The 72,089-nt window shown below is 47.0% G+C and overlaps 2 protein-coding genes across 2 annotated transcripts; one reads left to right on the top strand and one right to left on the bottom strand.

The window, feature by feature from the left end:
* The first annotated feature begins 18,129 nt into the window (after window positions 1–18,129).
* On the top strand, window positions 18,130–19,174 carry LOC115309874. Its single transcript, XM_040217064.1, has 2 exons — window positions 18,130–18,542; window positions 18,807–19,174. Exons 1-2 carry the CDS (start codon window positions 18,399–18,401, stop codon window positions 19,131–19,133), a joined length of 471 nt encoding a protein of 156 aa, XP_040072998.1. The 5' UTR covers window positions 18,130–18,398; the 3' UTR covers window positions 19,134–19,174.
* A 507-nt stretch (window positions 19,175–19,681) lies between these two features.
* LOC8034284 lies at window positions 19,682–53,451 on the bottom strand. Its single transcript, XM_029989561.3, has 2 exons — window positions 53,230–53,451; window positions 19,682–19,842 (listed from the first exon to the last, which is right to left on the bottom strand). The coding sequence occupies exons 1-2, from the start codon at window positions 53,449–53,451 to the stop codon at window positions 19,699–19,701; spliced, it is 366 nt and encodes a 121-aa protein (XP_029845421.2). The 3' UTR covers window positions 19,682–19,698.
* Window positions 53,452–72,089: the final 18,638 nt, after the last annotated feature.

Genomic DNA, 72,089 nt, shown 5'->3' with positions numbered 1-72,089 from the left:
GCTCTATGTGTGATGTTTTGGGGGGTTTTGCAGTGTCCCGCCTACCGCTCCAGTGTTGTTTTGCAAGCCTCAAATTTCGGTTAAGCTTGCCTTTTAGTATGAATAATTCTGTCATCAGAATGTTAGAACATGTCAGTTCTACACAGCTACTGTCAGACATTTTTGAGTGGTCTTGCCTGCCAGATTTATGGAAGGGGAAGGGGGGGGCCGGGCAACATGTACATGTTCTTATCTCTACAGCACAAATAGTTCCTATCATGCACTGTAAATAGCTGTCAATTGACAGACTGGGTAAAAGGGTGAGCACAAACAAGTCCAACTACCAACAATGCCGTCCATGGCGAATCTTGGACACCATGTCTTGCGTTATGTGGCCTCAGCAGTCTTTGTATAGTTTTTTTCATTGTTGCCGGTAGAGCAGCTACCGATAGTGTGGTTGCAAGGACGTCAACTTTGAAATGCAGTTTCTTCACATAATGTTTGCGTTTTGGGAAGTTTGTACACATATACCTTGAAAAAAAAAGTGTTTATGAAAACTTTGGCAGGGTTCTCTTTAACGTGCCTGACTTACAACAAGGCTGTCCAACTTGAGAAATTTCCCTGGTGGGAAGCTTATTTTCATATAAGAATGGTGTACTTCTTCACAGCGCTGTATGTATGCAACAGAAACTCCAGATGTGTTCAATAAAAGTAACATTTCCTAATATTGTGTTCTCTGTGTATCTGATGCACTAGGTTGTATTTGTTTTGAACACTTGCTACGTTTAGGCTATACAAAATAGTCTAAATTTTATGAGCATTCGAAACCAGTGCAACTGAAATCCGACAAGCGTATTAAAAAAGAAGTGTTCGGTCTGAATAAAAGATTCCAGAAAATACACTAAAATAAATTGCTACTTGGGGTAGCGAAAATGGTGTTTTACAGTCGACTCTCATTATTTCAAACCCCAGGGCCCGTTTGCTCGAAGCGCTAACCGCGGCTAAAGTTAGCCGCAGTACCTAGGAGAGGGATTTTGAAATCACGTGACTTTCTCGGTAGGGATGCGGGGAGACATGGGCGGTGCCCCGGTAAGTGAGCGCGGCACGCTTTGGAACTAATATGTCGTTGTAGTTGCAATATCCGGCGCGTTAGTAGGCAACGAATGGTGCAGGAGGCTTTAGTTTGAAATATCAAAAGATTGAATTATCAAAATTCATCTAAATATTGTCACGAATAAAAACATACTTATTTATAAAACTTACAATCAGTGTGTAATGCGTCGAACTTGTGCTGAGAAACAAAGTAACAAAGACCTTTGACGGTAACGGAAGGACAACTGCCTCAAGCAGCAATGCGAAGGTCCTTTTGTAAGCGCGTGGGTATCTAGAAGTTTCTGAGCTCGAACAAAAAAAATTCTCGAGTCATCTCATCATTCCAGTTACGCAAACAAAAGAAAGATAAGAAGGACATGCGCTGGCGGGGTCAGCGGCATGAGAGTCGATCACGCTGCTGACTCAGCTATTTGCACGTGGCATTACTCCCCTCTTGTGAAAGACTCATCGTCTCTATGCAACACAAAATGAAATTAACAGCTTAAACAAAACTAGGTCAAAATACAGAGTGACGTAAATAGCAGATTTTCACAGTCCTACCGAGCATACCTAGTTCAGTTGAGTCGGAAGACGTGAATCACCTTCGGGTCGCAGAAGGCGGCGTGACAATGTTGATGTGCCATTGGCCAACGACTTACAACTTAGGTCTCATGTAGCGAATAACCTTGAGGTCGAAGCACCACTTTAACAGTTCCTTGCTGCGACGATGAATTGGTGTTTAGATTCACACTTGGTAGCCAGGCTGAAACTAAGCGTCGTGATGACAAAGATTGTAGCAGTCATCGTCAGGAAGATGTGGCTTGCATCAAAATGCGACCAAGCTGGCAAACTTCCTCCATTCGTTGAGTGACAACCAAGGCGTCGTCGTCCTGTTCGCCTTCGTGGCAGATACCACACTTGTCGTAGGTATCGTCGTCGGGTTCATTATCAAGGTCGTCGTCAAGATTGTAGTCGTGGTTGTCGTTGAAGTCATTGTCCGGATTGTCCTTGGGTCGCTGACAAAGTTGTAGTCCAGATCGTCTTCCATGTCATTGTTCGAGTCTTCGCCTGGGTCATCATCAGTGTCGTCATCAGTCTCGTCATCAAGGTTGAAGACTGTTTGTCATCGAGGCCGTAGTCAGGTTGGTTGTTGACATTGTAGCCGGGGTTGGTCTTTGGAGTCATTGTCCGTTTCATCATCAGTGTAGAAGTGGTCATGATGTTTTCGTCTAAGTGTGGTAGCCAGGGACTTTGTCAAGTTCATTGTCCGGGTCGTTTCCGAGGCCATAGTTGAGGTCGTCGTTGATGTCACATTTGGAGTCGTCTTCGGATGATTTCAAGGACGTCGCCTTCACGATCGTCGTCTTCAGAGCTATAGTGTTCACAGATGGTACGCTTCATGGGCATAAATTGCATTACCCTGCACATCCACCAGTATGTCATGAACAAAACAAACTTGATTAATAAAACTTAAAATCAATGTTTAATGCAGCGCACTTGTGCCGAGAAACATAAAGTAACGAAGACCGTACATACTTTGACGGCGACGGAAGGACGACTGACTCGAGCAGCCATGCGAAGCTCTTTTTGTAAGCCCGCAGGTATGTAGAAGGTTCCGAGCTCGAACAAACAAGATTCTCGAGTCATCTCAAACATTCTAGGCATGCAAACAAAAGAAAGATTCCCCATTCCACCCAACTCCATTCCAGAGAATTGGATTTTCTAATACTAATTCCATTCCTTCAAACTCCTGGAAAGGAAAAACTGGGGCCATCCCCATTCCTGGAATGGCTGAACTGCTCCACTCCATTCCTCTCAATCCCTCCCAATTGTGAAAAATGGCACTTGACAGCCAGTACTAAGTTACCGGAAAGTAACGTCGGCATAAAGCTGGCGTTGTGAAATGCGTTGGGAACTGCAAAATTATGCAAAACCCTACCTGCAATCATTGATTTTACTAAGTTGAGCGGTGGCCGCACATAGCGCTAGTGGCAATTGGTATGGGGGCGCTGCAGATATCGATCGCACCACCGAGCGTAAAGGCCTCATAACAGAGAGGAAAACTAAGTCACCCATCTTCTCCACAAAAAAACCGTATATGTCGTCCACTTTTACGAGATACAAAATAAGTGAGGAGTCAAGTGTATTAACGAAATGCGGGCGGTGTGACATCGTCCCTGCCTGGTGGCCTGCAACTGGTGCTGTAATCACACATAGTCCCAACAGCCTTATGATTGCATCTCGCAGCGCCAGGAACGACGCCTTCTCCGCCTACAACTCTACAGTTTGGGTTGCTTCACTGGGGTTTCCACTTTCATCCTCGAGGGAACATAAGCAGTCAGATAACCAAACCGTCAGTTACCTAGGTGCAATAATGCCGTTTTGAAAGCCCCTTTGACGGCATCAACGCAGCGCGCATTAGAACAAAGCTTATTCCATTCCTACTCTATTCTGGGCAAAATGCAGCTACTAATTTCATTTCCATTCCATTCCAGTGCTGCCACGATTTTATTTGCATTCGATTCCAGGGTTGAAGAAGTGTGGAATCGTTCCAACTCTGGAGTGGCAACTCCACAACACTGGTGATAGTCACCAAGGCACCCATTTCAGTGCGAATGCTGTCCTCACAGCCCATCCAAAACTGTTATTACTGTAACAGACTCCAGTACGACGAAGTAGTTGAATTCGGAAGCCTGTTGTGCAGATTTGTACCTTGCATTGTTTCCGGTGTTTTTTATTTTAATTTTATAATGGACAACTCTTCTTTGTTAAGAGGGTAATAAGCGTTGTAATCTCGGTATTGTTGCCAAATTTGCTGGTGTTATCATCGGTGCACTTTTAAATAAATATATGCCACAGCCGCGGATCAGCAATGAGCACTTACACTGGGACTTAGGTGCTTCGTAAGTATTCGTTTTGATTGCGCGATAATGATGTTTGTTTTCTGTTCAAAAACCAAAAAAAAAATATTCGACATGATGGATAATTTTGGACACCCGCGGCATGTGTGATCTGAGCATTTGTTCTTTTCATCTGAAGTGTGTCTCTTGCTTACTACTTATGCAGTATATGATGTTGAGGACGGAAAAGATGCTGCGACCGACTCCGAGCAATAAAAACGTTCTATTTATTTTCATGCCATTGAGCTCGCGGCAACGAGTATGAGTAGCATAGTCATCTCTGGCGGTGCCGAGGCTGAACCGATAGACTGTCGCAGAGCTATCGCCCTCAGCTCTGCACTGTGAGGAATGGCACGATTTTGTTGAAGTGATTGCGGCTCCAGAGAGGTGTTGTTGCTGTTGACATGTACCGCAAGCAGGATGACATACTAGAGAGCAGGAAAGAGAGTGTTCGGAAGCCGTGCATGGTTGTCGACGCCGAGGTCAGGAAATGAGGCGGCAGACGGGAGAAATCGACCCTGTTTTGCTTTCGGTCCGGCTCGTTCAGTTTGGAGTGTACAGCCTTGGACTGAAAGGGGGATGCCGGCCGACTGCGGGGCCGACGCAACATCCCCTAAGATGAGGAACCGAGCTAACAGCGAATGCCTGACGTGGCAACGATGAGGAGACCCTGGTCGGCTAGCAACATGCCTTGTGAACTGTGTGAAAATGTCGATGAATATTCACTTGCCGAGCCGGTGGGGCAGGCAAGGTGGTCACAGCCCATTGCTGGGAGATGCCGGCGCTAGATGCGACAGAGCAGAGGCGGTGGCAAAGGCGCTGCAGATGTGGAGACTGTGAAAGTTGAAGAAGCGCCTACTGCATTTTCGTCCGAAAAGGCAGAGCCGTTGCCGTGTCCTTGGCCACGAAGAACATTCCCCTGGATAGCAGGTGCTCGGAGTCGATCATCATGTCCAGGTCACTAATTTGTAGCAGTTTCGATGTTGAGAACATAAGAGATGGTGCCACAGACTCTGAATTTAACTGTGGTAATATTCTCTTTATTGTTGTACCGTCGAGCTCGTTCTGACGAGTAGCTTGCTTTTATACACTGCAGTCATTAGTATTATAGTTGATCTAAGTGTTTTGCAACACTTAATACGGCAGATGTGGCGAGTTCGTAAGGCATAATTACAAACCAGCGCACAGGTAGACAGTTACTCAAAATCCAAATACACAAAAATATACACTCACACAGCGCTGATATGAGTTTTTTGTGTTTGGATTTTGGGTAACTGTCTACCTGTGCGCTGGTTTGTAATATTGCAACACTGCCGTCTTTAGGCGGTGTGGAGGCTGAACCAATGGACCGCCAGAGGCCCATATCTGTATCTGTTTCATATACTGAATGCCTTTTTGCGCGGCTCTGTGTTTACCTTTGTCTTCCAGATTTTTACTGCTCACTTGTTTTTTTTTTATTTATTTAGAGGATACAGGCCATTGAAGGCCCAGGTAGGAGTGGGGTACAACATATGCATTCACACACCTACAACAAACAAATAACTGAAGTAGAGTAGACAGTTGGGCGAGTTGGTAGTGTGTCCTTGTCCTTGTGTGCCCAACTGTCACTATGTTAAACAAATAACACGACATTAAACGATTTACAACAACTAACCAGCGAATATACAGGACTTATATATTTAAGAAAGGGGGGGGGGGGGGGGGCACAGCAAGCATCAAGCAGCATGTAATTCAATCACGTGTAATAAGAGATCTGAAATTTAAAACTGTCATATTTAATATTGAACATTATCAAACAAATGTGAATTGAATTAGGCTATAACTTTTATATAGACTTACTTTTCATACAATTAATTGTGTCTAAATTTGTCAGGATACAATCTGCAAGTACGCATAAAGTAACTGGAAAGTTGAAAGAAGCAAATTAGAGATTGCAAAACCTGCTTCTCAATATATATTTTTTCCCCAAAGTATTTACGTGATAGTGCAACTGAAGGCTCCTTTTTCAGTTTTTTATTTGAAACTAACTTAAAAAATATATATGTATTTTCTAAGATTTTTTTATTATTATTATGCTTGGAAAATTAAGTTATCTGTTTGTTCAGATTATTCTAAACTGTTTATATGAAATGCCAGAGCGCTTGTGCTAACAGTGGCTAGATAAGGTTTTCATAATTTCTGATAAAACAAACTGACTAGTTTCTCTTTAGTGACCGTGTCGCCAAGGTGACAGCAGAACAAGTAACGGATCCCGACGTCAAACTGCAGGAATTTGAGATATATGTTTTCTTAGCGAATGCACGCCACTGTTGTGACATATTTGAATATCCTTGTCACTTGCTTGGGCTCAGCGGGTAATGCAAGTCGGCACTAGCGTGAGCATAAAGGTTGAACTGCATAAAGCAATTTAACGAGCGACAGCGGCAGCGACGAGAGTCAGCGACGAATAACGAAGATTTCTTACTATCACTCGTCGCGTCATTCGGTTTTTGGATTTCTAGAAAACATCGTTCCGCTTTCATGCGGCTTGCGTCGTCGCGCGAGTGACCGAGCGTCAGCGAAGCGGGTCGCCGTCGCTTTTCTCGTCGCTTGCAAAATCGTTTACATGCGGTTTATACTTCACGCTGTCAAGAATATCGACTCGAGCGCGCATAATTTCATTTCCACGGGAGCGCGTGTAAATCAAACCGTAAACCAAGACGGGGGCTGCAGCCAGCAGCTTTGAGAGTGTCATACAATGGAGTATAGTTTGACAGAAGCAAGCACACACTTCGCTAGCGCATTCCAGCCTTGAGCGCTTGAACTTCTGAAAACGAAACCAGATTTTGCTACATTTTGGCTAGCTCGAAACATTTTTTTTTAATATAAGATGTCTTTTAGCCATAATCTAGACTAAGAGAAATGTGTACCTTCCCAAATTATATTTATGTCACCGTACTGTTTAAGTAATAATTGTGTAGTATCGTTACGTTCATGTAAAATACGGTGGGGGTCACCGGACCTTCGTCTGAAACAAAAAGTCTGCTATATATACCAAGCGGGTTATTGCAGGAATTGAGTATTAGTGTCGCTTTGATAGTGCCTCTGTTCGTTGTTTGTGGATGTGTATGCTTGTATGTTGATCTTGTGGTATGTGCTGTGATGTATGTGTTGGTATGCCGCCGTCCGTTCGAGCGAGTTTTCCGCATGCAGCCGCCCAATTTTATTTTAGCTTTGTTCGTACGTAGTCCATTTAGTGTGTAAGGAACCACACCACATTAGCCCCGAGAAGTTCGCGTGGCGCCCCCTTACGGCGAACCGGGGTGACGTCACGGCGAGGAGAGAATTTTTCCCCCACTCGCCCCGCTCTGCCTGTGGAGGCTGTGACGACGCTAGCTGTCGGCGCGCTCGTTTCTATTTCAATTTTTTGGGGGTGTTTTTTGTAGGAAGTGTAAATTTTTATATGTGCCTTTATTAAGGTATGGCCTGTAGCCACAGGTAAAACTTCAACCAACATTTTAACCATGCTTGACAGGGCAGGCAACGCATGAATCGCAGCTGGTGTATGAAAATAAAGAAATATGGCCACAATTGCAGGAGCATCATTAAAGATTTACAGCTCGCACAATAAATGCTGTTGATGGTCTGAATGAATTGGCAGGTTATGTATACTATTTTTTTTGTATCTCTGTCTTTAAACAAGATCGCTGAATCAGAAAAGCTGCATGCTCCTCGAGCAACATGCTAAATACAGTCTGGGCCATGGGGAGAGAATCACAAGTAAGACAGCCCAAGTGCAGGAGCAAAGTGAAAAAAACAAGGAACATTTATTATATACATTGCTCGCATTTAACCTTGGCTGGATTCGGATTGTATTTCAAAGGACTACACGGGTGGTATTTGTGGACTTGTTTAGCGAACATGTCTAGCTCGTTATTAGTCCCTTAAGCCCTAACATTTAGACTTAAATCGAACTGCCCTGAAGCTAAAATACCAGAAGCTTTTCTCACGCAGACTGTCGCCCTTCACAGGTTCCACATTTTCTGCTACTAGCGCTGCATCTACCGCTGGACAGACGTTCGAATGCTTGCTTATACTCCTGTTTTCCTCTGTTGTCAGAGAGTCCAGCTGTAGGGAGTTTGGAGGCTGAGGAACCTTTCGGGGACCTGCAGCAGTCTCTTTTAATTGGAAATGACAATTCAGACTAAACGGTGTATTTTTTTTTTAATGCCCAAGGCTGGAATAAAGAATGTCAGGGAAAAGTATAAACATTCCAAATTACGGCACCATTGCTGTGCATATTTTGGGCAGTTCAATACATATCATACAGGCAACTGGGGCCAATTCCGCCGTTTTTGCTGCTACCATAAAAAAACTAATTTTCCTTAATGTTGCATCTTTAAGAAATATGCCTGCATACGTGTATAAACTATATAATTAATTCACGAAGAAGCTACATTTACGTAAAACAGCCCTGTTCCACGAGCACTTCAAAGATCATCAGATGCAGGGTCTTTAAAACATCTGCGAACCACCTCATGCAGAGTGGAAGCGCAGAGTCGGGGTCACGAGCTAATTTGCCGACCACCCAAAGGCCCTTGATATAAATGCCACTTCAAATGCCTTGAAAAGGGATGTAATATCGTCCTAAATCATGAACCAACAAGGAACAGAATTGCAGCACCTGAAACACTTGCGCCACCGCTTCACCGACCCTTCGCAAGATTGCCTTGTGTCGTGTGGACGGGCGGGGAGGTTCATCGGCGGAATTGCCTCCTCCTATACGTTCGGGATTTGTAACCCAATTTTAAAGGTAAAATGGGCAAGCAGGCTTATAAAATGTACGGAAGCACGTCAATATCGGCCTAACTCAACGTCTTGTACACCGGGTACACGAAGTCCAGCTCCTCGAAGAGCTTGCGGCACACAACGCCAAACCAGGAAACCGGTGCTGGAAGCGAGCCGATGCGAGATAGCGGAGCGGAGTCATCCCCCTGACGTCACGGTACACCTCACCCAATCAGGGCGCGGCGACCGCAGCGACGCTTGTGTTCGCTCTCGGGGCTAATAGCTACAGTCTAGTAGAAAAGTAAGCGCGTGTTTAATACCCCTGTCAGACGGGCTAGTTTAGTGTCACTACAAGCGAGTGCACTTCGCCCTTAGTGTCATTTTTGTAGTGTGCCACACGGCTCCTTCCTGAGGAAGACACTTGGCTTCGAGTGAGTTTGACGAATTCACTTCGCTCGATCGAGTGCGTGGCATCAATAGGAGTGTTTCAACAGTAAAACATAACACAGAAACCAAAAGGGTGGCGTAAGTTTTATTTTATAAAGAAAAAGAAATTCATGGAAGAGAGGGCATGTAGAAGAGTGGCATTGCAAAAAAAAATAGCGGGGTGGACTTGGAGTTTAGGCTCATCTGAACCTAGATTAGCGCGGCGCGAATTGATAAAAAACGACGACAAAGTCAGTCATTCAACGGCTATCTTGGTTAGCAGAGAATGATGGAGAGTACTTTTGTTTCAGCATGTAACTATTCGAGACAACAGGATAATTATGATCCATTTAGGCAGTTTCAGGGCCTCCTCGTAGACTTCCATGGAACGAAGCGGAACGCCAAAGTTCGATATGCTTCGTTCTTTATCTTGGCTTGGGATGATCGATCAGAATCAACCAATTGGCGTAAAAATCGATCATTAATGTAACGCTGTTTTAAAGCACAGCTCCTAGGAACCCGTTTCTGAGTTGAGCGGCGTCGGCGTAACCGCGCGTTGCATTAAGAGGTGTTTCCCAAAATGACGTCAGACGTGACGTCACGAGGGTAAAATTTTGCCGCTAAATTTTGCGGTAAAAGTTTTTGCTAGGTTTGGTGGAAAATGTTTATGCTAAATTTAGAGGAAAAATTTTACCCGGGTGACGTCACGTCACGTCATACTTAAAATTTCATGTGACGTATCATGTGGCGTCAAACGTCAATTCAACGGGAAAATTTCCCGGCTTAATTTAGCGGGAAATTTAGCGAAATTTTTACGCTAGGTGGGATGGGAACAGGAGAGGAGGATAGGAGGGGAGGGTACGGAGGGGGAGCAGCTGCATGCCCTTCCCTTCGTACCCTTCCCCCCTCCTTCTCAAGAGCTGCGCTCCAATTCGGCATTACAGAGAATTGTAAACGGCACATTTTTTTAACGTGTCTTTATTAAGGGGTATCGGTGGCCGAGTGGGCTAGCGCCCACCAGATCGGAGTACGTGGAGAGAAAGCTCGCGCTGGAGAACCCAGTGATCCTGAGTTCAATCCCCAGCCCTGCCCGAAGAACACACTTCCAATGAAGTGAGTTCGGGGAGCACACTACGCTTGCTCCGGTAGACCAAGTGTGTAATCTCGATAGCAGTGTTCAAGGAGTAAAAATAATAGAAGAAATTAACGCTGCGTAAAATTAGTATTATTTTTATTGGAGTAATATTAGATGCGCACATGTTTTCTGTTGGCACGAAAGTAGTGCATTGTAGAAAACAAGTGGCTAAACTAGTTTCCAGCCTTGGTCCTGCGCGACGGACAGCGACGGCCAGGAGGCACCTGCAAGACTCCACCAGGAATCTGAAGATGGCAGGAGAGACGCGAAAGGCTTGCTTGAAATGAAATTTGCCCAAATGGGGCAAGGTGTCTTCGAACCACCGTTCGTTCTTCTGGAAAGTCCACCGTTCTCGACTGATCACGGGTAGGTTGTCGGTCACGAAAGCGGGTACGGTGAAGGCATTGGCATGCAGCTGATGATCAATGTCACTTGAAATTCTTGCCTGCGCATCGGCATCCAGGTCCAGCTGCCTCTCATCTGAAAGGCGTCGGGCTCTCACGGAGAAAAGTAATCCAACCACGCGCTTCCACTGTCCAACATCGCGGATATAGCCTTCCAGCTCGTCCTCCACATACTCCATGATGTTTCGTTGTGGCGAGTGGCGAGTGGCAGGGTGGGCTTGCGCACACTAGGTCGGAGCACGCGGAGCGAAAGCTCGCGCTGCAGAGCCCAGGAATCCTTGGTTCAATCCCTAGCCCTGCTCGTTTCGATCTGGATGAGCGTCGTACCGGCGTGCGGACGTGTATCACTTACTTGTGATGGCTGATCGTAATTATCAAATTGGATTTAAATTTGGATTAAAGCTCGTGACTTAGCGCAAGAATGTGTGGTAACGTGTTTCTAATAAGACGACGAAGTTATTTATGAAAAAATCCCTATTCACTCTAATATTTTGCGTGCCCATTACTTACCCATCGTCATTGCCATCATTTTGGAGTGACACTAAGTTTTCCGGTGTAGCACCAACACGCTTGAAGTGTGTTTCGACGGGTTGAAGTGCACTCACTTGTAGTGACACTAAACTAGCCCGTCTGACAGGGGTATAAATGGCGCATATCGCCGGCGTTCAGTTCGTCTTCGTTCACTGGCCGTTTCAGTAGCCGATTCGTACCCAGAAAGCCGCAAAATTGGCGTACACTCGAGATATCAGTGGAAACGTCGCGTACAACTTTGCTCGCAGTGAAGAGGTAAGCGGGACGTCGGAAACGCCGGTCGGGTAGGGTCGGGTCGGTGTCGGAGCGATCCGTCGTCGCTCACGGCAAACGGGCTTTTTCAATAAAGTTAATGTCTGTGGTCGCGAAAGGATTCCTCCTGTGGAAATTACCCCGTGTCGGTGACAATGCAACCGGCATGCGGCCTCGGCGATCGGCTGAGCCGCCACGCGAACGGGACCTGCTCGATGGGGAAACACGCTGCTGGATGCAGTCGATGGTCGCTCCCACTGTCGCGAAATCGCCGTAATGGATACGACGTCGGCGCTTAAGGGTGAATGCCTGCGGTAGTTTAGCGAGTGTGGACGATTACGAACAACACGTGCAAACTACGCTTTCGCTGCGGCGAAAAGCCGTGTAAAGCGCTGGGCCTCGCTCGTAGAACCCATCTTACGTCAAACGGCCGCCATTGTAAAAAAACACCCCTAGACGTGTGATCGCAGAACGAAGTACACGTTCAAAGATGTTCATTTTACACGAGACCTCGGGTGCAAACGAAATACACCGAACCTCACGTGTAAAAAGAACACCATTTGGGGAGTCCTCCCTGGGACAACGGTTTACACGTCCAGGGGTGTACTTTTTCGCTGTGTGTGTATGAGTACTGTATAAAACTTCGGTGCTCTGCCTACGACTTGGTATATACCATCGTATAAAAGTCTGAGAGGATTCCTTACCGCATCCCGACGTATGAATACATGCGAAGATCGTGTGGGGGCAGGATGAACGAAAACTTGTCGTGCGCTAGGTTACCGTGTCCATATGGGGCGCCAAGAGCTCATGGCTTCCCGGAATCGTTGGGCCTAAGAGCTGGAATCCGTTACACCTTGTGCCGTTGACGGTTAGACCATGTGAGCAGGGAGACGATGGGGAGACCCGTACACGAGTTCTACCACTGTACAACCCGACTCATGCGTTAGAATAGATTGCAGACGTAGTAGCACGACTAGTAAATTGTTAACTCATGCATCGGAGAATGTCTGTGCTGAGAGCGCAATCTTCAGCTGACGGTGGAGTCGCTCGACAATGCCATTGAATAACACGGATTCGAACTGGTGCCCGCGGTGGGTGGTGACCTTGGCAGACACACCGACGCGGTTGATCCAGGTGAATATGAAAGCGCGAGCCACTGTTTCAGCGGTTATGTTTTTTAGTGGTACCACCACTGGCCAGCGAGACAATCTGTCGTCGCACGCTAATATGTAGGTAAAATTTTATGAAGTAGGAAGTGGTCCAACAATATCTATATTAACGTTCTCAAAGCGTGCAGACATCCCCAAGACGGCCATAACAACACTTTTCGGTCTCTTTGAGTTCGTCTCAATGCCGTTTTGTCTGCATAACGCAGCCCGAACCTTCCAACGATTTAGTCACCAGGTCATTGGCAGTTGACCTTTCTGCTTTACTTACCTCGAGAACCTTCTCGTTGCGAGCGAAAAACTCCGAGAAACACAATAACGTCCTGACCACGCCGTTCGATATTCTGCACGAGTCTGGCATTAACCATTATAATAAACCAGGTGTACAAGAGCTGACATTTCTTGGCCATCAGATTGGCTGCAAAGGCATGCGGCCACTACCAGGCAGGGTCAAAGTCATCACCGGTTGTCCGCAGCCTACAACAAAACGCGCCCTCCGGCGATTTCCGGGGTTTGTAAACTTTTGCAGGCGCTTCCTCCCCCACTGCGCCAAACTTCTACAGCCATCGGAGACACTGCTTTGCACCCCTAAAGACGAGAAATCAACGTTGCCAGAATCCCCGGAGGAGTCGATAGCATTCAAGAGCGTAAAGAAAACATTCGACGACGTCATACTTCTCGTACAGCTGTCACCAGATGCACCAACGTGCTGATGGTCAATGTTTCGGATGTCACTGTCGGAGGTGCGCTGCAGAAGATCGGTAATATAGGTCTCCCATACCATTTTTCTTATGTAAACTGCAAAACGCCGTGGGGAATTGCGTACCTTCAGAAGAAATCTGCTTGCGGCGTACTCAGCTGCCAAACACTTTCGATTCTTCCTCGAAGGACGTGGCTTCTTCATAGCCATGAATAACAAACCGATGATTTAGGCCAAACATTCATCAAACCAAAATCATTTCCCACGAGAGGTAAGACATTTCTCCTTCATTGCGGAATTCACTTCCGATATCCGCCTCGTGAAAAGATAACACCGTCGCAGACACATTAACACGTCTGGAACTGGGTGCCCTCAGCAGAGAGAAAGAACAGTTCATCTACTCTGAGCTGGCTGCGGCTCAAGCAAAGGACGAACAACTTCAATTCATCATAAAGACCGGTAAGTCCCTCGTCCTCAAAGAAGTCACCTTCCCCGATCATGGTAACACCTTAATATGTGATACTTGAACAGCAAAACCTGCCCGCATCTGCAACACCTACTGCACGATGCGGTGTTTGTTTGTTTGCATGAGTTTCTTTGAGACAGACTTGCTAAAATCTCAGGGGTCATGGCTAAAGACTTTAAGTGCCTGATGAGGCCACCCCTTAGCAAAAAAGCCTATATTTAGTTATACTTTAAATGAGTCTATTACACGTATTGTTTTCGTATTGTTTTGTCCGCGTTCAAAAGGCACTTTCTGAAATACATTTTATTACATTTTCAGGTGTGATAAATATACGATTGAAAATATATTCTAAACAAATTAAAATGTATTCCTAAATGCACTAAGTGCAATTTTGGCGCGTCTCCCCAAAAATATAGTTCTCACTTGCATTAAATTACATTTTAGCATACCTTGATAGTACGTTCTATATCTTTCTTAAATAATCCTATTCAACATCCCACCCCACCTCAAAACTGCAAGACATCTAGTGCAGCAAATGCACCAAATAGTGCTCACGCATTAAAAGTAAACCAGAGACCCCTCCCAGAATGCAAGTCACATAAAAAAACTCTAAAACGCATTGAGCACTGCACACACATCGAAATTAGAAACTTGTTTATTGTGTACTACCGGTACAATGGTAAACTCTATCACAGCAGTCTTATCTCTTTTTTTTATACTAAGTTTTATATTTAAACAAAGTTAATTTCATTTTACTACAGAATGCACTTTTACGCTCAACAAAAGACAAGCACTTGCTACAAACCCTCACAAGTGCGACTAACAAAGAAAACGAAAAGAAACAACAGTGGAAACAGAACGTGTAACTGATGTCCTTAAAGTTAGGGAGAATAAATAGTTTCCTCGTGCACAACTTCTGGGACCCGAACGTCGCCCGGACACGTATGTAAGAAAACATTAAAAACAAACTCGAATACTAAAAAACGCTTTTCGAGAAAAAAATAAATAACGCTTTTCCATTCTGATGTTAGCCTGAGACTGAGGCAGGAAAAGAGGAAGTTTCAAAGTAGAAGAAAAAAAAGGAACAGTCGAGGATACGTCTCTAACACAGCTAAAGACAAGTTTATTCGGTCACCCTCTTATATACACTCCACAATCTTCACCACAGAACCTTCGCGACCTCCAAAGCCAAAAGATAACAAAGAACTCATCTCTTTCCACCACAATAATCAAACGACCTTGACAATCCTACAAAGCCCCCTCACCAACACAACCTATCTCCTCTCTCCCGGAAGACGATCGACCTTCGCGTACATAGCACACCCTCCTCCTCTCCTCCCCGGCCCACAAACCCGAAACAACCCGGCAACAAAAGATACCAATCCACCTGATCAAACCAAAGACACAAAGGAGGAAACCACTTACACCCTTTCACATTCAACAACCACTTAACAAAACTCTCAAATCCGCAAGAAGGTTTTTGCACTGCTGCTAAGCTGTAACGACACTTGACTAATGCAGTTGCCCATTGATTTCATTCTTATTGTTTCCTTTACAACCCTTTTGATGTCGTTTACTTCCCTGTGTATTATTTCTGTTTCAGACCAGCGTGGTATACAATTATTACATTCTTGAACATGTTTCGCTATTTCCGAATCAGTCGCGTTGTTTTTTACATTTCTTTTGTGTTCAGTCAATCTATCATTTATACACCTCGACGTTTGACCCACATACTTAAAACCACATTCTAGGGGAATTTCGTATACCACTCCATTATCACACGGAATAGACTTTTCTCGATGCATTTTTGTGCATTCCCTTACACTCTTGTGGAAGGGCGTGAGCTTACTCAATTTATAGTCGGAACTAAAAACCAGATCAACATCGAACTTTTTTGCACAAGCCTTCAAGTTGTGAGAAATTTTGTGATAGTACGGAATTACAGTAGTTCTATGTTTTGGCCTTTGCTTTGGTTCTGCTCTACATTTGTCTGCGAATTTTACGGATAACTGTTTCCCTACGAATTCATCCTGATAACCAGCACTGTTTAGCCTTCTCCACTGCCTTTTCACTGATTCAGCCAAGAAATGAGTACATGATCTGTCCATTGCATTTGTGATTAAAGGCGCACTCACTACAATATCATAAATAACGCTTGCCGCGTGCCGTCGGAATCCCGGAGAAAAGCTCACCGGAGAAAAGCTCACCGGATAAAGCTCACCGGAGAAAAACTCACCGGAGAAAAGCTCACCACAAAAGTGGCAGATGCAGAGAAAAAGCTCACTGGTCCCGGGGCACAGGCGGAAGAAAGCTCACCACTCTTTTTAATTATTTTAAAAGCGAAGCTCTTGGATGCTCCATCACATACAGCAACTTATTATACCATTATAATGAGCCAGGTTAATAACTTGAAACACTCTCTTGTTTTTGCAGTATTTGTGGAACCGATTAGGTACATTTCTCGCAACCATGTGTTACAGGCAAATATCTTCTGTAGGTTATTTAGTAGACACATAAAGCCTATCTGACAATTCTATGAACTTGGAGTGTAGAAAAAGTTGCAGAGCTATGCAGTACGTTTTTTTGTTAATTCGACCTCTACAGGACCGTGAAATTATGTCGAATAATCTCGAAGATCGAATTAAACCATGTGGGAATAAATGGGCAAATGTGTCCCGGGACTTTTGAACGCGATTGAATTACTCGAAATCGCATTAACAAAAACTTATTGTAACGTCCACCTGGGACAAGACAAAAGCGGAACTGTCAACAGTGCGACGCCTAAAACTCTCCTGGAAGCTATAGTAAGCATCCAAAACAGGACAAAGCGGTGATTAGAATGTCAAGACTTTTTTCCTTCACGCACTTGCCCGCTTTCTAGCCGTTCGTGCTTGTCTCTCCACGCGTTGCTTTTTTGCGATAGTGCCACCACGGGGACCTCCTATGACCTACATAGTTGCACACGGGGGTCGAAGCCTCAGATCTGTGCCGACGTTTCACTAGGAGGCCTGCTTCTACCTTCCACGCTAATTCAGAAGCAGAGTTCACGCCTTTTGTCGTGTTCTTTCTCGTGACTGATTTTAGATATTCCTTTGTCTTAAGCCCCTTTTATGCTAACTTCAAAGCAGGGTTCACACCTTTTGTTGTGTTGTTTCTCGAGGCTGGTTTAATAAATATATTTTTTTTATTAAGCCAAGCAGGTAGGATAAAAATATATTTTTTGTCGTTGAGCGGTTCCTTTTCGAATCGCACATTAAGAAAGTTTTGTCTACATCGTATTGGTTGATAGTGGTACAGTCGAGCGCTAATTCCTGAAGACGTTTGCTTTATGAAGCAAACATTTTAGCCGTATCTGTATTCTGAGTGATGGAGGTAATTCGTTCGAACAAGGATCAGGCGAAAGTTTTGCTTGACGGTTACGACTACGTGCAAAAGCGGTCAAAAAACGGGTGGATCCGGTGGCAGTGCTGTAAGCAGCGGACAGGCGGGTGCGAGGGAGCAATAACTACGTGCCATGCTGTGAGTATAACAATCCTTGCTTTGACAGCAGAAAATGGCTACGGTCTGGGGCATATTTCTATGTTTGTGTTGCAGGCTATTATCGGAACTCTAGTTTTCTTCACATTGTTGACCAGAATATAGGGTTTTACATTTATTTGGGGTAAAAATGATTTTGTGGATGTGCTAAGACTCTAATGTTTTATTCATTCATTGATTCTTTACTTTTCAAAATAATGAATGCTGCCTTTTAGCAAAAATATATCCTCTGAACAACGAAGATGCACCGCACGTACGTTTCAACAAAGAGATAGAGAGAGGTAAAATTTTGGATAGAACCATGATAAAGAACTGACCAAGAGTGCTCCTGTCCCAATATATCACTTCCGTCTATCCTTTCGTCCATAATACTTACTGGCCATTTTACAATTTTTCCTTCACGTGGAATTGGGCGAATATTCAATTTCCAGCGTGAAACGACTTTTACTGTTATCCAACATCATCTTTTTTTTAAATATTAGCAAATGAATATAATTTCCAAGCTGATATTTTTCGATGAAAAAGTAAGAACTTGTTGAATTATGAAATTTTAAACTGCCCCGGAGTTTTCTAAGTAAGCAACGTCTGATAAGGCGATCTTAATTTTTCGGCATTGCAGGTCACTCGCTTTTGGTCAGTGATGGAGCAGAACCATGCCAGCGACTTTGACGGCGTTAAGGTGACGAAGATAAGAATGGACCTGAAAAGAAAAGCGCGAGAAACGCCGGAACCAACAAGCAAGCTCTTGGCCCAGGCGTTATGCAGTCCGGAGGAGAAGTGCCACAACCGTTCCTCACTTATGACAACGGATCGGAGCGGCGGGACCGGATGCTTGTCTTCGCCAGCAGCGAGCAGCTCAGAGCCTTGAGCACGAGCCCAACCTGGTACATGGACTGGACGTTTTCAGTCTGCCCCCGGCTGTTTAAACAACTCTACGTGCTCAGGTGCGCAGTCGAGGAAAGCTCCGCCGCCTGCATCTACGCCCTCCTTGCTGGCAAGAGCCTCGCGATCTATGAAGAGCTTTTTCGGGCCGTCCTTGACGCATGCGAAGAGGTTACCTTCCAGACCCCAGCGTCATCGTGAATGATTACGAGATGGCTGCGGTCCGGGCAGTAAGGGAAGTCTTCGGGCCAGACTTTGCATCCAGTGGGTGTTTCTTTCATCTCTGCCAGAGTACCCATCGCAAGGTAATGTGCGGTCATACAGCTTCCAGTAAACAATGATTTCTATTTAATCTTTTATAGCAAAATATATTTAATATCATGTTATTGAAGGCTAACTGGGGTAATGTGATATACGATACGCAAGGAGAGTTATTAGGGTGCGGATGCGCAACGTGAAATTACCAATAAAAGTGTATTGTAGAGTTTCAAATGTGATGTTACCCCTCGCTCCTCGCATTTATGTGTATGCATAGGTGTTTGCTAATTTTACATTTCTGTTCACTACAGGTACGTGAGCTGGGACTGATCAACAAGTACCGGTCCGATGACGCCTTCAGGAAGGCTTGCGGGGTGCTAGACGGCCTTGCCTTCGTGCCTCCCGACCTTCTACCATCCCTACTTCAGCAAATTCGTGACATGGCACCCAACGACATGGCCGAAATACTCGCGTACTTTGACTCCACATACGTGAGAGGAACGTTTCGCACTGCTTCAAGAGCGGGAGCAGATGGACGACTGACAACCACCGTGCGCCGCCGAGGCCCCGAGTTTCCTCCGGAGCTCTGGAACGTCATGGAAGCAACGCTGCGAGGGGAGGACTGCACCAACAAGTAAACAACACCTGCGAGAGGTGGAACAACGCTTTAAACACCTCGTTGGGCATTTTCACCCGAGTGTTTGGAGGCTCATCAAGTGCCTGCAGCAAGACCAAGCGGTCGCCGGTACAACCTTGTTGCAAGTCGGCCGTGGAGAGCCGCCTGCTAAAAAGACAAGAAGGGAGACAAGCCGACTGCAAAGCCGACTACACCAACTCTGTACGGATTATTTGCAGCACAAGCAGCTACCCGTGCTCCTCGAAGCAGTTGGGCAGTGCATTCGTTTTGGAGCCAAAATTTTGACTTAGGTAAAAGCGATCTTATCACTAAATTGTTGCCCTTTTTACAGGTGTCCCATTTCTCTCTTTTTTTTTTTTTACTTTCGGCTTTATTAATAGACAGACTGCTGGATTCCTCACTTGCAAAAAGTATGCATGATAAATTTGATAAATATTACATAAAAATGTTATTTCTTTCTACTAAACTGACGAACTCTATATGAGTGAAAACGAAATGAGAAACACCACCTGACAGATTCTCTATGAAAAGAATAAAACATTCGGTGAGCTTTTCTCCACCTTGGCTCAGGGCCCGGTGAGCTTTTCTCCGCGTGTGCTTGTTTTTCGCTGACCTTTTCTTCGGTGAGCTTTTTTCCGGTGAGCTTTTCTCCGCCGCCCGTGCTGTCGATGGTGAACTGTCGTCCGTCCATTTCGTTCGGCGGCCGATGCCTGGAAATTTAAGCCGATAGAGACGGATTAGCGTTCGGCACTGGCAATGGCCGCAAGCAAAAGTGGTCGGTCTCCGCACTAAGTTTTTCGCCTTGTAATCGACTGGTCGTCATCCTGTCATCACGCGAAGGCCTGCAGATTCGCGATGACGTCCGGCACACCTGCTGATCTTCAGAGGGCACCGTAAAGTTCCACGAGAGGTGCCGCACAGGTTAGCCAGGCGGGTGGGACGATGGGCGCCATGTTGATTAAAACAGCCACATCATGATGGAAATCACCTCCTCGGCGCTTGAAAAGCCACGCAAACGGCCGGGAAACGTACCGTGCGCCTTACTCGTACATCCATGAAGATCATGATGTAGAAAACCAGAGACTTTGGTAAAAGCAGAGAAACTTAGTCGAAGAAGAAAGACAGGGGAAAAAACGTCTCAATTCTTCTTCGACTAAGTTTCTCTGCTTTTACCACAGTTTCGGGTTTTCTAAATCATGATCAATATCCACCAGCTCGCCAGCGCACTCACTGGTTTTTTCATTCATGAAGATTTCTAGGAACTTTTTGGCGATGAGTAGGCTCTTTTCCCGCTGAAAGGCTCGGCTACAGTTGACAGCGAGAAGTGGGCACATGGCAGCCATGATGAATAGGCCGTCACTTCATGATAGAAATGTGCCCCTCGGAGCTTGAAAAGTTAGGCGAAGGATCGAAAAACGTATCGCATGCTTTTTTTGAACAGTCATGGAGACTTCCAGGAACGTTTCAGCGAGGACTCAGACGTTTCCCGGCTAAAAGCGCAGAAACTCACGGAGTCGACAGTAGAGAGCAGGATTTAGTTGGCTTTCTACTACAGTGTTGCTAACCGTCAAAAATAATTCAGCTTTTTTATTCTCGTGAAGACGGAAGACCAGCGGAGCTGTATTCGATACACTGTGTGCTTCTTCTTCGTCGCCGTCTGTTTTTCGCGCTGTTTCCTACAATGAATTCCCACCAACGCACCCAACTATCCATTCTTCTTTTATAGCTGGAAAGGTTGCCGCCATCTACGAGCGATGGTGGAAACCATAATGGTTGTGTGCTTGCCGCCGTCACCTATAGGTGGCGGTAGCTGTCCAGGTAGGTTTGTGTCGACATACACGGACACGATCCTGGGGAACCTAGCCCTTAACAGCTCCGCTGTAAAAGAAAAAAAAGCGTGTTTTTTAAGATTTGGAGATTAAGATTAAAGTAAGTACATCAAGAAAACTTCTTGTTCAAAATTTGCCGTGATTTTGGAGGTCAAGTTTCGTCGAAGTCTACCTCGTGTATTATTTGTCTTTTTAGGCACCTGAGAAACAATATAGTTTAATAGTGAGCGAATCTAATTCATATTAAGAAAATTGTATTTGAAATGCATTTCGTTTAAACCATCAAAGTAGTTATGCATTTAAATGTATTTGACGTGTACGCAATGTAATTATTTTAATGCACATATTTTTGCGTACTTTTAGAAATACATTTTATTAGTAAGGGATAAACTGAAGATTGTATTTGTGTGTACTTTAATGCATTAGAAATGATAAAAATGCATATAAAGTGCATTAAAATGCATTTAGACAGATTTAAAACCCATTATCTTTCGCTAAGTGTTTACCAGGTCTATCTTTGAGTAATGGCAGTATCCTTAAAAAAACAGTGTAGTCTTGAAGCCGGCAACCCTCAAACGAAGTGTTACCAACACGGCACTCATATCAGCGCTGCGGAAGTCATGCAACCACCAAGCAGACGCTAGCTTTCACAAACAGATGGCCCGGCTTCGTGACTCTGGGTATCCTGATGTCCTCCTTGGAAACGTATGTGAGATGATATGCAGAACACTTTCAAGAGGATCACTAAGTTCCGAGTTAGATAGACAGACTCCACTAGAGAACTTCGCGGTAGTCCCCTAAATTTATGGTGTCACCCACCGACTCAAAAATATTGCTGCACGACAGAGTGTCATGATTGTGTGCTCGGCACCAAACAGAGGGAACTCTATGTGCCGCAGAGTAAATCAGGCCAAGAACCGCCAGCCAACCTGCAGCACTGCGCACAGGACTAAGTACGCCATTTGCCAGACCGGCGTTGTGCACAAGATTCCAATGGCATGTGTTAGCTGCTACATTGGGCAGGCAGGGGGCTGCATTAACGACAGAGTCAGGAAGCACGCGGCGTCGGCCCAGGGAACGGGGGCTGGACACCTTGCATCCCATTGCCGGATGTGCGGGTGCAGGCCAAGTTTTAGCAGCGTTTCCATTGTTAAGAGGCACAGAAATGCTTTTGCGCGCGAGATTCTCGAGGCCCTGGCCATTGAGAAAAGCGCCGATGTCTGCGTGAGCATGCCCTCCATCACGGTCAGCAAGAAAGAAATGCAGCTTTTGCAGTGTGGAAGGGCCCGCGAAAAAGAATGAGTGATATGTGACGACGGTGGTTTGTAGGTTAGGTCAGGGAGGTGGTAGTGACTACATTTATTAATTTAATGTAATGAATTTATTTCATTTTTATTTTCATTTAATGTTTGAATTTAGTAGCGTAATGTAAAGATTTAGGGTGATTTATTGGCATTACTTTAGGTCAAATTGATGAAGAAGAAGTATAAAGTCTCAGTTGATAGTCAGATGTGTGTATGTCGCTGTTTCCATTTCTCCCTGTCTGTGTTTTGTCCCTATCGTCTAGCTGACCGTTTACTTTTGAAGTAGTCTTGAAGATAACACATTAAAAGAGCCTCCGTTTTGGCTTTTAGAAATGTTTAGTGCAGGATTGAACATTGTGGGCACCGGTCAGAAATCGTAACTGTGTCCAGGACCCTATATTAACAGCATGCTCGCCAATCGCCGCTCTTTTTTTACACCGTGTCCAGAGCGAACGTTACAGAGACTAGAAGATGGGCCTACGACTTCGAGCTGGAAAATATAGGCTCGAATTCCTGCCGTGCGACTTGCAGCTTTTCAGGTCCGAGTCGACGTGATCGGCAATGGACAGGCTGGCCAGTCGCAGCGAAATAGTGAGTGACGTCATGCCTAAGTACTTCGCCTATGCTCTGTGGCTTGATGAGGTTTGGTTAGTTCTCGAGAAGATTGGCAAATGAATTAGAAGGCGGCTCAGTGAAAGTGGGGCTAAGAGTTACAGCTCGAGACGCAATACCAGAGACTTGTAGGTGAATGGTCGCATCAAACAGCCTTTTTTGGGTTATGTCCCCACAGATGTCGAAGGTCTGAAGGAAATCTGCTCCAATTATTGCGTAGCACACGTCCACTACACGAAAAAACCACTGGAAACGTCGTCAAAAGCCGAAGTTCAACGTCCGTGATTTTTGGGGGAACCGTTGACAGCTGACAATGACGTAGATTGGGCGCGGTTTCAGCGATCGAAAGGTGAGACGGGAATGATGCTGAACTCAACGTCTGTGCCCACCAAAAACACGGGTGCCGACGATCTTGTCGTGGATTGCAAAGAGGCGACTGTTGTGCCGATATGGGTCGCTCGCCGCCTCTAGCGTTCAGCCGTCCTGCTTTTCGGGTTCCAGGAACAGGAAAAACAACAGTGGCGGGCTTCCGATCGAAACTGTCGGTGGTACGAACATGGCGACTTGCCTTGAGGGTGATGCGATGGTGATGCCAGACGGTGATCGCCGCGACCGCAGTGTTGCTATGTCGATTGAGCATGGTGTTGGGATTCCCGCCAAAGCTCGGACACGGCGGTCGTCAGGTTCTGTACGTCTCGACGGAGCTCAGCGAACGTCCGCACTCAGGCATGGAGACTGCTCTGTTACGCCCATGGTGGGGACGGAAAAACCATAATTTGATCCGCCAACTCGGCGAGTTTTACAAGCGGAAGCCTGTGGACTACCACTAGGCCGTCACAAACAGAAGCCGGCTGACGTTGTAGAAAAGCTGACGGAGGATGGCGGCGTCGATGGAGGCCGCCTTGTCGCCCAACAGGTGTTGCAGGTGTCGCATTAGCTAGTTTTGGTCGACGGTCGCCTAGCTCTTCTGCGCGGAGGAACTGCTCAAGGCGTCGTTGCTCAGAGGCGACGAGAAGACTGAGCAAGGCTTCTTTGAGAACGTAGTAAGGAAGCGTCACCGATCGGGGAAAGTAGAATACCCCGCGCCTCAGTAGCGGCTTGCGGCGGGAAGGCGTCACTGAGGAGTTCATACTGCTGGGTCTGGGAGGCTACACGGCGAAAGCGGAGATTGTTTTCCACTTGCACCAACCAGGACGCTGGATCCTCGGCCCAGAACTTCGGCAGAGTGAGGACCGCGGTAGCTGCGACTCCCAAGGTGGCGCTAGCTTGGGAAACACTTGCCGGGGCCACTTGCCGGTGGGGCAGGCTCACCAGACTCCGTAGACAGGGCATGATCACGTCCGGATCGCCAATTAGGTAGAAACAAGATATGTTTCCCCAACATGTTTTATGTCCAATATTTACGGGAGAAAGTAAACTGTAGTGTGCATCACTCGATGTAGCCACCCGGCCGCTGGGTCGCCAAAGGCTGATGCTCGTGGTGTCTCGTTCCGTCTGCTCGCGCCGACCGGCTTTTTTTTTATAGTTCCGGTACCACACTCTAAGAAAAAAGTTGGCCTCAAGTAACTAACTGCAGCATTTGGTCCTCTGAACTCCCAGTTGCTCCCCGAAAGGACCATCTGGTTCAAGCTAGGTATCGTGCGCAAAAGCCGGGGACTAACTGCGCTCGACTGGGACTAACCGATAGGCGTGCGCGAGCAAAAGCAGCCATTAGTCGCCGTCAGACAGGCTGCATCTGTATGATCTATTCCCCGAAGGCAAACGTAACGTTCGCCAAGAGGACGAATGATTTTGCGCTTGTCTTGGGGATCGGCGAGACTCAGCTCAGCACGGCTGAAAGTGTTGACAAAACTTGGACGAAACTGGCGAATTTGTTTAATGTGCCACGAACGTTGAGACATTACATGATAGAGCTTCGCGCGTTGTGCGAATGCGAGTTAACGAATGTGTTGACTCTACTTCACCCCACTAAATTGTCATAAATGATCTGTTAACATTTCACAAGTCTCACTCACGTGATTTGCCTTTGCGCAAAATATAAGCATTTTTCCAAACAAGAAAAAGTACTACGTAGACTCTAACCAATTTCTTCAATGTGCCCGACGTTTCGAAGCCAGCTCGGCTCCTTGTTCACGGGTGACTGTATGTGGGCCCAAAGGTAGCAACCTGCCCCGTCGTTTTCTTTTCCTCTCTCTTAGCTTTGTTTTCCTCTTCTGTTTCTGTGTGAGGCGCACTTTAGCCCGTGTATAGAGCTGCTTGGAAGCGTTCCGGTGGATCGGTTCAGATTGTTGCTTGTATTTTGTATGTGCCAAGATTCTATTAAAGGGACCATGAAATGACCTTTTTACTTTTTCCAGATAACTTTTACATTAAACCATCAATGTTCACTGAATGCCGAAGAGGCATCCGTTTTCGTCTCGGTTTATTAACTTCTACACAAAAAATTAATGAAATATCGACTTTTTCTTTCTCTCCAACTGACCGCAAAACAAGCCGTGACGTACGCTGTTTCCGGAGCCGGAAGTTCTCTCGGCAGTAGGAGAATGGGAGCGTTAGCGGCGACGAGTTGGGGTGCGCCGGTAGGTTTTACTGCGCTGATGTCACCGACGTATTTTCTGGATAGGCGCCTCTCATCGCCACATCGCAGCTGAGCGAAATTCAATGAGATATGTTGCGCTACAGCGACAGCATGGGACTAGTCCCATACTCCGGTATGCCTGTCGGGAAGTTCAGCGAGTCTTCCGGTGAAGACTCCAGAAGTCAACCCATCTGTCATTGTTAATAAAAGGCGGCCCGTGTCAGTCGTTTGCAAAGCGACGTAGATGGAAACAAATTGCCGCGGCGTTTTTCGCGGCCTCGGAGATGCAGGAGCGAGCCGACGTTAAAAAAGATACGTTTGAACTACGAGTGTCAGCAAGAGCCACGTAAATACCTGTTCACACTCGGAGCGGACGCGCGCGTTTGATGGAAGTGTTGTATTCGCGCCGTTGGTAAGCGCTTCGGTACCGATCTTTTACGATTGCAACTCGATACTGACGCGACACTCGGCAAAGAAAGGTTGGACCGGTATTGCACGTATACCTCCCACGAACTGTTATAGCTCGACAGTGACGTGCAGTCTGTCAGAATAAAAATGGCATACCAATAACAAAGTGTACATACCGTGTTACTAAGGTAATCCATACGGCGTTTATTTCAGCTCTATATCACACAAAACAAGAAGGTAGAATCGACGAGAGTCCCTTTTCGACGAGTGTTCGTCAACACTGCCTCGGAAAACAAGGGGAAGAGATTGACCAAAATTGAGGTCAGGGATCAAACTATAATACGGGAAGGGTTCACAAGGGTAGCGCGGGCATATTCCATTCAGCACGCCAGCCGGTCGTAGGCAGACGGTCTTGCGACAAAGCGACGCTGCGCCGAGTCGGAGTGCCTGCTAGGCCTATATTCTGAGCAGCTCGCTTCGTCGGAGTCGGTGGATTCGGGTGTTTGTGAATCCAGCGTTCTTGTTCGTCGTGGTCTGCTTTAAATATTTTTTTTTCTTGCTGCTTGAAGTCGGCACGCGCAAGAAGAACACGTAGAAAAATAAACGTTCAGTCAGTCAGAGTTTTGAGAGGAAGGAAATCAAAGGAAATAAATGTTCGTCTGCCATCGCGACCCAAGTAACCCTGGAGAATAGAAGGGTAGGAGAGGGCATGACGTCAGCCGCGTAGCCTCCACAAGCCATGCTCCCTTGACGCCTCGCCTCTTTCGCATTTTCCTCCTTACTCTTCTCACTTATCATGCCAACGTGACCACATCACGTGACCGTTGCTAGCCTTCGTCTAGCTATGGTGTACTAGAATACACGACAGGCTAGCCTTCGATCTGATGAAACCTACCGGACGGAGCGCGCGCAAGCCTGCAAGGAGTCCTTCTACAATCAACCATCCATCTCACACGCGACATGTCACGCGCACCAATAGCCAGAGAGATCTACGGTCACGTTGGCCACAACATCGTTTAAACGTTTTATGACTAGGCTTCACCAATATTGCAACGTGCCCTCTCCTAATACTTCTAACCTCCTTGCAAGTAACAGAAGTCGGCCCTGCCCTACTGCGCAGGCGCAGTAGTTGCTTCGTTTACCACACGATAGATGGCGCTTGGCCCTCGGCCTTATCAAATTTGGCAATTTTCGCCACACATCTCTAATTATGCTACAAAATGTGGATCTGAATATTATTTAACAAAACTTTTAGGAAACATTCGCCGGCTATTTATTGTTTATGATCGCGGTGCTGGTGAGGTAGGTTGTTACCCAATAGGCGACGTGGATTCGGCTGACGTGCTCCGTTTCCGCGGATGTATCGTAGTGAAAAGGCGAAGGAAAGAAGGCGCAAAAGAGTCCAGTTTCGTTTTAAAAGTTCTATAGCAAATAATTTTTTTGGCTCCCTATTTTTGGGTTTTTGTGTTTCTTTTCACACCTTTTACGACGTGCGGTGGATGAAATTCGATTTTAAAATCATTTCATGGTCCCTTTAAGAGCCGGTTTCTCCAGTTTCTTTCTGTGTCGAGGGTGAAACTGCTGACAAAGCCAATGACTGAGCATGTTCCGCCAGCGGGCTGCCTTGGATGTCTTTCTTCTTTACGTCATACTTATGTCTACGCAGACGTCCGGGATAGTTCTTCGTTTCCCCCACACACGAAGCGTCGCATTCGGCACAAGGAATTTGGTAAATCAGGCCTTGAGCTTTTTCTTTTGGTGGACCTTCCTCTGGAAGAAGAAGGAAATGGCCTAGAGTTGAAACAGGTTTATGCGTAACTGCAATGCCGTACGGTCTCAAAACGCGGGCTAGGACCTCGCTCGTGCCATTGAGGTACGGGACGCACATGCGGCTGCAGGTGTTTTTGTTCGTGGATGTAGGAGAATGACGAAGTTTTTGTATATTTTGTTGACACTGCTTCGACAGCAGTTCCATCCTCGACACAGAAAGAAACTGGAGAAAGCGGCTCTAAATAGAATCTTGGCACACACAAAATACAAGCAACAATCTGAACCGATCCACCGGAACACTTCCAAGCAGCTATATACACGGGCTAAAGTGCGCCACACATTGAAACAGAAGAAGAAAACAAAGCTAAGAGAGAAGAGAAGAAAACGACGACAGGGTTGCTACCTTTGGGCCCACATACAGTCACCCGTGAACAAGCAGCCGAGCTGGCTTCGAAACGTCGGGCGCATTGAAGAAATTGGTTAGAGTCTACGTAGTACCAGGCAGAGTTCCACCGAAATGTTTACGTTTAAGTCATTTATCCAAACGCAACACCTCCAAATACTAATACTTTTTTTTCTCTTAAATGAAACTAGTTTGTAGAAGACGCGCTTTCAACACCGGAGTCTCGCAGTCAGAATAAATTCTCGCTTCAATCGCTAAAACTGAGTTACTGAGAACAAGACGAGCCTCGTCTCTGCGTCTCTCCGTAGCCAACCGTTCTGGGTAGTCCAATGTTGAACTCAAAATCCGCAACGACACACTTGATGCACGGCACGTTGCACTTAAAAGGCACATTCAGGGGCAGTACCTAGACGCCTTCATATACGGTCGTCGTCGCTGTTTCAGATAGCATTTCAGATGAACAACGAAAAACGCACCACGCCCAGATCGTCATCCATGGCAACACCCTGCTAATACAAAACAAATGCGAACTAAAAGAAGAAAAAAAAGGCCCGGAGAAAACTGAAAAGTAAGAAAAAGAAAAAAAAAGTGTTTGCTTGTACGTCACTTGACCGGCGTGTTTAAAATGGCGACCTTCGACCTTCTTCCGTTCTTGAAGCATTGCTGTGTCCGTGTGTAGTGTGTAGTGGGAGGGGAAAGAAAGATTTCTATGTGCGCACCCTTCCCTCTCCCACCAACCCCCTAACCTGCATTCTTTCTTGCGCCCTTCGCACACGCGGGGGTTGGGCAGGAGGGGCAGAGAGGGTCCGTCGTGAAATTGGGAAGGAGTCTTTGTTTGAAAGTAACCTGTTGTTAGGGCAGCCTTCGTCAGAACTTAGAAGCTGGTCCGCCGTTTTTTGTCCCTGTGTCGTCTCCAATCATTCCGAGATCCGGTTTGGATTGGCGATGCTGCAACACTGCACTTGATCTGTTCTGAAGTCACAAGACAAGGGAACTCGATTAAGGTATGCCGAAGTACTTTTGTTTATGGTATATTCATTAACTGCGGCTTCAGAAAGTGTTTTATTTTGAGCGCGTTCTCTAGCTTTCAAAGCGCGCGCCATGCTCTATTCTTTTTGGCACCATGGTTGCTTATTTTGTTATGCAGCACAGAAATCTGATATTCAATCGTATCGAGCCAAGCGCCAGCTCTACCGATGGCTTATTTTTTGTTTTACAGTCCCTGGCAAGATCGCTTTACCATAAGGGCCTGTTCATACATTCCGCAGAGAGCTACAAGCATAGCGCTGACCTAGCGCTAAGCGCGTGCTGACGGGAGTTTTCACCAGCTTTGTATCGCACCGTCAAAACTGTTGCGCATAGCAGACGAAAAGCAGCTCACGACACGTGAGCAGCACTACTTCAGCGCTTCGCTGCCTGCGTGTGTACAGACTTTCGCCTTGATGGCGGAAGCTCGTTCCATCACTTTGAAGCATAGTTTGAGCACGCTCACGCTGGGTCTGTAACTCCCAGCGAACGGTCTACTAAAAATGTATTATTGCGCTGGTCTGCTGTCAACAGATCGCATGTTAGATGTGAACCATTATAGCACTTTCTAGCCTTTTGGTTATTTTATTATGTGTGTGTTATATCTTATACTTTTGTGGAGCGATCGGGTATTTCACGCTGCCCCTGTTGCTAATACTCCAAATTCCTCGCAAATAGGCAAGAAGCTGCCGGTGCCCCAATAAAACTTGCTTGGACCACGACCGGTTTGGACAGGTGTCCCAGTGTTCAAGCCATCATCGACGCAGGTGCACTCTTCGGAATTCGGCCTTATCGTGGATTCTACCGCTCAAAAACTTCGACTTCAGTCATACTTGAATGCGATGTGTATCTACGAGGCAATGAAGCTACGTTTAACCTGAACTGCACAATTTCGTTTCCGAGATTTGTGGCTCGGGACCGAATATAATAGATAAAACTTTAGTCCCAGGGGTCTCAATTCAAGGACGCAACGTTTAGACCGAGGGATCCAAGTGCAAGGGCCTAACAGTTGGTCCCCGGGGTTCATTTGCAACGGTGTGACAGTTGGTCCCAGGGGACCAAGTGCAAGGGCCTAACAGTTGGTCCTCGAGGCGAAATCGAAACGGTGTAACCGTTAGTCCCAAACGGTGCTAGTGCCAGAGACTAATGAAGGGATGCAACCCTTACTCCCCTTCTCGTTAGTCCCCGAGGGGACTAATGGTTGTCGCAACCGTTAGTCCCCGAGGGGACTAATGGTTGTGGCAACGCACTTGCTCCCCTTGGGGATTAAATCGCGCTACCCTTTTTCTTAGAGTGCACTACTGCACAGCTGCTACAGTGCATAACCTGATCCATCTTTGACGACAGGGAGGCTTGAACGCTGTGCTTTGAGTAAAGCCTCAGCAGGATGCTGAGGCTTTACCTAAACCAACATTAAAGAAGGCCTGTCTTGAGATGCCTTTCTTAGTGTTCATTGCCAAAATGTGCCTACTGCATACTGTTGAGTAGCAGAACATAAAATTTGGGATGCAGTTTTTTTCTCAAAATGAGCTTCGGTAACTTTTCATAACCCCGGGTGTTGCTTGGAGTTTTGGCAAAAGGCAGCCCCGGCACCTTCTTTTTCGAGTCTGCCTAAACCCCGGCAAATAGCGTGGTAAAAAAAAAAAAAAAAAACTATTTGCCTAAAGACGACCCACCGCTACCACGCCAACTGCCTTAAACAGTATCAAGAATTTAAGAGCGCACGAAAGAGGCTTAATCATGCTGTTCAAGTTTACTATCCAGTGCGAGAAAGCGGCGCACCCTTGTGGTCAAAGCTGGAAACCGTCGATTGGGCAGGAATTATCAGTATACAGGAGGCTATGGCCGGACGCGTTATATGCGCTTTATAAGGTGGGTGATGCCCACCTTAGTCCGGGTGGTGCCTAAGGCAGGGTGAACCTCAGTTTTTCAGTGCCTCGGGGGATTGGTGCTTTTAGTATAGGGGGTGCCTAGGGTGGGGTTTTGTGTGAAGCCAAATTATGTAACACTATTATGAATTTGCCCGAGACTGGGTTAAAATCATGATAAACTTTCTCCAGCCCGCCTGAGCACTGACTAATCTTGTTTCACCATTGTCTCTTTGTGACGCTGCGCGCGCTTCCCTTCAATACCACCGGGTACAGAGCCTTTGCGCTGAATTTGTTGTCGGTTACCAAGAAAGAGGAAACACGCTTTCCTGCCCTTTTTACTCCTCCTTATTCCGCGCACTCTTTCTACACCACCTGCTTCTGCTCCTCTTTTCTCTCCTTTCAAACCCCTCTCCGCTCCACGCGCTTCGTCAAACCACCTGCCTCTGCTCCTCTAATTGCTGCGCGCTGAGTCCGTAGCTCACTCAGCAGTGCACTTGGCTTCAACGTCGGTGATCAGAAGCGATCCCTGGCACAAGCTTCTGTTTATTTCAAGATAGTTTTGCAGGTTTCAGAGTGACCGACCTACAGATTTCGTGCTTACGCCGCTCCTGACGTTAGTTGGCCCGACAAAGCTGCCGCTTTAAACGCTTTATACATGCCTAGATAGGACGAGTACTGTAAACTACGTATTTTTCGCGGGCTCAATAATTTGCGATTTAGGTCAAAGCTTAAGTTCTGGAAAAATTCGCGGGTTCTAATGCCCACGACACGATGGGATATCAATATAGATTCCGATGTGTTTATATTTCCCGGCATTGTTCGCGGGACCTATTTTTCGCGAATTGTAGGCGATTCGCGAAATTGGCGAAAATTCGGTTCTTGCGAAAATTAGGTCGTTTACAGTATGCCATAAAATAACCCCCCCCTCCCCCCCAAAAAAATATCACTTGCTTTTATTTTGAAGTCTCATAATGCATGAAATGTGGTATATAAGGTGCGATCATTTAAAATTATTTCGGAGACACCCCCTTTAAGGAGTAAAGAACCTTTATTTTTATCGAATTCCCCGATACATTATGCGGATAAACTTAATTGGCGTATAGGTATTGTGACATCAGGTCACGTGACATTCAATGTCCCACTAAATGAAGCGGGGAAATCGAATTGGCGTATAAATCACGTGGCGTCAGATCACGTGGCGTCAGATCACGTGACATCAATTTCCCGTTACATTTAGTGGGAAAATTAATTAGTATATAGGTGAAGTGGCGTCATGCCACATTACATCAATTTTCCTGCGAAACGTAGCGGGGATACTGAATTGGCGTAGAGTACACACGCGACGTTATGCCAAGGGACAAAATGCTCCGCTAAATTTTGCGGGGAAACATTCACCGTATAGGCCCTGTGACGTCAGGTCACATGACATCAATTTCCTTGCCGACTTTGGCGCAGAAACTTAATTGGTCTATTGGTCACTTGACCTCACATCACGTGACATCAAATCAAGTCACATGGCCTAAACACCAATTATATTTCCATGCCAAATTCAGCGGGAAGTACGCGGACAGATGGATGGACCGACGGACAAAACTTTAGGATAGAGGGGTTCCGTTAAAAATCTTTTCATTCTTTAAAAAAATTGCGGTGGCTTAGCTCGGCTAGGCCAGGATATACGTAGCGTGAGCTTATGCTCACAAAATGAGAGGCGCTAACAAGCGGCTCCGGTGCAGCGTCAGACTTGGCTCTTGCGCAACGGAGGAGCACAGCTGGGCTTGCGGCGGCGCCAGTGCGTCTGCCGCGGCTATGACGTCTCTCCTCTGGAATGCGCAGACCGGCGAGGCGGGCGCGGCGGCGGCTTTGCGTGGCTCTCATAATGAGCCGTGCTCATTATGCGAGCCGCGCTCATTATGCGGAGCTCCGCCGCTGCTGCCGCGCGCTCCGCATAATGAGCACGGGTCGCATAATGAGCACGGCTAATTATGAGGGCCACGCGAAACTGCTCAACCTCGGCCAGTGTAGCTAACGCTACCAATGTTGAGCAAAATATTAGCATGCCGAGGATCATTCTGAGTTAAAGGGATACTACAACGAAATATCGGCGCTCATTTTTTGGTCTATATGTGTTCAAAGGAGGAGTATCACATCGAACATACCAATATTTTGTTAAATAAAGTCACGAAAAGGAATTTTAAAACGAATTAAACGATTAGCAAAGAGCACCTGGTGGTTGTCGCTAACGCCTCCCTTGTAATGTGCGTCCAGGAACCTTGACAGCTAGTGACGGTGAGTGCCTCGACTCCGGCCACGACGAGAGAAGAGGGGAAGAAGGAACTGCTCTCTTTCCGAGAATGCCTTTTGTGTGCCGCAGAAGTCGCTATTGCCCTCCTACAAGATTATAGAAGATTAACCCGTCACTCAAAATTCGTACAAAAGCAGCCGCTTTGGTGGCTGGAGCGACAAAGCCATCCTCTCGACGTCAGCCTCGCCATAGCTTTGCTCGTCCCGAGACGACCTACGTCACGATTGCGTTGGATGTCACGTGGTCTCCGCTGGGCCTTCTCCGAGCGCTTGCCAGAGTGAGCCGTTTATAACGAAAAATACAGCCATTAGGCTCAAAATACAAACGTGCGATGGTCATTTAAAGATATTGGGGATCATAGTCAACCTATTTTTGAGCACGACGGGAATATTTCAAAGTTAGTTGAAGTATCCCTTTAAGAGCGATCCCGAAATATGGTTCTATTTTAAAACGTCGACACCGAAATGGAAGCATGCTTCGGAAACGTGCCTTCGAAAAAGGTGAGAAGTTCGAATCGGTTTCGTAGACGATTATTCGTATAAGGTTACACCTGACGATGTACACTACGATAGCGCCAGACGGGGTGGCGGGAGGTGGGGGCGTTGGGGGAGACTTCAAGGGTTAATTCCTAGGCCGCCCTTCTTCAAGAAGTCGAGAACTTTGACCAGGATAGACTTGCGTCGTGCTGTTTCGCCGATTGAATCGATGCAGTCTTGAAGTATGTTTGGCTTGTTGTATGGGTTGAGTTGGGCTAAGGTAGCCTTGCGTTCTTGATCGCGGTGTCAACAGTTCTATAATAGGTGCTACAGGTTAGCCGTGGTTAACTTTTCACAGTGCTTGCACTTATCGAGGTCCGGTACAAAGTCCTGTTATTTTTCGCTCTTTTTAGAATTTCTCCATTTCTTTAGGATTACGGCATTGGCTTGTAGCTTTCTGAGAAGAACCGTTTCGTGCCTCTGAAATCCGGAGGGAAGGCTAGATATGACGCGTTTTTGTTTTTGATTTAATGCGTTTCTTGAGCGGCTTGAGAAACTCAGAACGGGTCGTAGTAAGCCGTCTTGTGCTCCTCAGTGTGTGACTTTTTCAGATTACGGGGCGGGGTGGAGATCGGGTTTTCGGGGCAGTGGAGGTGTGACTGATTAAACTCCCTTGCTGCCACGTGGGCGGCCTCCTTGTCTTCAATCGCCTCGTGGCTCTGGGTCTAGCTAATTGATGCATTGTCGTTTCGAATTTTGAGTTTAATAGCGGTGGTCATGATGGCTGTAGTAACTGTGCATGTGATAAAGTGTGATATACACGATCGGGTTGTTTCTTGTGGGTCGGTGTAAATAATAATGTTTATATTGCTGGTAGCTATTCGGCCGAGATCCTTGAATGCATGCTGAATGGCCCAAAGTTCGATTTTCTGTGCTGTTCTGCAGTGTGGGATGCGTTCCGTACAACTGTGCTTGTCGTTGCTAGTGTGCCATGCAATGGCGTGCTGACTTCTATGTGTGCGGCATGTGTGACGCAAACGAGGTTGCTTTAGTCTACTAGCAGTATTTCGACCTTGATGTCGTGGTTCTCAGCTCGTAGTTTACGTTAGACTTTGTTCGCAGATCCTATTTTTCTGGAAAAAGGTGCTGTGTAATAGGAATTCTTTACCATGAGAGTTGCTTTCATATCAAATGGTCGTTGTTCTCGTAATAGCGACCGACAAGTTTGACTACAGCTCTTCCTATTTGGTGTGCCAAAGTTTGAGCTTGTGAATCTGTTCTTGCGGTTCTGCGAGTTTTTGGAAGGCCGGGAATGGAAGCCTCTTTCGAAGTTCTTCAAGTTTGGTGTGCCGTTGAAGTACAGAAATGCATCCTCGAGCGTTGTTAAGCAGGGTCTTCAGTATTTCCAAATGTGAAGCGATGTTTTTGTGGAACGTGTAGCCGTACATTACTTTGGAGATTGGGTTAGACTATTGTCCTTGCTATCCTCTCTCCTGCAACGCCCTTAATAATTGGGTTGTGTGTGTGTTTATACAGTCTAGAACTTGGTCTGCCTCACAGGGGCGGCGAGTCTCCCAGCTGTAGATGAGAAATTTAGCCAGTGCGGTACAACCGCTAGCCTGGGGTCTTTAACGTGCATCACGCAGTAGTGATACACGACCGCACGCCGGTATGATGCTCATCCAGATCGAAACGGGCAGCGGTGGGGGCTCGAACCCAAGATCCCTGGGTTCTGCAGCGCGAGCTTTTGCTCCACGTGCTCCGAGCTGGTGTGCGCTAGACCACTCGGCCACCGATCCCCCTGCAACGCCCTTTTTGCTGGTAATCCTGCGGATCACAGCCGTTCCTTGCTTTAGTGCTGATACCATTTTCTTCATTCATGGTTCCGCACTAAGCGTGGAGTTGACGCCCATTTCCGCGATGGACTGTTCTTTTGTCTTGTCCACCGGTTTCTTATCGAACAGGAGAATTAGGTTTATGTCTTACCAGCTGCGAACCAAAAACCGTGTATTCAGTCTTTTCGGCTGATGGTTTCAATTCTTTTTCTGTAAGAAACTTGTCGATGGTGTGGAGGCCTTCTTGAACTACTGCCGTTCGGTCATTTACCGGTATTTAACCGTCCAGAAGTTCAGAACGTGAGACTGTCTGCGTATATTTTGAACCGCAGCCTATATTTTTCTAGGCTAAAGGATGTTGGCGAAAGCACCGATCCCCAGGGTCATTCCAGTCTTGTTGGCTTGGATATGTGCTCTGGTGTTGTCCAACTTTGATGGCTATGCCTTGCATGGAGAAAATGCTGATAATGGTTTCGCGGTCGAACGTCTTTTGAATGTTGACGACTAAAGCCACTTGTACTATTGGGACGTTAGGGCTTACCGAAGTATTTCTTATCGGAGTGGCAGAAGGCTGCCATGCGTACTTAGGTTTCTGCGGAAACAGATTTGTGCTAGATGGTAAGTCGTTATGGACACTAATCTAATCTGTCCTGGCAAGCGTCATGTGTACAACGAGCTTCCACAGGACCGGTTTTTGTTTTAACTATGGAGATGGGGGTGAACTACTAAATTTCGCACCCTTCGGGCATTCTGCCTTGCTTCCAGATATCATTGATTTGTACGAGGATGCTATCTCTTACTTGACCCGGTAAATCCATAAGCCTGCAGTTAGCGAATGCGTTCGATTTGGGTGCGCTCTTCACCCTCTTTCTCTCAACTGCATTAACCAGAACTACCCACCCCTAACGTAATTACCCCTACCCGATTTCGTCTCCCCTTTTTGTTTCAGAAAATAACACGTATAAAAAGGGCTGCTCCAGATATCGTTTTGACTGGGTTCAATTGACTTGCGCAATAGCCGTAGCCAATCGAACTTTTGAGACATTCAGGCAACAAGATTCTCTTTTTAACTTTGGAAATATGCAATCTTATTGCACAATATTGCCGCGCGCGCAGCTGGCCAAGTAGGCAGCGCGCGCGTGGCCTAACGGTTATCGCGCTTGCTTTTCACGCTGAAAGCCAGGGTTTGATTCCTGGCCGCGGAGGCACATTTTTGTTGACTCTGTAAAGTAATGTTCTGGTATATTCGAGAACCATGTTGCTTCTTCGAGGTCGGAATGTTCTACACGCCGAACCTTCTACGCCGATTATTCCAGTAGCCCACACGTGTACAGTCTCCGGCGATATGAAAAACCCACTGGGAGCGCGTGTCCGAGGCGGTGGCTGGCGGGGGAGCTGCGAGCGCTCCGGGCAGTGCCGTTCTGCTTCGAGGGGAGCACGCTCACTCGGGGCTCAGCTAAAGCGCGCTCCTATCAGTTTGTGCTGAGCCCCGAGTTAGCGTCCTCCCCTCGAAGCAGAATGGAATTGCCCGGAGCGCTCGTACCGCCCCCGCCAGCCACTGCCTCGGCCACGCGCTCTCAGCGGGTCTTTCATATCGCCGGAGACTGTACATAAGGGGCTCCGCGTGGCGATCTGCATTCAGTCTCGCCCCAGCGTTCGACTCTGCTGTCACGCCGAATTCGACGCCCGCGACGCTCTGTTATTACGTTTTGTACCCTTATATTTTTGGCACAAGTTCGCCACATTAAACGTTTTATTCTTCTTGTTTATTTATTGTTTTTGGTCACCACCCGTGACAATATAGTGCTGCTGGGATGATACGTGCAAACAAGAAAAAAGCCCAGGCAGCACAAAACGTCGTGGAAACGTCGAGAAAATGTCCCGGACGTCCGTGACGTCCCGCATGACTTCGATCACGTTTTTTCGATGTTGAAGTGACGTCCTTATATAACGTTTCATTAGAGTCCAATCAGTGACGTTGTGGCGACGTTGTATTTCAACTCAAACGTCGTCAACGTTCCCACGACGTCGATGCACGACGTTCTCACAACGTCCAACGCTCACGTTTCTTTGACGTTGAAATGAAGTTCATAAATGACGTTCCTTTGTCGTCTTGTCCGTGACGTGCTGGCGACGTCACGTTTCAACTTTAACGTCGTCATCGTCGCCACGACGTCAAGACAAGACGTTTTAGCAACGTCGAACACTCACGTTTCTTCGAAGTTAAAATAAAGTCCAGGATGACATTACATTATTACCCCGTCAGTGACGTTTCAGCGACGTCGCATTCACACCTAAATGTCGTAAACGTCATACAAGACGTGCTGGCAACGTCGACCACTCACGTTTTGTTCGACGCTTTTAGATTTTGCAGCTCCATCTCCAGCCGCAGAATCACTGAAGAAGTCGGTGACAGTGCTCAAGAGCCGCAAAAAAACTTGATTTTTGAAAGGTTGAAAAATTTAAGTATTTATACATTAATTTGCGTATTTCAAAATGCTATTGATTGCACATCGATGACGCTAGGAAGGGCTTTTACAAAACTCAATGTACACGGAAGAAAAAAAAAATAATCTGAAAGCATGTTGGGAATATCATTTACTTTAGATGTACTTGTTATAATTTTGGTTTGTTTAAAATATTGTTACGGGTTTAATTTGTGACTAGAACGGATCGAATTGTGCATTTCTTGCATTTTGTATCACTACTGTGTGGTACACGTTAAAGACCCCAGGCTAGCGGTTGTACTGCACTGGCTAAATTGCTCATCTACAGCGAGTGACTCGTCGCAGCTTTCAATGGCTGACCAAGTACACGCTGTATAAATATCCCAATAACCCAATTTGCTTTTTGCACGCGCGTTGTCGTCTTCCATGGGTCCTGGGCCCTGGCACGCGCCTCAGGGGCGCCGCTACACTATCCCCTCTCCAGGTGATTTCAGGCCTGCATCCTTTCCTAGGAGCATCCATACTGCTTCGCGACCACCCGAGATTGTTTTAAGGTTCGTCATTTTCTCTTCGTATTTTCTAACCCATGCTCACCTGCGCACAACCAAAAAATTCGCATCAACATCACAGTTCATCCACAGCACCAACTTCCAGCGCCTTAGCGTTTTCGGTAGATCGGGGCGCAAACTCTTGTCACGTGACTGTCAGTACAGATCTATAAATAAAATGCCCGGCAATGACGAAATCTGGTGGATACTGTCAACGGTTTGTGGAAACCTGAATGGCCAGATGACGGTCCAAAAAAAGTCCAGTCCGCACCTACGTGCCGAAAAAAAAAGAAAGAAAAAAAAAACAAAAAAAAAACAGCCGGCACGGCGCGAGAGAGAGGGGGAAAGGTAGGCAGAGGAGATGGCAGCCCCATAGAGCCCCATGCGATGCGTCGGGATACTCGGCAAGAAGAGGGCGAGAGAAAAGTGGGGGAAGATAGCGACGGACGAACAATTGACAAGCGTAAGTTCCGGGTCGTTCCCAAAATATTTCACTGAATGTTTTGTTCTTCGAATTTGCCCAGAGAGAACAGCTCTGGGATCGGTCCAGCTTTTTCCGAAAGCCAGTCACTAGCACCGGCCGTCACGTCTATGGGTCTACGAGGCAGGCTGCTGTGTTGGCGTGATTTTTTTTTTTCGAGTCTGCATACAGTGTAAGTGCTGCGGTTAGATGAGTCGTTCAAGTCGCCCCTATGAAGAAGTCGGTGATCGCCAAAAACGCCGTTGTATTCAGTCACGACTCGAGGACCTTTTTCACACGTTGAATCGTACTACTGCTCGGATCAAGGTGCCTGTGAGGATGTGAATGACGCCCCCAAGAAAACAAGTGTCAGTGCACATAACGGCGCGTCAAGTCCAGTCTCCGATCAAGACCCTTCAGACGCCTCCGACGATCCCAATCAAGAACGCCCAGCGGACGGAATCCCCCTTCTGAAACCATTCCCGTGCACGCAGCAAGAGTACCAGCTATGTGCGATGGGGCGGCTAAAGCACGCGCGTCAGCACATTAATCAGAAGCAGAACGAGGTAAGCGGTGGAACATTCCGTGCTGCGTGACATCGTCTCTTGTTTATTTATTTACGTGAATTTGTTCTTTTATATCTTTGAGGCTGGCACATCCGGGGACGTCTTTTGGAGGCGCTCCGTATTGCATCTCGTGTCTGAAAATGCTCAAATAAACAGTTCGTACCAAACCTTTGTTTTAGTTACTTCCTTCGTACTTGCATAATAGCAACTTGCCTTCACAATAATACTAAAAAATTACTTTTTTTTATGGGGGGGGGGGGGACACAACGTTTTCCCACGACGGCTAGGGAACGTAATTTGGAAAGGTTTCTCGACGTTCTGTGAACGTCGTTGGTAGTCCGGATGTCGTGAACACACGTATCATAAACGTCGAGGGAGGACGCAACGGCCCACTGAGACGTGCCTGTGACGTGCAACAAACGTTATTTGGAACGTCCCCTCGACCTTCTGTGCACCCTTTCTCGCGGACATTTAAAGGTTTTATCGACGTCGAAGGAAGGTAACGTCCGGACCTTCGACGTTTTACGACGTCACGTTACAGACGTCTTCGACCTTCTTTCGACGTTTTCTTCACGTTTATGTGCTGCTTGGGAGGCGAAGTATGTTTACCGTGAAATCCCGTAAGGACGCCCACCCAAAATGAAGAGATAAATGGTGAAAAACATGGGGTGGCTATCTTTGGGGACGCCACAGCAAAACTTTATAAACCATTAATGATAAGCGCCGGGGCACCGGCTACAAACCACGGGATGCGGGAACTGATACCGCAGATCGCGGACACGGCAAATTCGTGTTTCACGATGCGATAAACACGCGGGGATTCGCTACAAACTCCTAGGTGTCACGATAAATGATACCGCAAGTGGCCGACGGAGAAGATTCGCGTTTCACGGAGCGAACGACTCGCGGAAACCCGCCAAGAACTCGCATCTCAAGGAAACGGATACCGCAAATCGCGCACGCAGCACATTCAAGTTTCATGGTGCAATAAAAATGCGGGAACCCGCTACAATCTCGCCTGTCACGGAAACAAATACCGCAGATCGCGGAAGCAACAGAATCGCATTTCACGACGCAATATAGACGTGGGAACAACTCGCACGTGTTGCTTACAGCTAAAAATCGATATCACGCGCAGATCGCGGACAAAACATCATAATCCGTTTCGAACTCGGGAACGAATACCGCAAATCGCGAACGCAGCAGATTCGCATTTCACGATGCAATATACACGCGGGAACAACTAGCGTGTTACGCCAGCCGATATCGCGCGCAGATCGCAAGCAAAAACGCGGGAACCCGCTATGAACTTGCCTCTCGGACACACCGATACCGCCGATCGCGCCGTTGATACGCGATTCCCGTCGGAAATCGCTTGACTCCAACAGGAATCGGAAGGTGGGCGATGGTTTGGAATTTTTATGTTACAGAAAAACGGGATGGGCGATCTCTCGGGGGAGGGCGCCCTTACGGGATTTTACGGTATTCAGATTTACGCATATTGTACGTTTTCCCACCCATCATTTTTCTTCAAATTTTTTCCCGGCACCGCACTCCCAGGGGTGTGGGGAGCACGGCTTAAGGACTTCCTTTACAAGCTGCGCTAGTGTCTTTAGAACTTTGCATACGCCCTTTCATGACTCAAAATTCAAAATTTACAATTTTTGTGCATTTGAGCGCGGTGGCTACAATCGGTTTGTAGGAGTTAGCCGTATCCACCAGGTGCGTCGAACTGTACTTCGTTTCGCTTTAAGTGTAAAGCTAGCAAATGCTGCTTCGTGTTTCGTATGTTACTGCCGAGTACACGCACTCGAGGCGGGCTGGAGGGGCACTCCATCCCGCCCTGAAGAAAAGCGTTGCTCGCTTAAGACGTTGGTGCATTAAAGTCCCTTCCTGGAACGTTTTGACTTCCGTTAAAAAGTTCCAGGAAGTATGTATATATACTGCCTGGAATATGAATATATTTATCTCTCTCTCTCTCTCTCTCGATATATATATATATATATAGCGCGTAGCACCTGCAATAGAGTCTACTAGTACGGTGTAGTGTTGGGACCGGCATGGCTCAGCACTGAGAGCTAGTGAGGCAGCGTGTGTAGACAGCAATAGACCATTTGCTAAATCCCGCAAGCGCCCCGTCCCGCTCTCGAGGAATCATGGGAACGGTGTTTCTTTAGTTCCTTAGTGATAGGTAATTTTGACCTCTTCGATGCTTACACACCTTTTACTGTATTCCGGAGTCATCACCCGCTTAGTCCAGAATTGCAGGAATTGCTTAGAAATCCGAGCATTTTCATCAAACCGAACCTGGATTTAGCTCGGAGTCAACGGGGCTGTTTGTAGGATTTTAAGCGTATATACGTAATATCAGCGCCTTTAAAGCTGTACCAGGATGACAATGATGTAAGAGATTTCTGCAGCTCAACTAGGTTTAAGAGTGGATTGCATGCACGGTATCAAAAAGGCTGGCATTGGTGATAAATTTTAAAATTGATTTGACTGGTCTGCAACCTACACGACGCTTATTTAGGTTGACTCCGGATTACAGTAAAAAGATTAAGCATCGAATTGGTCGAAATTACAGATTAATAAAAACTCGCTCGAGTGCGGGCCGGTGCGCTGGGGTATTTAGCAGATGTCTATTAAGGCGCTGCAGTCGTCACGATGTCAGAAAGTCGCTGCGACCCGCAAAGTTTATCGAATATTGCATCAGGCGTCCGCAGCCGTTTGCGACGAGCATATGGCGGTGCACGCGGACAGCCCTACCACCCTTTATGCGACCTACACCACGAGCCTCAGGCGAGCCGCTCGGGTCCCAACACTTCCCCGTATACTAGTAAACTGTATTAGTGAGCCTAGACAGCTGTAAGTTAAATTACAAATGTGCGACTAAGGAGCGATTAGGCACGACCCCTGGATTTCGTTTCCCGCTCAACTCAAAACAATGAACTGTTTTTTTTTGTTGTTTTTTTTTGCGCGGATGGAAACGAAAATTTTCAGAGCTGTTGCATTAAGTGATATTAAATCTGGTGGCGCTGACCACCGATGATGGCAGCTGGTTGCCAACGGGCGGGAGTGGCGAGAGGCACCAGCGCTGCAAAAGCGTTTTTTGGATCTTGAAAATCCGGCAATGGCGTCAGATAAAAACGTCGCTTAGAAGGATTCGGACATCCTGCTTTGAGCACGTGCAGGGGGATATTTGCAGCGTCACGTTGGAGTCCATTGTCTGCCCGTGCACGTTCAGTGCTCACGTGACGACGCGTGGTGCTACGCGAAGGGTCGTACAAAGTACCGGCGAAGCGCAAGACGCGCGGCGTCGGCCATTGAGAGTTTTAGTAGACTGTGTTTCTCCGTCCGCTAGCCCTCCGCTACGAAGATACCGCCACTGCGCCTGCGCGTCGATGGCCTTGGCTGTAGAGTTCCGGGTAGCGGGGGGGCTTAGCGGAGGGGGAAACACGGTCTACTAAAACTTGCTGATATCGCTGCTGTGAAGTGATCCTCGTGTTTGCTGAGCCGTGCCTCAAGGGATGATTTCAGGAAACTCAGTTGGATCACTCTTTCTATGCACCTCTTCTGGAAGCGATAGGTCGTAGTGACGGGGTAGTGATCAAAGGGCCGGGGATTACGAATAATAGTGATCCTGAGCTGTGGGCAACGTCCCTAGATTAGCTCCGTTACGGAACTGTCTATAGACACTTGCTCACGCAAGCAATGCCCGCCTCCCCGGCTTGTCTTCGGTCGTTCGTCACGCCACCGTTTCTGGGTTACCGGCGTGTGTCGTAACCGCTGTGTATTCTGATGTTAAGAAGCACAATAATTACACTCTTAAAAAAAGGGAGTAGTACTTCATCCTTTGGGGACTCAAACTTGAAGTCACTGAGAATGATCTCTCAAAAAGGAAAAGGCTTTTTTTGTTACTCCGTTTTCTTTAGTAACTTTGCACTGATGTCTTTCAGGTTGAGCTTTTAATTCGTCAAAAGGAGAGTTTTTGTTCAATACCGCATAGCCTCAGGGACAGAGTTTACCTCTTTGAGGGATCAATTGTATGGTCTTTAGGGTCTTCGTTTTAGCGAGCGAGGACCAAATTTCCCCCCTCTTGGAGTCAATAGCACCAGTAGTTGTAAGAAAGTTTTTAAACTTTTGTCCTCTTGAGGACCAATTTTGACACTTTGAAGGATGAAGTGAAAGGTTCAGAGAAAGTAGCTGTTGTCCCTTTGGGAACTAATTTCAATAATTTAAAGAATGAATTTAAAAAAAAAAATACAGGGAATCATTTTTGTTTCTTTGGGGATAAGGTTTGTAATTTTAAAGAACGAATATGAAACAGTAAAAAGGAAGTAACTTTGGTCCCTTTAGGTATCTATTTCTCGCCCTTTCGGTGTGCCTTTTAGTTCGCTTTTCAAATGAGAAAAGAAAGAGAAAATATCGCGCGGGCAGGCGAGTTGGTGAATACATTATCCACGCTAAATTAACCTGAGACTGGGGTAAAAAAGAAACAATGGGTGATTCGAGAACGCAGCTTATTTCGACGATGGCACGAGGACAGTCGGGGCCAAAAAACGCCCGTGCGCTTCCGTGCCTCAGAACCGCGCTCTTACGATCCGAATAAACATAAGAGCGATGCGCCCTGCTACAGTGTGCTACTGTAGCCTTTTGGCGCCACACTACGGTAGGCGTTTTCGAAAAATAGTAATTAGATATCACCGGCCTGCAGGTGATATCTAATTATATCTAATTCACAGCCTGCCTGCAGGCAGGCTGTGAACCGCGTCTGGGTCGCAGTAAAGTTTTTGCTGAGCGCCCCCAACGGCAAAGCGAGGCACTTCATCGGCGACAACGTCCCCCATAAGGAGCCATTCTGTGGGTATATTAGGATTACAGTCGTTCGTGGTTCACAGAATCAACTCTGTAGAATACGAAATATATTCGAAGCCAGGATTACAAGACAATTTACCACAAGATAAAACCACCTTTGAAGTGGAGATATCAGGAATAGTCATGTACAAGAAAAAACACCTCCGACGCGGAGCTCCATAAAGCAGTGTACACTGTTAGCAAGTCCCGTGTATTTGGCGAACATTTGGAGTGAAAAACACGCTATTTACACAAATTACCATAAATTTACACGATGAGTAACGGATAATTTGTTCAGAAATCATGCGAGGTTGTAAAAAACGTGTTTTGGTTCGGTCATACACGCATAACCGTGTAGCCGACCTCGATAACACGCATCGCCCCCGGCGACCACCGCGGCATTGCCGGCTATCGAAGCACCGGAATGCTTGGGGACACATTTAGAAAGGACCGTCGAGACAAATGCCGCGGAAAAAAACATGTCTCGGAAACAGATATGCACCAAAAGCAATTGCGCCATGTCGCAGGAAGTCTGCGAAACCCGCCCTTACCGTGCTCGCCGCCCCGCCATTTTCTGGTCGATGGCAATGCGGCTTCCCTCATGTCGCCCATGTTTGTATTTAGTTTAGGGGTCTTGATAACAGTTTCTTACACACCACAAATAAAGTCATGGGTCTAATTATTCGTTCCAAACAGCTAAAATAGATATAAAAAGCCTGTCCTCGATGTGAACACGTGACATTGCAGTTGGTTTCGTTTTTGCTTCAACCTTCAACTGCAAGCGATCTGGCCACGGCACAAGCGCAACGGCGATGTACGCTGGAAGCAAGAGCCGGTTGGCTTTCGTTGTTTTTGTTTGACCGGAGAAAATCTGGCAAGTGCGCATGGCGCTGATTTGGTTTGACGGGACGCGAGAAGCTTCGCATAGAGCTTCGGAGTTTGCGAGCACATAGTGAAGACGTGACCGGACAAGTGCCCCTGTGATGTTCCCGGAAGACGGAAAGTACCATTCGTAATCGTCGTGTGTGTTTTGAAAGCGAAGGGAGCCACAGGGTCCACGAGTTCGCAACCACAAGCCAAGGTTCACGACAGCGCGGCGTTGGCTTCGGCGATCTCGTTCTGTTTGGTGCAACCCGGCGATGCGAAAAAGAGCTGAAACGTTCGTTGTGTGTGGTGCGGTGCTTTGTATTCCGGGTCTGTTTGAACCACGCTTTTAACACGGAGCGCAAATTGTTTGTTGCGGGGTGGAGATTCAACGGGTATAGTCCCGTCGTCGTCAGCTGATCCGGTCCAGCTGGTCCGGGAGGACGCAGCGAGCGTTTTTAAAAGTAAATCTTCCTTCGTTCCGTTTCAAACTGTGTAAGTATCCCGACACATACCGTGAGTAAGAAGCAGCGGGCGTTTTCAACAAAATTACGTCGTTTTAATTGAATAATGGACTCCGGATTGTTGTCTTAAATCTGCCGTTTTTTATGCTTCGTGTTGGACTGCGTTTGCCCAGCGACGCACACCGCTCGAGTAGATGATTCAGTCCTGCAACGAGTTTGTTGCGTCAATCATGCGGCGTGAATAAATTAGGGCAAGGTTTCCTACCTGCCCACAGATGCATGCACTGAGACCATTTTTTACGTTGTGAACGTAGTGCTCTTTCTCTATTTTGGAAGGGGCGTTGGTGCATTTATTATAGTACAATCACTTGAGAGTTAATAAATTGGAGAGCGAGCAAGCTTTCCCAACTTCGCCTCTTTCTCTCTGGCTCTGCCCTGTTTCAGTTTCAGTAGGCATATCTACTAGCAGGTACAAACTGCTCTAAAGCAGGTAAAAAACGAGAAGCTTAGGACGGTGCGGACTCCGTGTTTCGCGCTTTTCGCAAGGTGACAGGGTAAATGCTTTTGTGAGATATGCGGAATATGCAAGCGATTTTGTTATGCCCGTCGTTTGCGTCTCTTCAGCAAAACGAAAAAGATGATCTACTACAAAGGCGCAATCACAAGCCAAGATATAAGATAACAGTCAGTTTGCTTCGGTGATCCGTGTAGCTGTATTTTACCCTGCTCTCTGCAACACCGTGTCATGACGAAGAGCTGGAACGGTCACGGTTTGTGCTGGCCTCCTGGTTGACAGAAACCCGCGTCGCCGGCATCGGCACCGAGTGCGCTTGGGCTGTTGATGCTCAAGCCTTTCATCCGCGGCTTGTCGCCAGCTCATCCTGCTGCTCAACGGTGAGGAAGCGGCGAGAGTAACCTCGGAAGTGAATGTAAATCCTCGTTCATTCAGTTATCCGGTGTCAAAGTGTGGAAGATGTCCAACGTGTACTGAAGGCGGTAACTACGGGCGTTTTGCCTTGCTTTTATAACCGAAACCAGACCAACGAGATAACTGCCTTGAGTACTCTAAAATGACGGAAGCAATCAGTTTCAACAGGTCCAGTACGTCACCGGGGATGTAGGCGGTACCACTCGTGCAATATCCTGGTACCACTCGTGCAATATCCACGAGTGGTACTAGGAAAGCGACGTCAACAGAGAAGGAGCTCGCGATTCAGCATAATGCACTGCTATACGGGCCCGTGTATCTTCAAATTTCGGGGTGGTGGCAGTATAAAAAATAGACGCATCAGCGCCCCACACCAGTGTTCACGAATAACACCGGTCACAAACTCCCAAGCCTTACCGCTCCACTTGACACCGACACGACATACGACAACAAACTGCATCAAAACGCCCCAAAAATGAAGGCGTCTGCTCCCGTACTGCAACTAGCGGAAGTGAAGTGTTGGGTGGATGTCCGGATGTCCTTCACAAAAATATATAAAAAATGCTTTGCGCAAGGATCACTTTCATTTATTATTGTATACGTAATGACAAAATCCCAATAATTTGTTTTTCTATCTGATTCAAGCTAGTCGGACTGCTCATAACACTGGTTAAGCAAGAAAATAACAAAAATGTGAACTTTTTCATGACCGGTTTAAGATTTATTGTTAACATATCGTTATTTATTGCAACGGACTAACATTATAGATTTTGCTTCCATACTTTTTAAATGCAAACAGTTCTAACACACGGCTGTCCATTGCGCCGTGTTTTGTGTATTCTTCTATAAATCTGTAATGGTCAGCGACCGAAGAGCTCACCCGCACATGTCAAGCTTATATGCGCCGCGGGGGAAAATGGAAATCGAGTAGGAAGTGTCGGGCGTAGTGTCGGTTGTTGTGTTTGTGTACATGTCGGTGCTGTGTAGTACGTGGTACTGGTGTTGCCTGCGTTGTATGTAGGGTAGCTGTGTAGTCGTGGTCGTTCGTAGTGTTGACAGACTCGTTTTTTTTTTAAATGCAGGCTACTAGAAATCTCGATAGGTGGCGCAAGTTACCGCCCGATTCTAAATAGTTTGCTCAAGTTATTTATCCATGTGAGTTCGGCATTCGTTTTATTTTTTGTCTAGCGGTTCGTTGAGGCTACCGACACCGCCGACCGCCGGCAACGCACGTACGTACCTTTGCAAGTAGCTACGTGCTACGTCCGCCGCTTGGAGACATTTTTACTGTGTATAAAAGACATCGAACGAGAACTAACGCGCCCTGTGTGCTTTCAATTCGGCTGAAAGGCGCGCGGCTCGCTGGGCTCGTCTCTCGCCTGTTCTCGGCCGCTGGCCGGCATGTTTCATAAGGAACACGCTCGAAACGTTTTTGCGGAAGGCAGACACGGTGTAGCGTGTTAAGTTTACACAGAACCTCATGTGTAGACGAAAAACACAGATGGCCTCGTGTAAAACGAACACGTTTCGACGAGTCCGCTATGGGACAACGGTTTACACGTCTGGGCGTGTTATTTTTGCTAACAGTGTACCATTACAGCCTTCACGTTCGCCCTCAATCGGGGCCTCCCGACTGCGATAGAAAGCATAAGTCGCGCCGTAAGGCGAGCAGCATCGGCCGAAAAACACTCGCGAACCCCAGGAGAAAGTAAAATCATTAGGTAAAGCTAAATTAAACACACGCGCTGGCAATTCTTGAAATTACGATGTTTCGTGGACACATGCTCCCGCAGTTTCCTATGTTGCAAAGTTTCGTCGACCTTCTCTTTTCTTTATTTTTTACTAAGCGGATTGAATAACTGGCTTTATTTTGTTCGCTAGAAGCATACCTAAACTAAAGCAGACTTTCACAGGAGTTTCTGATAGTAAAAAACGAGAAAAAAAAACGAGTTCGCGAGCGCTAATTGCAGGCTTCCACATAGTCCGCACTGCGCGCGAAAACCCCTTGACCATCCCTCTGTCCCAAAAGCATCAGGACGAAACTGTAATATAAACTCAGGACTGAGCTTGCACCAGGTCACAAAGGAACGGCCAAGGTTTCGAGAAGCTAGACTATCCACCCGAATGCCGGCGACTGAGGCGATATGCACGGGAAGACGTTTTCGGTGAATCATTGCAAGGTGCGTAGATGGAAGGAACAGGAAAATCTTTCGATGGGACGAATTGTCGATAAAACGTAGCACTGTCGACAAAACTATCTGCCGACGAAACGTCATTTGACCAAATGCTCGGAATATGACCGGAATATTCTCGAATGACCAAATCACCGGAATATTCTCGAAATATTATGCCTTATTCTTCCGTTGACGCTTACACAGGCGGATACGCGCCCGATTGCGTCAGATAGCGAGCTTCGTACAGGGCAATCCTACGGGTTTATGATGCACCTTTTAAAAATCCGACGACCACCCTGCTGCTCCACAAATAGTCAAATTAGTCAAAACGAGCTCGCCGTTCAATCGATCCGACGTCCTATTCCGACTTCGCTTCGAGGAACACTGGCCGCTTCGGAGGCGTGGAGAAGCGGTAGTAAAAGAAGAGCTAGAAAGCCTCGTTACCGGTGCCTCCGCGTCGCTCGGAATCAGTATTCGTGCTTTTCGAGGACGGAGAATTTCAATAAAAGCGGATGATCACTATTTTAAATCACGGGACGAAATTTTGTTTTTCAAGGCTTCTTTAAAAAAACAGAAACTCGAGTGATGCTTCATCGAAAGCTTGATGTAGATTTCATTGAAAAGGGGAGTAAGTAGCAGATAGGAGAGTAACGCCATTGGGAGCGAATAACTGTCTGAGGGGTGAACAGGTAGAGTAACCACTTCTGAATAGACGGCTTAGGGTCAAGGGGACGAATGACGACAGGTGGTCCCTTTGCGCAACCTTTTCTGAAAGTTTGTAGATGGCGTTTCACCGTACTTTATGATACACACAGTTTTGAAAGGAAAATCATGATGGCGCTTCTTACGACGGGAGGCGTACTGAAAGGGGTGAGGGGAATTCCTGCTTCTGCGGGAGTTCCACAGCTGAAGTAAACTTGTGACGTTGGCTCTGGCACAATTCGGGCGATTACCTGGTAAGGTGTAACAATCGAAAGTGACGTGAAAAGATAGGCCAGGCATGCTGAATCAGGACGGGGATCGTGCAAAGTCGAAGCCACCATGTAATGCGTGTTCCCTTGTGTTTTGGCTGCTACGAAACAGAAACGAAATAAGCAAAAGGGTATCGCACAGTGTTGTAGGTAACGCGTTACTAGGAACGACGTTACTGGTAACGCGTTACATTTCTCACTAACGCAGTAACGTACTGCTTAGTATTCTGAATGCCGAACGAGTAAAGTATTTGCGTTACTTTTTTATGGTATCGGCTATGAACTTACGTTACTCGTTACTTTTGACCAAAACTGGTGAAATACATTAGGTATTTGGAAAAGCTCACGACGCCATATCTAGCGTATAGAATAGCAATCTTGTGCACGAAATTGGAGATGTCAGGGGAACTAAATTTAGGTCACTAAGCTCAATGGAGGATCTAGCTTCTCTGCTCGAGGGGCAACTACTTGCCCTCGAGCACGCAATGCTCAGGAAATGCCGTATCTTGCTGCTAAACTTCTGAACCTTCGATTTCATAAAAAGGTGGGTTTTCTACTTATCAGTCCATCTATTCACCCATCCATCTCAATATCCTTCACAAGCTTATCGCTGCACGGAACCAGCATCCGTCGCAGTAAACTGACCAAAAAAGACATCCGTTAAAGGGTGACATTTTCTCGCTTCTCGAAGGCGAAACAAACCTTCGACTACAAGCTAATACACCTTTTTCCAAATCTCCCAAGCGCCCCGGCCCGCGCGCGAGGAATTGTGGGAGAGACTGTCCCTCGCCTGGCCGCTCTGCCTTAAGATCGCATTGCCTTGTCGCTTTCCTCCTCTTAATCTTTAGTTTTTCGATTCCATTGCCTATTTTTACCTATTCCAGTGTATTTTTGTTGCTTCTAAGTGTTTCTATTCTCTTCTGCGGGTGATCTTGTATATATATAGTATTTGTGTCTTTATTTTGCCTTTTTGGACGGGAGTGCCGACGGACAACACCCCGCTTCGCGCGTCGTTCCCCGGGAGAACACTAGCGTTGCTGCCGGTTCCTATGGCGCTGTTAGCTGTTCATTTCGGCTCATTTGACCTGCGTGCAGTCGAGAGGAGCCGTTTGTGAACACCCGCGCACATTACCCCTCACCCTTTCCTCACCTCCCTCCTCTTCCCCCTCTGCTTTGTGCAGCAGAGGTAGACACCAGGGGGGGAGAGACACCCGCTTAAAACAGTGGACAACTAGTGGCGAAGCGATTTGCTCGTTTTTCTAGTTACCAGAAAAAAAAAAAAGCACTTTTTGTGGAATCTTTTACCCTCGCTCTCCCCTCGCTGCCTGAAAGTTCCTGACCTATTTTTGTACACATAAGAATATTTCGCTTGATTAGTCTTTGCTTCTGTAAGGTCACAATAAAAAAAGAAATAAAAAAAAAAGTTTTAAACCTGGAAAGAGGACTTACAAGCACGAAACCATTATTTCTTTTAGCAGAAAAGCTAAGAGCTATTGCTGGTAAGAGGCAGCAAGTGATTATCACCAGTGTGCTGGTAACCGGTGTCCCGTTCCACATAGTGAAGTAAATCAGTCTCTGGTAATAGTATGAACCGGACTGTTACTAAAACCGGCGTAAAGATGACGGGTGTTGGTTGGCTGGTTCTGTTCCAGCAGTCCCCGTTTGCATGCTGTAGTTTATAAAAGCCGATTTACTACCATCTCCGACTCATTTGACGTGTGAGATGAATATGAATAAAGAAACTCCGTCGCTATGGCCAGGAGTGAAGAAAAATATTATCTAGAGGAGACGGAATCAGGTAATTTACAGTTTCAATGGCTACTCTGCGTGCCGAAAATTAAGCTGCTACGCCCATCAAAGACGTCTAGTTCTAACTTAGAAAAGCACATCGAGGTGAGTACGTTTCACGATTATAATTAGTTTTTCTTCAACCCCCCTTTCGCAATGTTCACAGATCGCGGGTATTTTTAAGAACTTGGTGATGTTTCATTGTCCTCATTGCTTGATGCCAGTGCTAGCGCTACCAGAACTTCTTAATACGTTCATTCAGTTAAGTCCATGGTCATAATCTAATATATTAAGCAGGCGGGCTAATATTGAATAGTTTTTTCTTTCACGAGACCGAAGGCATGTTTGTAAGCGAACACATCTCGGCCAAACATGTGTACTCGAACACAAAAGTAACGTAAGAGTAACGTTCGTTATTTTTGAAAAGTAACGGTAACGGTATCTCGTTACGTTTGTAAAAGAGTAACGTAGCTGAATAACGCGTTAATTTTTACCAAACTAACAAGTAACTCTATTTCGTTACTTTTTTTCGGTAACGGGCAGGACACTGGTATCGCACCGGCACTGCCGTCAAGGCTGAATAGCAAGCACAAAAACGTAACAGAGAATACGTTAGACGCAAACGTGTTTATATGGCGCCACTATATCATTAGGATTGCAGCATAAAAGGAACTAGCATCAATAATTAACTGAGCAACACTCATTAGTTTCTTTGGATATACATCTGATTTTAACAAAATATCCTTGTACCGTTATGCCAAAGCGCACTTATATGTAGTTGCACCCTTGGCAACACTTGCATTTAACTACGGTTATTAGACTGAACCACAGTTACTGCGAATCTCAGTTCCCTGGTGTTACGCAAAAATTCACATATTTCAGATGTGAAGCAGAACTTCCGGAACTTCCGGCTAAAGGCCCATTCACGCAGTTTTGCTGTCGAGTCTCGGGATATGGGGCTCTCGCACGCCGCGTGCCAAGCTATTCCTTGAATTGGTTGCCACGGTTTAAGCGAAGCACATACGTCCTGGTGACACCCGGCCGTATATCGGTGCAATACCCCAGATCCCGATAAAACGTACTCAAACGCTACTGTGTGAATGGGACCTAACCTATCCCACGTTATCTAGGGAAAGATTAAATAAGCACAGGTGGGCTGCACAACTGCGCCTCCTGCGTGGCATATAAGGGACGTGCGCTGCCCGTTAGGGTCCTCTGTTAGTCTCACGAGGGGTGCCCAGCTGGGATTCTCAAGTAGGCCCTCTGCGGATTCCAGGAGGAGCCCATGTGGGCTGCTCAAGAAAGCCCCATGTGGGTCCAGAAGAGGGGTCCGGGCGGGCTGCCTAATCCGACTCCCTGTGGGTCTCATGACGGGGCCGGATGGGCCGCCCCATTTGGCTCGCTATGTGGCCCAGTTTCAAATTCCACAGAGTCCCCACATAGGCTGCCCCTGTTGGACACGCACTTTCGGAATTCACTTTACACTGCTTGGATAATAGCTGCCGGGCTATAATACAATTATTATTTACGGACATATCCATCCACAAGCCATACACCAGTCCCTCTTTACTATTCTGGCAAGCACGTAACACTAAGGGGGTTGGGGTGTACTGTCGCACCTTGGCTGCGGCGCGAACGCCTTTGAGCAGGTGCACTCCCTTTCCCGGCGAGCAGTCGTAGGGCACCAGGGCTCGGAGGGCGCGTCGAGTGTCGGGAGCGACCCTGGTCAGGTTGCTCAGCGGCCGGGCGCGGTCCTGGGACAGGGCGACCAGGGACAGGCCGAAACCGTCCGGAACCCGGTCTTGCAGGAAGCGAGACACGCTGCGGTGCACGAGGTGCATCCATCGCCCCGCCTACGCATGAGAAAGACGTCCAAACATTCTTCGGGGCTGTGTTTTAATACGAAAAACAAAATCACATCTAGGCTTAAGACGCTTTTTTTATTTGTTCCTATGAAGATTGTGCTAAAGTTGGTGATTTTGCTTTAAGCACTGCTTGCAGGAACAATTCCTAACAAAATTAACGCTCTGCCTCTCTTACAGATACGACGATTGTTATGCGAACGCGCGAAGCACGGCCCAGAAGCGAGTTCTGCGCAGCCATTTGATTCAATGGGGAGGTGATATCACTGCTGCGCCGCCATTTATTCCCAAGGACCGCATGCTTGGTGCATTGGTGCATTCGAAGCTTATTCACAAGTCAAACACGGCACATCAAGGTGCTTGGGTTTTATGTTTTAACAGAATTGTTACTAATTTATGAAACAGAGTAAGTGCTCAACGTACCTAAGAATACCTGAGTCTGTTTCGAGCCAATAAAATATTATTTTATTTTCTTACAGCTGTTTTATTTCGGCACTATGCTGCGGCTGGAGCACAAAAGAAAAGTAATTTCGGCGTGCCTATGTTTTGCAACTTCAAGAAAAAAAAACTATGTCTGCTTGTAGTCGCGACACGACACGGAAACACTGGAATGGTTAAAACACGGGGAAATGTGTGCGTGACCTTCAAACGTTGGCAGAACCTCATCTCCCACGTTGGTCTGCAGATTTATCTAAACCGCGGTATCGAGAAATTGGTTCTCCGTACTGATCGCTTGTATTGTTTTTCATGGAAGAAGAGTAAAATAGGAGGGGAAGTTGCTCTAATTTGTACAAATGAACTGCGCGGAACTGAAGTACTCATTCTAAGGCCGGGTGCTTGCACCTGCACCTAGCAAAACATTGTGTGCAACTTTTGCTATTGTATTACTACTATTATTATTAAACTTGATTCAGTATTTCCATACTATAGTAATATACTAGCAATTCCTTACTTTATTTATTTATGGCAGTTTAGGCCATTGTATGGCCAAGGGTAGTTTATGTTTAATACTTCAGGGTGCGCTCTATACCATCGAGGAAACGAACGGAGTCAGGATATAAGGAGAGCCGCCCGCATGCGGCCTAGTGCAAGTATGGGGTCCCATTGGACAGCACACACCGCCAATAAGATGTCAATGTGCGGGTCCTGGGTTCTCGAATCATCAGGTGAGTTATGGAGATACGCTACTTACACACATTTCGTATGAAGTGTCTAGAAGGAGGACTATATTTCCGGTGGAATTTTCTCGCAGCCTCAGCACTTGAAATACAGTCTCTTTGGATATGTGCGCTGTTGTGCCCTTCCTGCATTCACGAAAGACGATGTACGTGTAAAAGGTTTTACTTCAAAATTTCAGAATTTAGTTGTTCTTAACATAACGACATGTAAGCAAGGAAAAGTGACTAAACGGGCGTTTTAAAGTTTTTTTTTTTTATTTAAAATTTGAGGGTTTTAGGGGAATTTCAGCCACCTACGCTGGTAAAAAAGCGTAGCTACTCTCAGTTTCAGCTTAGATTAGATGATAGCAGAGCCTTATGGGGACGTCAAATTCGTAAAGGACAGTTTCAGCGTACTATAAATTATTTTTGCGTGGAAAACTTCCAATGTCGCCTCTGTCATATAGTGAAGGTTCACTTGCGTGTTTTAGGTTGCTATATTATTGACATGTGCTGCTAAGCATGTGCAGCAGTGGTCCACCCTGACCGTTTGCAAAGTTTGTCTGATAACGTCGTCTTAGTCATTTTTTCTAGATTTAATTCCCTTCGAGGCTATACCGGTAGTGCTTTCGAAAAGAGGGAAAAGGGTTGACCACTTTATTTATTTACAGCGTATTGCATGTAACTTGAGCTATGTTTAAGAGATAATATGGTGCATTTTAGGGAGACGAAACCAAAGAAATAAGCATGTGGATTGCTTAGACGTCAGGCAAGCTTTCGTATTTTGCCCTATAAAATAATTAACTATTATTAAAGGAATGAACTTTTGAAATATTCAGTCTAGAGCAAAGGTTCCAAATACAAAGTTATAAAGCGCCCTCGGAAACATCCAATTAAGTGGTTTTTATCAAGAAACCATATCACGTTTTTTTTTCTGGACTTTGAAAGAAGCTCGCAAATTACAAAAAAAAACAAAAAAAAAACACTTGACTTTGCGCTTGCGTGCCTTGTATTGCAGCGCTCTTAGCCGTGGCTCGAATACACTAGGGAGCCTTCATGTGCGCTTTGCATTCTAGAGTGCCTTCATGTGCGCGAAGCGCACATGAAAGCACTCTAGAATAAACTAGGTCCGCGTGCTGAATAGAGCGATCCTGACAGAGCGCTGTTAACAGATTCAAGTTTTTTGTGGCTTTTTTTTTTCTGTTCATAACTCGTGTGCCTTTTTTCGAAGTCCGGACAGAAGAACCGTGTTATGGTTTCTTGGCAAAAACCGCTGCATTGGATTTGTCTGAGGACGCTCTACAACTCTGTAATTGACCGCGTAAGTGACTACGTCAAAACATGGCGTCTGGGTCCAAACATACCGTTGCCAGGGACGTCGCTATGGACTAATGCACGGAGACTCCACATGAGGCTAGATTTTTGCTTACAAGTAGGTATTTTTTTTCTTGTAAGCAACCTCACTTCTTAATATATAATTATGAATATGTTCCTGCCGTCTCAGTGTCGTATTGCAACAATGAAAGCCACTTTTGAAGTATTCCACTCCGCTTTGCTTTGGTAGCAGACGACATCATTTGCTGGCCTATGTTGCAGCGGGCGTCTTCATTGAATTGCGTCCATAAACCAGTGACAAAAGCAAGTGCATTGCCATGGCCGTGAAGGCCTCCGCAATGTGTTTTTTTTTTTTTTTTTTTTTTGTTTGTGAAGAACCCAGCTTAGTTAAGAAGGGTGAACATGCCGTAATATCAAACCACGCCATGCAGATCAGTTACAACGACGACCTGAAGTGCATTACCGCCGTAGTGCAGGTCACTATGAGAAACAAATCGTACGTCTTCGAGGTCAGTCGTTTGTATTATTATTAATATTGAGGTTGTCGGGTTATTAAAACATTGCATGTCAATCACGATTTCGCAGTAACCATCGCAGCGATGGTTACAACCAGGTAGGAAGCACCCTCGAATAGCGCGAGTCCGCAAATAAAATTTGGGATATCAACCGATCACCTGAAGCGCTCTTCTCACGGGTGCAATGCGATATTCTAGCAGACAATCATCTCGATGAACTCCCGGACTTTCGATAAACCATATTTTGCATCACACCCCACTATGAATTCTTATAAATGACTGAAAATCATTATATTTCAAATAAATCCAATTTCAGAATAACTTCTTTATTCACACGATTCAAACGATTGCGCCGGCTTGGCCGGCCGGCGTGCGGTAGACGTCATACTTCTTGCATTCGACGTCTGCTGCAGGCATCTTGAGGACCGGAAGTTGCAGTCGTAAATACTTCAGAAACAAGCGATTACCGGCACACTTCTGTCGAAACATATATGACATTCAAGCTTTCTATATCTGTGGTTTTTAGAAGTTTAAATCCTACTCCTGGTTTTTGGGCGGTCGGGTTTCCGTAGCGAATCCTCAGCCACGTGTATTTGTCCATAACAACGAGCCTAGCAACGGTTTGTTTGGACCCATGACGTCACACTTACGGAGTCAAATGAATATTTAAAAAGTTAATTACTTAATTTTAGTTAATTATTTTATTGTGCAAAATACAAAAAAACAATAACCTGGCTTGCTCTAAACGATGAACATGCCTATTTTTTTAATTTCGTCTTCCTAAAATGCACCAAAATATTTCTAAACCATGGCTCAAGTTACGCCTTGTGTACTGTGATAGTGCGGGCACGGGCTGGACACGCGAAGGACAGGTACAAGTCATCAGCACTCAAGCGTTACGAACAGAACAGGAAAGCAGGCTTGTCATTGAGCTCGTGCCCTGCAGCCAAAAGGTGGAACCTAGGTGGAACCAAGGGGTGTGCGCAGACTAGGGTGCCTCAATGTTCTTCTGTTTAGGGTGATGCCACCCTTTGTAGTACCCGATGCCGAGAGCACGCGCTCAGGGGTGGAGTACAAAAAGAAATGACAAAAACAAAATGTCGCCATTGCACAGCCAGCGCCACAAACGCGTGCAGGGACGCGCTCTTTCACGCGCTTCTGAACAAAAAAGACAAATAAGAGTGTCGGAACAAAATGGCCACATGTCTCCACCCTACGCAAAGCGCACATGAGGGCACCCTAGCACAGACATGCATAAACGATCAAGAAGAGGTGGGAGATTGGTGCGCCATGTTGGAATAGGACTGCTGTGCGTTGAGGCTGAACTCTACGAACAGTTTTAATGTACTAAACCCCTAGACTCTATCAATATACTATATAACCAACGTTGCAGTTAAATGCAAAGATGCAAGCGAGCTCTGTTTGGAGATTTGTGTTTGTCCTGTGTCCCCTGTGTTCCCCTTTTCCATGGATTACTTTCGTTGGTCTCAAGCAGATTTTTATGTTAATATGTTTTATTTATCTCAGCCACGTATACTGCGTGACGCGGTTAGCGCGAACGTGACATCAGCGCCTTGTCAATAATGGGCATGATTCGTACGTCATACGGTGCGGATTGCGTGCCCCACGGGCCCGTCCTCAAGTCGCGCTCCAAATGACGGCACTATAGGTCCCACAAGAAACGAATCGATCTTGCGTACGACCTACGAAACACCCTTATTTACCAATGTAGGTGGCCGTCAAGCACTAAACGTCACAACAGAAGCTAGCATCAATGGCATCCTTTTAGTCATGCCCCAGATAGCAGGATATTTGCGTGGTTGGTATTTGGGAAGTCGTTTTCATGCTCTTTTAAAGCTTGATTTTGCAAATTAAACATATCGTTCACTGATATAAAAAAATAAAAAAACGAGTTTTTACAATCTGATGATGACCAATATTTAATTCAAAATTTTTTAATCGCTTTCATCGTGCTAGCTTATACCCCTCTAGCACAAACATGTAGCATGCCACGATAGTCTACTAAAAGGAAATAACTTGTGATATAGTTTGTGTTAAAGTGACACTAAACTAGGAAGGATCGATTTGTCTGCTTTAAAGATTTGTAACTACGTTTAGGATATTACAATAGGACCCTCTATAAAACGTGCATAAAATATACTATAAAATAAAAAAAAGTATAAACTGATTATTATGTATTTTGTTTCCATAGATATTCGAGTAAAGCATCGTGACGCAGGAAGCGCCTTTTCGTTTGCTTTACTGTTCCCCACATTCTTTTTAGCAATCGCTAGCCTCCCGGTAAAGAAGCAAACGAGCGAGAACATTCTTTTGGTACTTAGGTTAGTGACCGAATGAAAATATGAGCAGTGGAATTTTTATATAATTGTAAAAGTGATCTTGAGAAATACTTTTATTATTGGTGGATGGCGGGACGATTAAAATTGAGCAGACGAAATCACGGAATACTAACAAACATGTTGGTACATGGAAAGTCTCCAAGGTAGAGCAGAATAGGCAAATTTGGTATCGAAGATGCGACTGCCCTAAAAAAATTTCTTTAGCTACCTGGAAATATATGACAGAAAAGACACGTCACTAAAAACCAAGCTTATTAACACAAACATTTACATCATGGCGTGAATTTTAAAATCTAGGCGATATCGTCCGCTTAAAGGCCGACGTACAACCTCGGTTTTCTGCAGGGAAGATAATCCTGTCAGCGCTTTTCTCTCCTAATCTGCGAGGGGAGCCAAGTTGGGGCAAGGTAAAAAGTGGAGAAGATGTAGGAAAGGAGGAGGCGGGCAAAAGTGGAAAGCACGAAGTGTACGTTGGCCTTTAAGCGCGCCGGCCCCAAAACAACTTTTTTCTTCTTTTTTTAAGCCCAACGTTACAGTGAGGTCATCATACAGGCCACTTTGTAAGCCTCCCATTGAGTGCAAGGAATGCGGAGGAGAGGCACGTCCAACGCGAACCCGTGCTCTGCGCTTCAACTCTCCACGTACTGAGAAAAGATGCGAGAGAAAAGGGTGAGGAGGAGGAGTGCCACCTCCCTGCAGTTCACGGCTCCGTCCAAATCGCTTGCCATGGCGTACATATCGCCTAATTATTATTTTTCTCCGGAAAACGCATTTTGTGGCGCCCTAAATCTGCGACGCCAAGGCAAGCCCAGCCCAGATCAGTGCTTAAAGGGATAGGGCCTTTGGCATCTGTCGGCAGAAACCAAATGCTCTTCTAGATGAATCGAAAGGACAGTTTCTCACAGCACAAAGTCGTTGTGAGAAAAGATGACTTCCGGGGTACTTCGTCTCTGGCAGAGGGCATTCTGCTTCGTCGGTAGGTACCTGGCCGTTATCGGATTGCTCTGGATAAAAAAGAACAAAGAAATAAAACTAAAGTTCCCAGATAAGAGTTTCATACAATCAATGAGGCGTCCTATTGTTTGAAGACAGGTGACTTCGCTGCGTTTCCATAGGAGTTAAGCCTTTTTCTTTCTCTACTTTTTCTCGGGTAAGTTCGCTCTTTGCAAATCTTATTTAAAAAATGCACCACCTTGTGGACAACACTGTACAACGTCGTAGCGCGATACGTTAAGAAACCGAATTTCGCGGTCGATTTAAAGAGCCTGGTCGCTATTTGAGACACCCGATAGATAAGGAGCTGCGCGGGACCTTGACGAGTCAGTCTCGCTCTCGCTTGCTGTTACGCCGCCAAATCGCCGCCTGCTTTTCATGCTGCCTCGAAGCTCGTTCTTTAGTCTGTTTGGCACAAGTTCGCCGATTAAACCCTTACTTTCAGTTGACATTTGTCGAGCCCTTTTTCATTCGTGCAAGTATGAAAAATAGAACAATAATCCCACTCAGCACGCAGTAATGCGGCGATATCGACGTCACATTAGAAAGACCGTACCGATGCCATTTCGATTCAGCCGTTATCTGTAAAGTATCGGATGTTTCATGCCAACGCCATCCTTACTTAGCTTGCCCGCCGCCGTTTCTCGTCGAATCACGTGACTGCCGCTTTTGAATCGGTCATGCTGGCAAAGTATTAAGATTTTCTGACCGACTCGAAACCATTTTCGTACACGTTACTCGAAAAAAGTGATCGATTGGAATTACAATTACCCTCTGTTAAAAAACTATTCTATCACATGACCTAATTACTCGAAAAGAGTAATTGGCCGTTACATGAAAAAGTTACCCTTACTTTTACGATTCACTTCCGACTTTCGAAACGACAAATTTTTTCGGCGGTTTGAAAGCAGATTTTTCGTATTGTCCAATATTGAATAAGGACCAGCGAATTTTACGCACCTTATATTTTTGTTCCACCGATTTTAGTAAACCGTCCTCCTGTCGTAGAATTGGTTGCATGGTCCCTTAGGAGGTCTCGTGTAGAAACGAATGTGCCATAACCACGGGGAGGAAAAATGCTAACGGTTAAGAGTAATCTTAGTACATCCAAATGTAGTTAGGGTACTCTCGTAATTAATTCCTAAGGAATATATTGAAATGATCGCTAAATTACTTTAAAAAGTAATCGATACAACGAATTTGATTCCTTTTATTGAGTAGCTTACAAGCCTGCTCGAAACCGATGTTGAAAAAAGATGAACAAAAACGGCATTCTCTCCAACGAGCCTGGGTAAACTTAGAGCGGTAAACCAGTGGTCAAAAATGGCACCCTCCAGTTTCCGCCATCTTGCCTGTTTGCCACATTGATGATCACGTGACGTTAAGATGGTTGCGCCCAGAGGTGGGCCAGATCAGAATGGCCAGATCGCGGTGAGCAGATGGGTACTCTGGGGCTGCGTTCGAATCTCAATCGACTGGCGCCGAGTTATTCCGGCGGATCAAGTAACGTGACAAGACAGATGCAGCAACGCTGGACGCGGGTAGGCTTTCGAACGCAACGGGTCCGAGAACTTCAGCCAGGGGTGAGATAAAAGCTGCGTTCGATTTACTTGCACCTCCTGCGCCGGTGCAGAAAAGTGTAGGACAGTCTACTTCCGGTATATGCATTGAGATACGACCGGAAGTACACCGACCCAAACTTTTCTTCGCCGGTGCAGGAGGTGCAAGTAAATCGAACGCAGCTTCTATCTCACTCCTGCCTGGGTGAAGTTCTCGTACCCGTTGCGTCCGAAAACCTACCCGCGTCCAGCGTTGCTGCACCTGTCTTGTCACGTGACTTGAACCGACGGAATAACTCGGCGCCATTCGAGTAATATTCGAACGCAGCCCCAGAGTGCCCACGTGCTCACCGCGATCTGGCCAATCTGATCTGGCCCACCTATGGGCGCAGCCATCTTAACGTCACGTGATCACTAATGTGGCAAACAGGCAAAATGGCGGCAACCGGGGGGTTGCCATTTCCGCTGCAGGCAGTGGGTTCCGGTTTACCGCTCTAAGGTAAGACTTAAGCTCGTTGATTCTCTCACTGTCTGGTTGTCTGCGCGAGAAGGACAGACAACGAAGCGGAGGGAGCTTAGCTGCTACGTTCAATCCTTTTTGACCTCGCCTTTTGTTTGCCGAACCTACCTAGTTTTGCGTTGTGTGGCGGTGAGCACATCAGAGGGACAGAGCGAAAAGACGCTACAGCCCTCCGCGGGACAAAATTGCCTGGAAGAAAATTTTTTCACGTTGTTCGCTCTGACGCTTTGATGGCTCACTGGGGCCGTAGTCTTCGCCGTTTCCCTAGTAACGTGGAATTTACGTAGGACCGGTTTACGAAATGCGTTCTTCGGTGTTCCCCTAGTTTCGTGCGTTGCAATTCGCGGCCGCGATTTTTTTTTTTTGTCGTAAATTAAGTTGCGTTTGTGCCGACTTAATTAAACTTCGAGACTGAGCCGACTTCACGATTTTAAGTGGCGGCTCTTAAAAATAGATGTTCGATATAAAATACTCGCTTTTCACAACTTCGTCCCAAGAAATGGAAGCTTACTGAACCAAGCCACCAGGATCCAAGGAACTATAAACGTTTTTAGGGGATCATCGCTGTTTCTTCGTCGGAGTCTGGGCAATTATTGTGCCGTGATTGATGAACACGCTTCAACAAAGAACTGCTCAGAGGCGACAGCCTCTTAGCAGTTCTGAGCAGCTCAGAGGCGTCAGCGTATTTTTTAAAACTCCTAAATCAAGCACGCATGCAGTTGGACTGAATAATTGTCATATTTTGTTCTGCAAATATGTCGATATTGAAACCAGATGTAAGTCATGAAGGCACACTTCAAAAGGGACAACAAACATATATTGAGGTCAAACGTGAAGGTTATTTATACATAATTATACATAAATGTGTAGTAGTTTCGGCTGGTGTAGTTGGCATTAAAATAACTGGATTCTCCAGCGACTTTAGTAGGCATGACTTGACTGGCTCGAAGCTGAGAAGCACGATCTGCTCGGGCCGGACACGTCGGCTCCATCTTTTCCTGGGACCAAACATGCTCTTTTTTTGGCACAATCAAATTAATAGTAAAAGAAGAAAAGGAATGAAAATAACTACCGTTGCTCAAAAGACCAAGTCCCGATGTTTAGAACAAAAGAAACACTAGAAGTGCAGGCTATGTAACACATAAAAAAATTATGGTAAGTAACGCACTCATATCTTATCCGAAACCAAGCGCGCGATGCCTGCCGAAGACAACCCTCGTATGATGCAGATGCAAGAGGGTAGTTTCTTTTTCAGTGATATCGTGTTGCAAAGCAAAACAACTTGTCGCGGCCGATTAGGTGGCTTATCGCTTTATTTCGCCAGCAACGAAACGCCGACTGCTATCAGCTTCGCCGCGCTGTGACGCAAAACAGTGACGCACATTTCTTCATTAACACGTGGCCTTCAGGCGTCAACAGAGGGTTTTCCTTTTGGCGGACACTGTCAAAGTCAAATTTGGGGGTTTTACGTGCCAAACCAACGACGGGTATCTGGAACGCCCCAGCGGCGGACTGAGGATTATTTTGGACCACCTGGGGATCTTTTGACGTGCAACCGAAAGCTCGGTTACACTGCGCCTTCTCCGCAATAAGCCTCCGTCAGATTGCGGGCACCTCGGCGGGGATTTGAACCCGCCACATGGGGATCCGTAGGCCGGCGCTCTCGCCTCGGAGCCACCGGGGCGGCTCGGCGGATATCGTGCGTTTCTTTTTTTTTCTGCATGAACAAATTTCCAGTACAAAATTTGACTGAATAACTCCAACTGCGTAATCGTTTCAGGCTTTTTAGAAACTCCGCTGGCTTTCAACAATGATTGTCTCCATCTCTTCAATACAAACATCTGCCCTAAAACATCCAATTAAAAAGTAATTAGTAAATTTTCGTTAATTAGCCATCTTGCAGTTGCATTTTCTTTTGAACATAATGTCCGCCTGGCCGTATAACTCACATTGACAAACCGCATTTGGGTAAATTTCACGGCTTTAAAAAAATATTTATTGAATAAACAAAAAAACACTATCTTTTTATTAAGCGTTTCAGAGATATCGTCCTATTTCTTGATTCATTCCGTGTCATATATTTCAGCACACGTCCGCACTTACTGCGAAAGGGAAAGATGGGAAAGTGCGCTTCGGCACAGTCAAAAAACGACAATCAGAATAAGCAGCCAAATAAGCGAATAACCACGAAGGTCGTCGTTTTTTAAATATATTTTGTTAGCTTTTATACGGGAATTTCACGAAGAGTAGCCACTTTAAATGCTCGTAAATTTAAATGACTTTGGGAGTTCTTTTACTTGCGGAGCTGACGCTGCAAATTGCAACAATCCACTCCCCTTGCGCATGAAATCAGCGCCTCACTTGGCGGACAAGTCGAGCCCGTGCCGTGGGTAAACAACTGTAGTTCTGCGTAAAGACGTTCGCTTTTATGGCCCTCCTATTCGTTCTAATCACTATGCGTAAATGACTACAATCGCTAAAAGATTTTCTCAAGTGAACAGCAAATGTGACGTGACGTACGATTTTCAAAAAAATTAATTTTAAACAAATCTTATGTACTGGGTGTTTCAATGAACAGGCACCAGCCACTAAAACAAAAGAAAACACACACAAAAGAAAAGAAAACACAAAGGACGGATTGATTGGCGCGAATAAAATCGATTGGACATTGTTAGTAATGCCAGCATTTCTTTTTGAGCGTAATTAGGTAACAGACCATACCGCCACCCACTGTGTGCTTAACTGTTACGACGCCTTCACGTACAGTACGAGAAATCGTACCTAATAATTAAAAACAAATTTATTGTTACTTCAACATTTCTTTTTTATTTCAGAACGCAAAAAGGCAGAAGGAAAGCAAAACAGTACGTGAAAACCTACTTGTATCTTCGTTTTACTTTTTCTACATTCTAAGCTTACACTAATAAGAGTCGAGAGATAACGCCGCTTTCGGGATTTACAAAACATCCAAGTCGCACCTAGTATACATCGAAACAGCTCCACAATTCTTCTCGCCACTCAGTGCAATGGGAGATAACCGGAAGGTCCCCTAAGATTTTTCGGAAAGGCCTTAATTAGGTCTAATTAAATAATTTTTTTTTTAAATTATTAATATAAGTACTGAGGGGCCAACAGTAAAACTGTTGAGCGCCTTCATAAACCCCGATGGAGGTATCTGGAAAATGCAACGCTGTGCGTGCCTACGTTTTTGGGGTAAAACCAACAGGGCCACACAATTAAATATAAACACGCATCACGTAAAACCTGCTGGTTCACTCCGCGGCGCACAAGCTTTATGTAACCTTGTACTTTCTTTTTTTAAACAAGTACACGCAATCTGGCTAATGCCTAAGGAAGGAAAAGCGAAGACCGACTTTGCCTCGTCGAGCTCATAACGGGGTCGAACTCACTGGAGAGGCGTAGGGCATCATGAGGAGCCTCTTGAGCAGCGTCCTGTTGCGCGTGTCGAGGAAGAGACAGCAGTCTGCTCGCACAAGCCCCGAAGGTGTCACGATGCAGGGGCTGCCATCGCGTTGAGACAGGACGCCGTCGATGTTCTTCGCTTGGCTCACTGGACGAACCTGCCGCGCGACAGAAGCCATGGATCGCAGAGCCTATCCCTGCACTCCTTCGCTGTGGCGTCAGAAAAAAAAAAAGGGGGGGGGGGAGGCGGCGCCCCGGATGCAGCGTTTAGGGGGGTGTCGCGACGGGCCACGAGAGCGGGAGTTTTTCGCGGCATATGGCTTTTCCGCTCCACTGAAGTGTTGTCAGCCTTCCTGACACACAACCTAGATTTCCTGTGACAAAACGTAGTATTTCATTTGAGCATTATCGTAACTGCTAAGCTTGCAAAATAATTACATATCGATAATTAATTACTAATTATGATATTAGTATTTCATAATCACTAATTAATAAAGACTAATTTCTACTCAGTTTAGAGTGGGAGTGAAACCGATAAAGCAAGACGGACCCCCGCGTTTCCTACCATTAAGGCAGATATAACTACGCCGTGTTTTAGCTCTTTTACAACCGCTTCATGACTGATTTTCTACGAGCGCTCCGCGAACCACGTGGTGATTAGGTAGAAGGGGCTGAATGGAGATATGGCACTCTACTGATCATATCCCGTATTACTCGAAAGGCACGCGAACAGCGTACAACTCCATTGAGATCAGTCGAGTGAATGTATGCAAACAGATGTTTGCTTGTGATGTATCACGGAAGAAGGCTGAAAACGGTGGCACGCTCAATGCACCCGCCCCCCCCCCCCCCCCCCCCCATACCGCCCCCCACGAGAGAGGCCGGCCGGGAACACGAGCGGCAGAACGACTTCACTGATCTCGACCGTGCCAGACATATCCGCACCTCACATTAAATGAGTTACCCAGCGAATACTGTTACGAAAAAGTTGCCAAAACAAATTTCAAACAAAATAGGGGTTTGGGCGATCGAACGTGTCACTACATAGAATAGCTAGACACAAGGGGGACTTTGTTAGTTGCAAGTGGATATTTGGCACGGACCCAGTTAAGGGTATTTTACCGTGCTTCCGTCGGTGTAAGCCGTTGGAAATCGGCTGCTGCCGGCGATACCGAGCTCATCAAAGACACCGTAGCGGAACTTGGCCCACTCTTGAAGAAACTGGTTCTCTGCAACAATCGAGAAACAAATAAAAATCTTGCGTATTTGACATCGAGGTAAAAGTAACAGAGGGAGCTTAATGTGTACTCTTGTATTCCTTTGCGAGAAAATTTGGGACTCTTAAAGGGTAACTGCAAAGAAAAAAAGTTTTTTGTAAACAGCCTAATTGGGACAAGCATGTCACAAAACAAATCTTCCGCGAAAACGAAATCTTTTTTTTATCAGTATTTACGCCACAGGACCTAATTTAGTCGGAGTCACAGCCTCTCCACATTTGAAACTACCGCTCTTTCGACCCGCTCGGAGACGTACGCCCAGCCCTTCACACTTGGATTTGCTCTTGGATTTACTTGGCTGCGAATTACGCAGCGTCTCGACTTCCCGCGCGTCTTATCGTCTTGTCGAACGCCGCGCATTGGGGGGGGGGGGGGGGGGGGGGGGAGGCGCCTCCGATGTACGCTGGAAGCTAAAGCCGGTTTACTTTAGCTGTTTTTGTTTGGTCGGAGAAAATCTAACAACAACGCACGTTCAACATGGCGCCGGTACTGTTTTGGTTTGACGGGATGCTAGAAACCCCGCGAGCACTTGTAGCGAAGACGTGACTTGAGAAGTGCCCCTGTGATGTTCCCGGCTTTGAAAGCGAAGGGAGTCACAGGGTCCACGAGTCCACACGCTAACGTTCACGACAGCGCTGCGTTGACTTTGGCGTCTCGTTTTGTTTGGTGCTACACCTCGATGCGACAAAGAACTGAAACATTCCTGGTGTGTGGTGCGGGGCTTGGAAGTAGGAACCCAAGCTAACACGGAGCGCAAATTGGTTGTTGTGAGGTTGAGGTTCAGCGGGTTCAGTTCCGTCGTCGTCAGCTGATCCGGTCCAGCTGGTCCGGTAGGTCGCTGCGAGCTGTGGCAGCGAGCGTTTTTAAAAGTAAATCTTCCTTCGTTTTGTTTCAAAATATGGAAGATTCCTGACGCATACCGTGAGCAAAAAACTGCGGGCCAATTACAACAAAACTACGTCGTTTTAATTGATCAATGAACTTCGGATTGTTGTCCTAAATTTGCCGTTTTTATGCTTGGTGTTCTTGGACTGCGTTTGTACAGCCACGTGTTTGCACAACGACGCACACCGCTCGAGTAGATGATTCGGTCCTGCAAACGACCGGTCATAGAGAATTTCAGGGAAACGTAAGTCACCACCGATATTTTCCTGTAAATCTCCTGAGAGTTTGTTGCGCTTATCATGCGATGTGAGTAAATTTTGGAACGATTTTCTACCTGCTCTCCTATGCATGAACTGAGACCATTTTTTTACGCAGTGAACATAGTGCCTTTTCTTTATTTTGTAAAGAGGCGTTGGTGCATTTATTATGGTACAATCACTTGAGAGTTCAAAAATTGGGGAGAGCGAGCAAGCTTTTCCAACTCTGTCTCTTTTCTCTCTGGCACTGCACATAGTTTCAAGTTTCAGTAGACATACTGCCGCGCGCAGGACCGAGAAAGCAACGCTCGGTTACGGACCTCTAGAAAGTTCGCGTTTATTCTTGTTCTGGACGTAGCTTCTATCCTTTATTCCTGCTTTTGTTGTTCCAGAAAGTGCGTGTTCGTTCTCGCCCTAAGCGCGCTACGCTCGAACTTTCTCCGCCGAATCTTCGAGATAGTGACTCACCTTAAATAAGACGCCGCCCGCGACCTTGTCGAGTCAGTTTCGCCCCAGTGTTCAAAGCTGCTGACACGCCGACTTCGACGCGCACGACGCTCTGCTTTCTTCTGTTTCGTTCTTTATTTTTGGCACAAGTTCGCCACATTAAACGCTTATTTCTTTCTGTTGATTTCTTGTTTATTGGCCACCACCCGTGACATTCTGGTGGAGGTGCGGGGTAATCGCATGTCCGTACAGCGCAGCCCTCCAAGTTCCCGCAGTACAAGTCCAAACCCAAGCTCCGGAGGACCCGACGAAGACCAGATCGAGACCCGGTCAAGTCGCCGCATCCGAGGTCTACCCCCGGAACACCGACTTCTGCCACCCACGACCAAGCCGAAGACGACGATGGCCAACCAAGCGCAGACCACGGCCGCTTCTGCCGTTGTGTACCTGCCGATCGCACCCAGGACTCCAACGCCTTTCCACGGAGACGTCCACGAGGACGTTGAAGACTGGCTGCAACACTACGAACGTGTAGCCCGCCACGACAGATGGACGACTAAACAATGCCTCCACAATCTCTACTTCGCGCTTGAAAGAACTGGGAGGCATTGGTTTGAAAACCACGAAGCGTCCTTCACTACGTGGGAGTCCTGCGCCGCGGAGTTGAAGCGAACGTTCCTCAACCAACCCCGTCGGCAGCGAGCGGAGGACCTTCTCCAATCAAGGGTGCAGGGCCCCAATGAAAGCGTGACCAGCTTCGTAGAGGACGTCATGCACCTACGTGCCCGAGCCGATCCGGAGGCAGCCGATGAGAAGCTTCGCGTCCTCATGCGTGGCGTGAAGGCTGAAATTTTGGGGGGCCTTGTCCGCTATCCTCCGACAACCGTCGACGGTTTTGTGGCTGCAGCCACTAACATTGAGCGAGCGCTGTCGGCCCAAGCAAGCCATTACCATCCACTCGCCAGCGTGCCTGCTGCTCGAACCGCCGCATCTTGCCGACTAGACCTGAACGCCACCGGTGTCGACGGCCTTCGGGAAATCGTCCGCGACATCGTCCGGGAGGAGCTCCGCAAGGTGCTGCCTGCTGCCAACCAGCAGGCTGAGCTGTCGATCGCCGAAGTGGTGCTCGAAGAAGTCCAGCGGGCGATTCAACCGGAGGCTCCTGCCTGCGTAGCACCACCCGAAGAGCCCGCCCTGACCTACGCCGCAGTGGCCCGACGGCCACCGCCTCCTCCTCCAGCCTATGTTGCGCCGCTCCGACGTCGTTCTCCTGCGCCGCAGCACGACCACCGCCGCGACGACCAGGTGCAGTACGCCGCCCAAGAGCCCCGCGCACCTCGGAAGACCGACGTGTGGCGAACGCCCGACCGACGCCCACTGTGTTTCCACTCCGGAGAAGCAAACCACACCTACCGCCAATGCCCATACCGACGACTCGGGCTGCGGAGGTTCCATCCGAACGACCCACGCCCCCGTAATGGTGAACTCCCTACGGAGATCGACGAGTACCTGCGACGACCTCAGTCGCCCGAGCCAGCGTCCCGCCGAGAGTTCCGGTCGCCTTCGCCCCGACGTCCAGCTTCGCTCATGCACCGACCCCGACGTGAAAGCCTGTCGCCCCTCGCTCCTCGCCGGGAAACTAGGCGCGGCAACCCCTGGAGGTGGAGTTGCCGGAGACGACCGACGTAAAGAGCCTCGAAGAACGACGGAGCGCTCCCACTCTCGCGACGCTACGCATCACAACGACGCTCCTGCTTCGGTGTCCAACAACCTAAATGTTGTTATCGACGGCCTCGACTCATCGGCACTCATGGACACCGGAGCAGACTACTCAGTCTTGAGTGGGAGGCTCTCTCGCCGCCTTCGAAAAGTCATGACGCCGTGGGATGGACCACAAGTAAGAACCGCCGAAGGACACCTAATTACACCAGTCGGGAGATGCACCGCTCGCGTCGAGATTCACGGTGAAACATGCCCTGTGAAGTTCGTCGTTCTGCAAGACTCTTCGAGGGACGTCATTCTCGGAATGGACTTCCTGTGTGAATACGGCGCCATCATCGACCTTGCGGGGAACAAGCTGACGCTTCGGAAGCCTGTCCCATCGGTGGAAAATACCAAACCGATCTTAGCTGCAGTGCGAGTCCTCGCCAGCCACGTAAACCTGCCGCCGCTGTCGAGTGTCTTTGTGCCCGTCGGGACCGAAGGAGCCACCTGCGGTGTAGCAGTGCTGGAAGGAAGCGTCCAACTCCTCCTCGGACGAGGGATTGGCATTGCAAGAGGCGTAACCGAGCTCCAGGACGGGCGTACCGTAGCCCTTGTCACCAACTTCCGGCAAGAGTCGCAGCACCTTACAAAGGGTACAGCTGTGGGCTACGTCGAGGAAATTGAAGACTCAGCCGCGATCGCCGTGATCTCAGAAGACGCCTCTCCGACGCAGAACAAGACAATCACGTCCTTAGAGCTCGACATCGACCCATCCCTCCCAGCCCCACAACGACGACAACTTCGTGACCTTCTCGCCGAGTTCAGTGAGTGCTTCTCCGCGTCGTCGAAAGTGCGCCAAACGACGGTTGTGAAACATCGGATAATTACTGATGACGACGCACTCCCTGTGCATCGGCCGCCGTACAGGGTCTCCGTGAAAGAAAGGGAAACCATCCAGCAGCAGGTACAAGAAATGCTTGACGACGACATTGTCCAGCCCTCAAGTAGTCCGTGGGCTTCACCGGTAGTCCTGGTGAAAAAGAAAGACGTTACTCTTCGGTTCTGCGTGGACTATCGCCGACTGAACGCCGTAACAAAAAATTAAAGCCGTTTACAACTCCCTGTAACGCCGAATTAGAGCGCAGCTCTTGAGGAGGGGGAGGGAAGGGTACTGGGGGGGGGGGTCAAGCGACCTCGGGGGGCGGGAAGTCACGTGACCTTGTGGGAGTCACGTGACCTTGGGGCGTCACGTGACGTCGGGGGTCACGTGACCTGGGGCCACGTGACCTGGGGCCACGTGACAAGGGTCACGATGGTTACCCAGGTCACGTGACCCCCCCCCCCCGGGGTCACGTGACCTGGGTAACCATCGTGACCCTCGTGAGGGTAACCCTAGTAACCCTTGTGAGGGTAACTCTCGTGACCCTCGTGAGGGTAACTCTCGTGACCCTCGTGAGGGTAACTCTCGTGACCCTCGTGAGGGTAACTCTCGTGACCCTCGTGAGGGTAACTCTCATAACCCTCGTGACCCTCGTGAGGGTAACCCTCGTAAAGGTAACCCTTTTGAGGGTAACTAACCCTCGTGGAGGGTAACCCTCGTGAAGGTAACCCTTTTGAGGGTAACTAACCCTCGTAACCCTCGTGAGGGTTATGAGGGTAAGTAACCCTCGTGAGGGTAACCCTCGTGAAGGTAACCCTTTTGAGGGTAACTAACCCTCGTAACCCTCGTGAGGGTCACGAGGGTAAGTAACCCTCGTGGCCCTCGTGATCCTCGTGAAGGTAACCCTCATGAGATTAACCCTCGCAACCCTCGTAACCCTCACGAGGGTTACAAGAGTTGCGGTTACGCCGACGGCGACGCCGACGCCGACGCCGACGCCAACGCCGCTCAAGCCGGGAACGGGCCCCTAAGAGCTGCGCTCTAAAAAGGACGTCTACCCGCTGCCACGCATCGACGACACCCTGGACCGGCTACGCCACGCCCGATACTTCTCGTCGATGGACTTGAAGAGCGGGTACTGGCAGATTGAGGTCGACGAACGAGATCGTGAGAAGACGGCCTTCGTCACGCCGGACGGGCTGTATGAGTTTAAAGTAATGCGGTTCGGGCTGTGCACAGCGCCGGCAACCTTCCAGCGCGTTATGGACACCGTCCTTGCCGGCTTGAAATGGCAAAGCTGTCTCG

Source organism: Ixodes scapularis, unplaced genomic scaffold (genome assembly GCF_016920785.2).
Source record: "Ixodes scapularis isolate PalLabHiFi unplaced genomic scaffold, ASM1692078v2 PGA_scaffold0__279_contigs__length_252992795, whole genome shotgun sequence".
NCBI lineage: Eukaryota > Metazoa > Arthropoda > Arachnida > Ixodida > Ixodidae > Ixodes > Ixodes scapularis.
Note: the sequence above shows the minus strand (reverse complement) of the source record. Positions and strands in the feature narration are given on the sequence as shown.

Excerpts from the sequence above, each read along its gene's own strand:
- LOC115309874 (XM_040217064.1), top strand. The coding sequence starts at position 18,399 with ATGCGAAGAGGTTACCTTCCAGACCCCAGCGTCATCGTGAATGATTAC. Across the intron at positions 18,543-18,806 it reads GCCAGAGTACCCATCGCAAG|GTACGTGAGCTGGGACTGAT; the intron begins GTAATGTGCGGT and ends TGTTCACTACAG.
- LOC8034284 (XM_029989561.3), bottom strand. The coding sequence starts at position 53,451 with ATGCACCTCGTGCACCGCAGCGTGTCTCGCTTCCTGCAAGACCGGGTT. Across the intron at positions 19,843-53,229 it reads GCGTTCGCGCCGCAGCCAAG|GCATCGGCCGCCGAACGAAA; the intron begins GTGCGACAGTAC and ends TTAAATTTCCAG.